Source organism: Marmota marmota, unplaced genomic scaffold, assembly GCF_001458135.2.
Source record: "Marmota marmota marmota unplaced genomic scaffold, marMar, whole genome shotgun sequence".
Classification (NCBI taxonomy): Eukaryota; Metazoa; Chordata; class Mammalia; order Rodentia; family Sciuridae; genus Marmota; species Marmota marmota.
The window spans coordinates 6,818,528-6,890,425 of record NW_025999990.1 but is presented as its reverse complement, the minus strand read 5'-3'; the positions used below and the strand labels follow the sequence as shown (position 1 = coordinate 6,890,425).

The following is a 71,898-nucleotide window of genomic DNA, read 5'->3' as shown; positions in this document are numbered from 1 at the left end:
CAATGATAGATAGATAGATATGTTTTACAATTTCCCAGGACTTAGTACAATGCATGGCAGGGTAGACATAATAAATATTTAGGGACTGAGTCAACTTGGGAGTTTTATTTCATATTGTATTACCTGCAGTTTCCTCCAACCTCTGCAAAGTTTATTACACTACTGAGTGCATAAGTTGTTTTTTATCTCCTTGGGAAAGCATCCAAGGAGACAGAATTTTGTAGTGAAAAAGCCAGGCTTGTAAGTAGACAGATTTGGATTAAAAAAGAACCTTAATACTAATTAACTAGTTACTTAACTAAAACTAATTAATTAATCACATCTTTGGGCACACAAACCTTAATAAACTTAGGTTTCTAATATTGTGAAACTGGAATAATATTCACCTGGAAGAGCTGTTTTGGGTATTACATGAGATCACATCAAACATATAGGAGATGATTACAGTTGGGTTTTCTATGATCACATCACCTCCTCTGTGAAGCATTCCTCATTTGATCTCAGAAGAGTAAGATATGCTCTTCCACACTACATTTCCACATTAACCCATGATTCTATTATAGTATCATGAAATTATTTCATAATTTTGATTTTTAGTTGTCTGTACTCCCTGTAGTATCTGGCTACAGGGATTTCTGTCTCATTCAGTGGGAGAGTTCTTCATTGTTTGACTCTTCTGCATCCAAATTTCCTAGGTTAGAAGGTGGAAAGGCTAACTGAGAAAGCATACCTGAACCAACACCTAATAAAACTATTCAACATCCTTCCTGTTTATCACTAGTCACTACACCTTCAGTGAATGTCAATCTCTAGCTGATTCACTAGAGAACATCCAACAAACAACCTTTATGCAATTTATTCTTTATTCTAAGAAATGAGTCATAGTTCCAATTGCAACATTTTATGAAAAAATATAAAACATTTATTTTCATATATTTAAGGAAGATTTTCAAGAAAAGAGCTGCAAACCAGTATTCCCTTGCTTTTATTTATTGGTAAAAACTTGATCTCTGTTTAAAATAGGTCTACTGTGAGTGGTCTTTGCTCAGGACCAATTATTTTGAGTCAAGGAGTTCTTTTCCATTTGACATCTGTAACAGTCGATCAATATTGCTGTCTGTTTGATAAACTAGTGTAAGTCCAAGATAGATATTCAATATAGATATTTCATGCTATTCTGTTGTCCCAAACTGACCTTTTAGGCTGGAAATCCTGGAGGCTAAGCCACATTCCAAACCCTACTGAAATCACAGATCCTTTTAAGATGGAAGGCACCCTTACAGATTTTTTTTTCCTCAAAGAATTCCATTCCGTAAAGCACTAACGACTGAATCTACAATTTTAGTATCCCATCATTTATGTACATAACACTGTGCTCATTACCTTGGGCCTGGAGAAGTGGAGCCACAGAAGTTTAAAAATACTTCCTGATCTTACATACTGCAATTTGGGAGCGTGCACATAAACACATATGTTCAATGAATTATGTAAGTTGGCTCTAGCCACAGCTTCCAGGGCCGTACTCATTTTTCTACTCACGTCAAACAAACTCAAAAAGAAGGGCTTTGCGTTATAAGCCTGAGAAATTAAGAGAGAGCCACAACCATCCTATTTTGAACTGGTCCAAGTAGTGCTTTGCAAAAATTATGCTTTTACTTTCTTCCTGGCAGTTATTGGAGAGACCTGCCCAGCTTGCTTTGAGGCTGTTTTTGTCTCGCCTTTTAAAGCTCCAACCAACTCAGGAGTCTCCCAGAGCCCGCGGCCGTGGGCCCCCGGGTGGCAGAGCTTCCAGGGTCCCACCTGCGGCTCCCCGGCGCCCCGCCCCTGCCCGGCCAGGGCGCGGCCGCTTCCTCCCTCCTCCTCGCCCCAACCCCACCGCTCGCGCCGCCCCTCGGCTCCGGCTCTCGGAAAGGGGCGGGAGAGGAAAAGGGATACCTGAAGGTTGGCCCCAGCAGATGCCATGGCGGGGATCCAAAGTGGCTCTCTGAGGAGTAACGCGGGGCGAGAAGCGCCAACAGGGGCGAAGCCCGTGTAACAGCCGCAAACTTCGAGAGGCTGGGGCTCTCGGACCCAGAAGAGCCGCCTCAGTTCGGGAACGAGCAAAACAACCCTCCACGCTCCTAGCCGCCGGACCCTCCTCACGATACTTCCGCAATCCCGAGCCCCCTGCGGGCTATGAACACACCTCCGACCGGAGCACGTCCGCTTTCGTCATCAGCACGCGCTCTCTCTAGTCACACTGTACGCGTCTCACTGCAGCCCGGGCCCTCGCGAGATGGGGAGAGGCAGCCCTGAAGCCGGATCGAGTCTGGCGGAAGTCAGGCATGGCGCAGGCGCACTGCGACACAGGCCTTCGGGCTGGCTGGCGACCGATAGAGCCGGAGAAGCGCCAGCGCGGGCTAGGTCTTTTTCTTCCTTCCTTCCTTCCTTTTTTTCCCCTTACCCCACCCCATATTCTTAAACTTTGCGATGAGTTTTTGGTTCATCTGACTCCTTTCTCGCCTTGTCACTCCGTGACGTCTGTGCGAAAAAGGCATCTCATCTCCACGACCTCCGAGGACTTTGGTCCGGAGTGTTTTCCTCGTTCCCATCGTTTCCTCGTCTGAAATGGGGCGCGCGTGGTACCCTCCTCCGGGCGACGGGGGATGCAGAGGTGATGGGCAGCAGCTAGAGGACAGGCGACTTTGCCCCAGTTACTGGTCGACCCCACTGACCCGGTTCAGGTGTCGCTCGAGGAAGCCGTGGGGATAATTGGCATAAATACTGCATTTTGGCCGCTGCCCTGGAGCTTACCGTGTGATGGGGAGGCCGGCTCCGAACCTGTCTTGCAGAATGTCACGTGTACCAGTTATATTTACAAGGAAAGTTGTGGCTTCAGAGGTTACGACCTTGTGTGAGCACCTTGATCAGAGATTAATGGCAGAACTCCAATAAAGCCGTTTCCCGGCCTTTCTATTACACAAATCTCTCCTTTCTGTTTATGGTTAGGTTTCTCAAAGGAAAGCAAAATAGTTGTAATCACTCTGTCATTTTATTTCCCTCTCTTTCCTTATTTTTTTGGGTAATCATCTGGTGTCTCCTAAATAAGTACTCACCTCCCCTTTTTAGTTGGTGTGATCACCAATCCTTGAAATCTCTCTTTTATAACTTCTTTATATAACTTCTCTATACCCCTTAGTATTTCCCAGTTCTACCCCTCAATACAGAATTTTCTCTCTGCCCATAGCTTCTCTCAATACAGTCTGCCCCTCTTACCCTCTTCTTGTGTTTTATCTGTCAATCAACTAGAAATGGCTTCAATCTAAATCTGTAGGGCTACCTTATGGCCTGCTCAGCATTAATATTGCCTTTTAGAGATGGGGAGTGGTGGTGGTGTTTGTGGGTTTTTTTTTTTTTTTTGTATGTGTTTTGTGGTACTGGAGATTTAACCCAGGGACCCTCTATCTCTGAGATGTACCTTCGGCCCTCTTAATTTCCATTTTGAGATGGTCTTGCTAAGTTACCCAGGCTGGCATTGAATTTAAGGACTCCTGAATCAGCCTCTTGAGTATCTGGGATTACAGATGTGGGCCACTGTCCCTGCCTTCTGAGCTCTGTTTTACAGGTTTTTTCTGGGAGACAAATTCAACAGATTCAAAACCAAATTAATTTCTTACAGCCCAAATGTCCTCCTCTGGTTTCTCATTCTTAGAATGCTTTCACCAAATCTGCATCATGCAGGCTCAGAACTCAAAGCTTCCTCTCAGCCCTCCATCTCAAGCCTTCCTTTACAGTAGGGACTTCAGCCCTTAATGAATGCCAGTACTTAGTAAATGTTTAATTATTATTAGGTGCTTAACTGAACTGCTTAAAATCGGATACTGTTGAGGCCTGGGGACAAAAAGACAGTCAACGTAGGTAATGAATGATTGGGTCAGAAAGATGGGGGCTGATTCAGGAGGAAATAAAATGTTACTACCTTCAGGACATTTCCCCCTTCTCCTGTTGCCAAGGTGACCTACCTCCAGGGAATTGTTTCTGCCCGAGTTGTTCAGGAATGACCCCCTCCCACTCTCTTCCTTTTCCCACCCAGTATCACTCTGCCTTTTGGCTCACCTTTGTCGGGATGTGGGGGCGGGGACAGAGCATGAGAACAAAGGAAATCTGAAATGTATAAAAGGGGCAGGATACCCCACTTACTCAGACACCCAGCTCTGTGGCCCCCTTCTCTGTCAAGTCTACCTCTGTTCTGTCCTTTTAATAAACTTGCTTTCTACCCTTGCCTCGGAGTTTCATGGATGTTCAGTCTTCAATATCTGGGGAAATGGGACTTGGCCTTGATTGATTCACATCATTGGTATCACTGGTTCTTTAATGACTATCAAATAAACCTGATTTTGCCTGAAAGTACAACCAGACTCTGACTTACCTTTCAATTCAAACCTCCCTCCACCCTTTTGTATGTGTTGGGGATTGAACCGAGGGCCCTTTGCATGCTAACCATGTCTCTACCACTGAGCTAGCTTCAGGGCCTCAACCCCTAAATCTTTACCAAAACTAAACACAAGTGCCAGGCATCAGAAAATATGATGATGTATGGTCCTTGCCATTTAGGAGTTTATTTATTTATTTATTTTTTAGAGAGAGGGAGAGAGAATTTTAATATTTATTTATTTTTTAGTTATCGGCGGACACAACATCTTTGTTTGTATGTGGTGGTGAGGATCGAACCCGGGCCGCACGCATGCCAGGCGAGCGCGCTACCGCTTGAGCCACATCCCCAGCCCCCCATTTAGGAGTTTAAAAATCAGTGAAAGACACAGAAGAGTTTAAAAAAGAAGAATTCTGAGTGTTAATGAGTACTACCATAAGCAAGTCTATTTTAGATATTGGATATGAACCAGTCAAAATCCCCTATCACCATGAAGGTCATGTTGATATGACATACCCCAACCCCATTGCAGTGAAGAGGACACATCAGTTCTGTATTGTTCTCCCCCCAAATCTATAACCTCAGTCTAATCATGAGAAAAAGGAAAAACTTCTTTGAGGGATTTGTCTACTTCTACAATTTATCTGAACTATTCTCTTAAAAAATGTCAAGTTCATGAAAGAAGGAGCAAGATGAAAAAATGTGGCATATATACACAATGGAATATTACTCAACAATAAAAGAGAATAAAATCATGGCATTTGCAGGTAAATGGATGGTGTTGGAGAAGATAATGCTAAGTGAAGTTATCCAGTCCCCCCAAAAAACCAAATGTCAAATGTTTTCTCTGCTATAAGGAGGCTGATTCATAGTGGGGTAGGGAGGGGGAGCATGAGAGGAATAGAGGAACTCTAGATAGGGCAGAGGGGTAGGAGGGGAAGGGAGGAGGCAGGGGGTTAGCAAGGATGGTGAAATGTGATATCATTATCCAAAGTACATGTATGAAGACACGAATTGGTGTGAACATACTTTATATACAGCCAGAGATATGAAAAATTGTGCTGTATATGTGAAATAAGAATTGTAATGCATTCTGCTGTCATTTATTTTTAAAAAATCAATTTAAAAATTTTTTTTAATTTAACAAAAAAGGAGCAGTTGAATTGTCACAGACTAAGAAGACCAAAAAAAAAAAAAAAAAACAACAATTGAATGCTGTGTTGGATTCTGGATTAGACCCTGGAGCAGAAAAAGGATATCAGTTGAAATACTGATAAAAATGAGAATAAAATCTGTAGTTTAGCTAATATTTTACACTAATGTTAATTTCTTAGTTTTAATGTCTGCACTGTGGTTATTTAAGATGTTAGTGGTAGGGGAAGTTACGTGAAGAGTATATGGGCATTCTTTATACACCTTTGCAACTCTTCTGTAAATTTGGTGTTAAAATAAAAGTTTTCTTTTTTAAAATTCCTGTTCTCTGGGGCGTTATATTCTAGTGGAATAGAAACTTTACCTTTTACATGTTTAAAATGTAAAGATGTTACAGGTATAAGAACTTTTGCATGTTACTGAATTCGGTAAGGAAGGGGGGTAAATGTCCCATTTTTACAAGTGAGGAAGTGGAACCTCAGAGATCAGGAGTTCCCCCTAATTAGCATGACAGAGCTGGAGTTTGAATACAGGATATCTGAATTACTTTCTTGGGAAACCTGAACTCATCACAATTTGGACCTCAAATTGCATTTGGATAATGTATGCTGAGTGCCTAACACAGTGCCTGGCACACAGCAGGTATTTAAAAAATTGTTAGCCTCGTGACAGTGTTTTACCTTTCTAAATGGTAAAATCCCCAAGGTCTGAGACTTTACCTCACTTACTTTTGTCACTACCTCTGCTCCTACCCACCTCATATACCCCCACAGAATATATGCTTAAATAGTCAAAGTTTGTTGAGTGAAATGAAACTTTCCTGCTTATGATCAAGGACTTTGGAAATGAGGGAGGTCAAAGGGGATCACAGTTAACATATGTGGATTCAGCCTTTGAAAGGGTCTCACATGCTGGGCTTGATGGCACAAGCCTGTAATCCCAGCAACTCCGAAGGCTGAGGCAGGAGGATCAAAAGTTAGAGGTCAGCCTCAGCAATTTAGAACTTGTCTCAAAATAAAAATAAAACTACAGTGTTTCTCATGCAGACCATCCAAGACTGAATCCATCTCAGTCTTCTGGGCCATTTGAAACGCAGTGTACACCATAAGGCCCTGACAATGCCCTGCACAGCTACCCATGTGCTCCCAGAAGTCAGGTCTCTTCTTGTTGCATTGCTAGCTCCTCCATGACCTGGAGAGCAACTCTCAGGAAGGCCAAGTAAGTGCTGACAGAACTGGTCGTGTAAAGAGGTGACTCACAGGCAGTTATCAGGCCGGAAACCTGTTGGGCCACCTCAGGTGGCACACCTTTCTGGAGGTGCTCAGTTGCCCTGAGGCCCCGCCCTTTCTCCCTCAATGCTCTTCAACATTTTATTCACATGAAGCCACAGCCAGCTTGTGAAGTGAGAAGTGGACTCGGGAATTAACCCATCAACGTCAATCAGTCACGGGACAAGGGTGTGGGGATCAGGCAGCCATTCGTCATTGTCACCCTACAGGGCAATACCACACAAGGTGTCCTCAGAGAAGAAAAGAGGAGATTCCTGCCCTGAGGAAGTCTGCAGGGCCGCACTGTGACCCCCAGATTAGGGCACTGTGGCACGTCTGTCTCCCTCTCTGCTGCTTCCAGACTCTCTCTTCAGGGAAGGCTCAGACCTTCTTTTAAAGGGTTCTCCTTTCTAGTGGACTCTAAGCCAACTGACTATATCTGCAACATCCCTTCACTTCTGCCACGTGCTATTAGTTTGAAGGAAGTTACAGGTCTTACCTACACTCAAGGGGAAGGGGATTGTCCAAGGACATGACTCATTGGGGTCACCTTAGGGTGTGCTCACCACAGTCATACAAAGGAGGCAGGAGAAATTAATACTCTTCTCTTAACATAAGAGACATGTGTGGGATTTTTGTATTCTGAATACAGTACTTACAAGCAACCGTAACATTTGTGGATATACAGTTTGTTTTATGGAACTAAGACAATTATTGCATTAATTAAGATTTCAAAAATAGATTTAAAAATGGAGTGACTAATAACGGGTGCTTATAAGAAAGGCTTCGTGATACAGTGCTGTCCTAGTATGTCATATGGAAGAGAATCATTCAGTATAGAAAAGAGGAATCAGTTCTCTGTCAGTTCTCTGATACAGTTTGGATAGGCATCCTCCAAGGCCTGTGTGTTGAAGGCTTGGTCCCCAGTGTGGTGCTGACGAGAGGCAGTGGCACTTCAAGAGGTGGGACCTGGTGGGAGGTTTTTAAGTTGCTGGGGGAGCATCCTTGAAGAGGATAGTGGGACCCTATCTCTTTCTCTTCCTCTTTTTTGTTCCCTCTCCATGAGACATGCTCCCCACCATAATGTGCTTCCTTGCCACCAGCCCAAAAGCCATAGAACCAACTGACTGTAGAAAGGAACTCCAAATCCGGGAAGCAAAAGAAACCGTTTATTTTTATGAGTTGGTTATCAGGTAGATGTTACAGTAACAGAAATTGGACTAACGTACTTAACTTCAGACCACATCCACCCATATGGATCCCAGTGGCAAAACTCCCCTGGACTTCGAAGCTCCTGTTGTCCACCAAGCACTCATTTCAATTGTCTTTAGAACAAGCAAAACCCTCCATGATCTCCACCACTAAGTCGACACAGAGATCTGGTGTGAGGAATTAGGGTGGAATCATTTTTAGTCTAAAACATAACCTCTCCATCTCAGGGTCTAGTTTCTGGAGAAGGACCCAGGAGAATTTAAATTCTATCTTAGGATGTCTCCCGGCACTGAATGGCACAATCTCATAGACAGCAACAGTATCATCATCAAGTGAATGACTCTCCTGATGAGCTAATTGTTATCTAAGTGAATATTTTCCCAGGAACTATAGCGTACAGTAGTTGTTCACTGTCCCATTTGATTGCTAAATCATGTCAATATGACAACAAGATTAAGCAGAAATAAAACGAATACTTTGTAAGAGTAGCAGTTATACACTGTGCCAGAGAGGACTCAACTCTGGTATCTGTTTAAGAGTGTTTTTCCCGTCTGCAAGCAGTGTAATGCTCCCTTTCATCTTTTTTAGAAGCTCATTTCTAGCTACGTCAAGCAAATCTTTATCAAGACCCTGAGTTTTGCTGTCATCTATCTTTTTGAGGTACATCAATATATGTCATTTCTTGATACTAAAAATGTTTTTAATATTTTATTTTTTAGCTGTAGCTGGACACTATACCTTTATTTTATTTATTTTGTTTTATATGGTGCTAAGGATCGAAACCAGGGCCTCGCATGTGCTAGGCAAATGCTTTACCGCTGAGCCACAACCCCAGCCCCTAAAAACATTTTTAAACAATGTAACTGTGCCAGGAAAATAAACTAAGTTGGTTGTGGTTGTGCACATGACACTTAGAGAAGGCTGGTTTTTTAATACACTGAACTTTTAGTAAATGGCCCTTTGGTAAATTTTTGAGTGAGCGTAGTACTTGAGGTAGAGGGAGGTGTGGAGACAGAGCTGGCCACTCCTGAAGAAGAGATCAACTTGAATAAAACCTTAAGATTGAAAATCATCAGGTAGCTTTCTTCTTTGTGATTTATTCATTTCTCTATTTTGTATTTCAAGACAGATTTGAAAATGATTTATTTCAATGTTCTAACTAGGTATGAAATTCAGTACTCCTGTTCTACTATAGTTGTAATTGTGTTGCATTTTGGAATCAAAACATATGGAAAGGAATTCTTACTTACATGTGTAAGTAGATGTAAACCCTGGGAATCTAAGGAAAGACTGAAGAATTGGTGACACAGCTGTGCCTGAACAAATAATAATTTTCAATCACTTAACTGGTGCTAATTGAGATTCTATCAGGTATGCTGCACTTGAAATTAATGTTTAAAAAACAAAATCCCAAAGAGAAATCACATATGGTCCCTTCTTTCTGGAAATCTTTAAGACAGTCGAAAAATAAAGCAGATACAAACAGAAATTATTGATAAAGACAATATACATCTGAGGAGTTAAAAACAAGTGCAGAGACACATTGGCTGCAGTGATTCTAGAAAAGGTAGGGCCTGAACTGCACCTTGTGGGGAAACTAGAGACCACAAAGGAACTTACTTGTGGATATAAAGAGAGTCAGTGCTACTGGGGAGAGCTGTCTTTTCATATTATTCAAATTGTAATTACAAAATGGAAGTCTTGAAAGGCCAAATGTTTATTCATAATCTTGGCCAACGTCCACCTTGGAAAACTAAGGAGAAGTTAAAAACCACAGCCAATTCAATTATTTAATTTCACTGTATTAAAGTTCCAGGTTGCCAAATGATCTCATTACCAAATTATATCCTAAGGTCATCCTGGGAAAATAAGCTATGCTATGCCAGACAAACGATTCCCAAGGGCAATTCCTGGCCAGTGATATTTCTAAGTTGCAAAATGGCTGTTTTTCATTGGAAAATTCCATTCTCTGCCCTTGGTCCTCCTAGAGAATTCTATAGCTTAACAAACCCAGCATCATGAAGCACTGGGCCAAACAGTATCACACAGAATGCTCAGTAACACGAGTGACAACTAGTAGCCATCCAAAAGGCAATTTTGTAATAGGCTTTGTGAAGAGGCAACTTGGGTCTGTGAGGACCATGTGAGACGTGGCGGATCCCAGTGCTCATCACAAGTGACCAAGTCCTCACTGCTTCTCAAAACATCGCAGTAATGAGATGTCATGCTTGGGAGCACTGCAAATAAAGACATGGAAAGACAGAAGTGTTTGGCTTTTCCTCTCCGTGTTTTAGGGCCTATTTTTTCAATGGTGGGGCTTTGTAGAAGCAAAAGGTTCAAGTTCCCTCTGAAAAGAGAAAGTGTATTACTCCTATCAAGGCAAGGAATACCCCTAAACAATGTCGGTTTATTGTTCCAGGAACAAGTGAGAAACTGCAGAAAATGGATATTACAAGGGCCCCTAAGGGGTAGATTCAGGTCAGAGGAAATCTATACCTTGGAGGGAGATGGAGACATTAGCTGATTTAGAAGTTGGATCTCTTCAAAGACCCTGGAGTGTAAAGTATCATGTAATTGATCCAAGTGGCCAATATGTCAATCAACAAATCTAAATTGAGGTGACTATTGTGTGAAAGACACCTAACCCTCCATGGTCCTTCTAAGTTTCCCAAATGAAAAAAAAAAAAAAAAGCAGCATTGTGCATTGATTGTCTAACTCAAGCGTATTACCACACAAATTTATTTTACAACTGCCAACAGTGATGTTGAGATTTTATTGTGCTGCATGTGCATGTTGGGGTCTGGTGGAAAGAGCTCTCTCTGGGCTTGGAGTCTTGATGTCCTAGGTCATAATCCTGATTTTCACTCAACAGCTTCGGTGACTTAGAGAGTTAGGGGTTTGGATGGAAGACAGTGTGAGTCAATCACAAGACCCCAGCTCTGTGCTCAGCTGGAACACTGTCTTGATTTTGGGCTTTGAGAAGATGATTCAGCTTCTCTTGTCTGAGTTTGCTTGTCAGTGAAGAGGTTGAGCTACATTTCTATCAAACTGCTTGCTGCTTTAAGCCAGTTGCTTGAAGCACAGCATAATTATACCACTCGACATTCCTATGATGCTCAGAGGCGCAACTTTGCTTCTGTGCCTCTTTTTTTTTAAACTACTTTCTTTTTCTTTCTTAAATGTTTTTAGTTGTAGAGAAACACAATACCTTTATTTTGTTTATTTAGTTTTTTATGTGGTGCTGGGGATTGAACCCAGTGCCTCACACATGCTAGGCAAGTGCTCTACCACTGAGCCACAACCCCAACCCTGTGCCTGACTCTTGAGGCACTGATATAAAAGAGATTTTGAAGTGAGACCCAAGACAGACACTTAACTACTCTGAAACTTAATTTTCTTATCTTTGAAACTGGACTAATAATTCCTCCTTTACATGGTTGCTGCAAAGATGAGAGATAATGAACCACGGTGTCTGGACTATAGTGGAAGCTCAGTAGAAGGTGGTGCTTTTTATTTTTACCTCTATGAACTGCTTGATGCCAAGGTGTAGCATTATTCCTAAGGGAAAAGGAAATAGCCATCATAGCAATCTATCCCTTCTAGAAATCGCTGTGGCAGGCACAGCAGAAAGCTACCTTTGTAATGACACTGTCAGGTATGAAATTCTAGGAAAATTTACTAATGGACTGCGGTTGGAGTCCATTACCTTGCTGAGGTATTGGATGCTATCGTTCTAACGTCTCTCACTCGGATCTTGCTGTTAATTCTGACACATAACGTCCAGGTTTCTGCAGGTGGCCAGGCCAGCCCCAACGGGCTCCAAGTCGGGGCCCTGATACTGATTGAATGAAGCTTCTTTTCCACTTGGCATTGTCCGCTCTCATTCTTTCAGGCTCCACTCATCACCTTCCCCGGCACATTCAGTCTCCATTGCTCCAAGTATCTGTGTTTTTATCACATCGTGAGTGCTGTTGGACGCTCCCTCTTTCAGCAAAACAGAGCCGCGAGGGTTTCTGCCATCCTTGGCCCTGAAAGAAGCAAAGCTGTAAACCTTTTACATTCTACCCAATCATGCTTTCTTTGGGAATCAACTTCAAATAACTGATTTATCTTCTTTTTGAATGCCTAGCATTTGCTATTCTCAGACCTGAGACTCATGGTTGGCTCTCTGTAGGCCATTTGAAGTTTCCAAATGGTTCACATCTGGAGAAATAAACAATGTGCGCTGTGTGTGACGAGGGTGAGCAGAGTGTTGCAGCAGCAGGAGAAGCTGCTCTGGGCCGGGCTGGCCACTAGGAGGGACGACTACTGAGCTGTCTTTTCAGGGAAGGAGAGGAGAGGCTGGGCTCTGCAGAGGGGCAAAGGCAGGGGCCAAGGTATGAGAGAAGTATCATGCCAACTGCATGGTTCATGCAGATTCTTCTCCAGAGAACTTTTAAGGGAAGATTGTTTCCCAATCAATTCGTTAGTTAATCTCTGCTGGGAACATTCCTTTTCAGTCTAACCTAGAGAAGATGAGTGTGCATCAGGTACTGAATGTGTTTGGCTACATCATTTGTCCCCGATCACTCTGATTTTATCCACAGTTAGGATCAGTATCCTGGGTTATTTTGAGGGCTGAGGTGGAGCACATGCAGTTACTGGTGGGAGGGAGCAGGTTGGCGATGAAATGGGAGATGCCATCTCTCCCTCTGCTTCACAAAGACCCATACGACAGGAGGGGTTGGGTCGTATTTATATCTATAGTGTCAAGATTCATTCACAAATTAATTCACATTTATGAAAACAAATCTAAGCATAGTAGATTGGTAGATTTCCTAATTCTTTGCAACTTTTGAAATATTTCTGTGATAAATTGAAAGAATTAAAAAATAATTTTAAAGATATTTTGTTAAATGACTTAGCACATAAAGGAGAAGTTTGTGGCTGGGGTTCTGGTGGGTCAGCTTCAACCCTCCACTCCCTGTTCAAGGGACCCCTGTCTTTTACTCTCCTAGGGCTGCTTTTGGCCACATAATGTAAACTAGGTGGCTTCCAACAACAGAAATAGATTCCCTCACAGTTCTGGAGGCAGTCATCAGTGTTAGGTGGCCTCTGTAGGCTCCAGAGAAGGGTCTGTCCTTGCCTCTTCTGTTTTCTGGGGGTTGCCTGCAATTTGTAGCCGACCCATTCCAATCCCTTCCTCCATCATTGATGCACCCTGTTCTTCTGTGCGTCTGAGTCTCTGTGGCCAAATTTATTATAAGGGCACCAGTCAGCAAGTGAGACCTGAATAGCAGCAATGTCCTTAAACAAATTCATGATCCAAATATTTCCAGAAAGTTCCAAGGAGAAGCAGGACTTGGGCACAATTAGCTTTAAAGAGTAACTACCATTAAGAACATTAATTATGACAGGACATTAAATATTGACTTCCAAGTCACCCTTTGGTTGTCAATATTTTATACAAATGACAGAACAATGCTCCTTTATAAATATAGCAATTACAACAGGAGATTTTGGAATTTTATTCATCAATGTTTAAAAATTGTGATTCAAACTGTTTAATAAAAAATTTAAAAGAGGAGCTCAAATACTGTCATTCCTTTAAATGACTTTTTTGGCTATGGGAACAGTTCCCCAATATTTGGTTCGTCTGTAAATTTTGGAGAATTTCTCTCACTCAATATTAATTAATTTCTTAGTTCAATCAAATCATCTGTTAATTACCAATCTCGAGTTGGCTTAAAAGAACCTATATCCCAAACAAGGATAGGAAGAGATAATGTCCTAGTTTTCAGTCTTTGGTGTGATAAGAGGTCCCCCTGGTGGTGATTCTCAGAAATTACGATTCTCTATCCTTGCTGAGGTCACAGGGATTCAGAAGCCAGTAATTTGTCTCAGCCCCATGAAAACTCTTTTCCTTAATTTAGTACAGTTGGTGAGCTAAAAACCATTTTTAACATTTTTAAATGGTTGATAAAACTCAAAAGAACATTTGTGGCATTCGAGAATGATATGAAATTCAAATGTCAGTGTCCATAAATAAAGTTTTATTGGCGCACAGCCACACCCCCAAAAAAAAAAAAAAAAAAAAAAAAAAGAAAACTCTGAGAGGTGGTGGCCTCAGGGCAGGGGCCGGTTAGGGAGCCACTGTGAAGTAAGTCTTGGCTCTTTGCTCTCTGGATGGAATTAAAGAATGCTTCTTTATAGAACAGTGCTGTTCAATAGAAAAGGTGTGAGCACATATGTAATTTAAAATTTTCTAGTGACCACATTAAGAAAAAAAGGAAAAACAAACCAAGTGAGGGGGATGGAGGTGTAGTTCAGTGACAGAGTGCTTGCCTAGCACTACAAAAAGGAAAGAAAGAAACAAGTGAAATTAATCTCAACAGTGTGTTTTTTCCAAATATTTAGATTTATTTCCCATATATCCTGAATATTATCATTTCAGCATACAACTCATATAAAAATGAATGAGATGATTTACATTCCACAGTGTGTATTTCCCCTGTGTAGCACATCTCAATAGGGACCAGCCACATTTCAGGTGCCCAGTAGCCCACGGGATTAGGCATGTCTCATTAGCTGTTCCACAATTTGCCATTCATATCTCAGGGTAACATCTCACCATTTGTCCAAAATCCACAGGGAAAGAGATCATCCGACATCAATAAATTGACTGAACCAAGAGGTTAGTGTGTCTTTGTGTCATTGCTATGGAGCACAAAGTGGGACCAAGGGTTCTGGAAGATGGCTTGACATTACATACAGAGGTTCAATTACTCAGGCTTCCTACCACAGTTATATTTCTGGGAATAGAAGCCGTGGAATATGAGCATGATCCCTGCTTTGGATGCTGCACACCCATTTACTGGGCTGAACTGTGTCTCTCCTCCCAATTCCTGCAGGTCTCTGTGGCTCTTGGGGTGACTGTCACTGGAAGCTGTGGCTCTCAACTCCAACACACAGCTGCTGCTTCTGGAGCCAGCACAGCCGGCACACCCTGAGACTGTGGCTCACACCCCTGAATTCCCTTGGGGTCTGAAGTGGGCTAACAGAACTGAGATGCATTCATGAAGTTAAACTAAGAATTAACATATAACTTAACTGATTAAAATCAGTATATAGTTAAACTAGTTACTAATTAAATTTCTTTCACTGGGTCTCACCAGAAGGAGCCCTGGGATAGGGGAAAGGGTACAACTTTTCTGGGCTTTCTGCCTAAGAAGCAGAATCTACCCTAAAGAGGCAAAAAGAGACGCAGACCAACATCAGTGGATGAAGCTGTTCTTCGTGGCCTTATTGATGTTAGGCTAAAATAGGAACTTAAATATTCAACTGTGGGAAATTGCTTAACAATAATGCACTCCACACGATGCAGCTTTCAAAATGAGATTTTGGTGAATTGTTTTCCTCTTTAGTTTTTAGTTTTGGGTTTTATCGGGGACCCAAGAGTGTCACACAGCTTCCTTCTTTCCAATTCTCCCCTGCTCAGACGCCACCATCTTCATCACATTTGAACTAATCATTTTAGAATTTACTTCCAATTCTCCAATAAACCTACACATGTTTCTTTCTACCTGTGGACTGTCCACCTGTGGTCATTATCTGTTGGCTCTTGACTGTGGAAGCGGGGGTTAGCTCCTTCTCCTCTGCTCCCTCCCAGGAATGCCCACCCCTTCCATTTCCTAATCCTTCCCCCCTGCTGCAGTTCCATCTTCCCTCAGCCCTGCTGCTCTCTTTCTGGCCCGTCCATGGCTCTGTCCTACCATCTGTCCCACATCAGACTGTGGTCACCTGCTCTGCTGGACTGTGGGTTTCTGAGGACAAGGATCCATGCCTTTCCGCTCTGTGCCCCGAGTGTTTGACACATCCCAGGCGCTCAGCACTTGAGGAACACATAAAAAAATGGTATGCAGGCTCTGGGCTGCTGTTCACAGCAGGGCTTAGAATCTCAGCAGCAAGGAAAGCCACCCCACCAGGAATGCTGTAGGCAAGGGAATCTTGTGTCAGTCTCCGCCATTCCATGCTTGTTAGGAGGTCTGAGCATTTCTCCTAAGACTTGGCGTCTATCTTGAGGTTCTTCTTGTTTACCGGCTCTCTGCACTGGGCAACTTTATCCCCAGGTCTGCTCATAACTGGGAGAGCAAAAGTAAATCAAGTTCAAGACCATTTAAAATGAACAGTCTCATTGAATCATTCCCAGTAGAACTGAATTTTCCCCTGAAATAAGATATAGAATGTGGACCCTTTTAGGTTGGGTTTTGAAGATCGAGAAAGATACCAAGAAGTGGAGATGGTTCTTCTGGGAAGAAAGGTGTTCCAACAGTCATCCTTTGAGTCAGAGAGGAGAGGGCCATATGCCAAAACAAACAAACAAACAAACAAACAAATAACACCAAAACCCAGCTACTAGTTAACTATAATCAAATAACTATACTGATGATCAGGCTGTAACCTTGTTGGTAATTAGATGTGACGCATTCCAGCCTTCCAGATGTGCTCCAACTCAAAAACAATGGAAAGTTTTTGAGTTGAAAGTTTCTAAGTAGAGAATCCACTGGATTTGATCTTGGGGAACAGAAGCAGTCAAAAAGACATGGACCTCAGTCCAGGAGCTGAGAAAACCACAAGCTATTTTAAGCAAAATAAATGTTATGATGAGAAAGTTCTGTTACAGTGTTTAGATTCGGAGGGAAGAGAGAAGTTAGGGAATGCTTCTCTTAAGGGGACAACTGGATGAAACTCACCTTTCATCAGAGAATGCTGTAGGGGACCAGGGATGTGGTGTAAGAGGGCAAAAGTCACTTACATATCACACAGTCCGTGCTGGGGCCTGGCTGTGGCTCCTTAAATGCCCTCCCATGCCAGGCACACTCTGTGTTACCCTTCCTTCTAAGATTGCCACAACCCATAACTCCAGGGAGGACTTCTCTGAGGAGTTTGCTGGGTCCCTGGGCCTCTCCCTGCATTTGAGCTTCAGGATTCTGACAACTTAAAAGGGGGCTTCTCCTTCCACCCACTTGACTACCCCAGGGACAGGCCAACTGTGAGGCTTTCACACTGAATCTCATCTCTCACCTTCTTTCCAAATCTTCTTTTTCTTTCATTCTTAAATCAGAGGGTCTTTTACTGGAGTAGGGGTGGGGCCTAGGAGACCTGGGTCATCTCTTATCAATCCTCCTTTCAAATATTTCCTGTTTTACATCTTTGATGCTAATTTTGGCTGAGCATGGGGTTAGTGAGAGGGCTTAAGAGCGGAAGTGAAAAATTCACAGGGAGTGTGGAAGCCATCTCCAGTAACACACACACCAACACAAACACCTCACTCTGTTCATGAGGGGACAGGATTCTAAAGTGGTTCAGAGTGGCGGAAGGAGACATGGGCCATGTGGCAAGGGGAGAACTAGTGCTATTCAGGACAGAGATGGGAGCCCAGGAAGAAAGTCAGGATCAGAGTTTGCTCTGAGAGTACTGGGGTGGCAGGTACCTGAACTGCGGGAGGTGTCAAGGTGAGGGCCCTGGGAATTCAGAGTACATAGGCTTAATCTTGTGTTCTATGAACCATTTGTACCATGGCTCTGAAAAATTCACCTTTCATTCATTTTTAAAGTTATTCAATTAAGAGTGTTGTGGTTGGAAACAGGTTACCTATTTTATTTCTTAGGTAGTAAAGCTTTCTTTGAACTTTGAGTAAGTGCCAACATTTGACAATGCAATAAATTAAAAGCATGTGGTAGCTTATGAAAATATTACAACACACACACACACACACACACACAGAGTGTGTCTGATGGGTCAAGTTGAGTGTCTCTTCCAAACGTGCTGTCAGAATGGGAAAGTGATTATGTCAGTCACTGGCAAGAAGCATCACTGGGAGCCATCACTGACAGGAAGTAAAAGAGTCCCCATCTTTCTGCTCCTACTTCTGTGACATGAAATATGTCTCTTGAAATGCATGCATATATACTTTATTACTTACTACCACATAAAAATGTCTCCCTAAGGTGAGGTGCATGTCATGCTGATGGATGTGAACACTCGGCACTCATTCCTCAAGGGTACAGTTCAGTAACCCCATTCCTGGGGTGACCAAGGACCTGAAATGTGAGCCTTTTGTTAACTGCTAAAAAGAATTCCTTTCCCACCCTTCTCAAAGCATGAGCTCATCCTTTTGAGCAAGATTCAGGGAAGACAGGGTGTGGGGCACTGTGTAACAGAGATGCATTCATTCCTAGAAACTGGAATCCGGAGATCCTCTTGTAGGGGCCTGTTTGGGTGATTCTCCATTGGAACAAAGCCTTCTTGGAGCTGTGCCTGGTCCCTGGGCAGAGAACCTGCCCAATCACATTTGTATCCTAGAGCCAAATGTCTTGTCTTGTGAGGAAATGAATGAGCTCTTTAGAGATTTTTATGGGAGCAGCAGTCGGGGAAGTTTGGACTGAGTAAGAGAGAGGAAAGAAGGAGAGAGAGAGAAGGAAACCCCTGTTGGCTTAGAATCATTGGGAAAAAATATTGAGTCTAGGTAAAGGAAAATTATGAATTATGGACTATTGCAAAATAAATATAATTTAATTTAAAATATATAATAAGCTGAGATACTTATGTTTACTAGTCAACTACATGAAAACACGTTTTTAAATGTTTATAAAATTGATGTATATTGATGCATCATAAATATAAAAATGTTATTTTGTACTTTAAAGCAAATACAAACCAGCACCATGCATGTATGAGAATAATAAATTTCAAATTAGTGACGTCAAAATCAACGAAGAGTTTTGACTTATTAATAGTAAGGTGATTATTGCTTGATCATCACAATGATAACCAACCTTGGGTCTTTGCAAAGGTATCTGAGGAATCCTCCCTTCTGCAATATGGAACAGTGTGAATTCAAGGAGCTGTAGGGTGCACTTTACGGACGACAGACTCCGACAGTAGCAGTTGGTCTGCAGAAGGCCTGTGACCAGAGCCAGGCCGTTCAGAAAACTGTGGTCGGGTCTTTCCGACTGGGCTGCAGGGTAAAGCCCTGTGCTCTCTGGTGACAGGATAGTGTGATGCGTAGCCGGTGGATGTGAATATTCAGCATTCATTCCCCCCGCGTACCGTTCAGTAACCCCATTGCAGGGGTGACCAAGGACCTGGATGTGAGCCTTATTTTTTAACTGCTAAACATTTTTCCTCTGTTGCCTGGAAAAGCCCACCTGCAGCCATAGACGGAAGCCAACACGAGGAGGAAGGCAGAGCTGAATGGGATACAGTCCTGGTTGGGAGGAGTTCCTGGCCTAGGCACTGGGTTAAAAGAACGTGTACCGCTCCCTTCTCAGGACAAGCTTGTGTTTCTGTGACTTGCAACCAAAGGGTCTGCTTGACCCATTGCTCTTCAGTATTGGTTTCTTGAGTTTGCAGATAGGGAACCCGAGCACCCCAGGGCTAAGCTGTGGTCCTGCCCAGCATTGCTTCTGTAGCTTTGTGGCTTGCCTCGCTCTCTGCTTGCTGATTACCAAGGCCCTGCTGATGGAAACTGCGTGGTCTCCAGAGGCAGCGGTCAGGCAGAGTTGCACCAGTGGAAGCCTTACTTCACCTAGCCGGAAGGTTCCCGCAGTTGTTTGTGTGAGTGCCCAGTTCTTTGTTTAGCTGGGAACTCCCTAACAGAAGGGATGGGGCCTTATTTCATATGTATCCCCCGTGCCCAGCAGGATCCTGCCGGGTCACAGGGTCTGGTAGAGGTTGGATGCCCCTTTTGCAAGCTCCCAGTGCTTCTCCCCTTGTACTTTAAACTGGAGGTACTTGGTTCATGCCTTAGTCCTGTGTCCACTGCCTTAGCTTTGGCTGAGGGTCCAGGCTTGATGATCTTTGCACCTGTCTTGGTGCATAGTGCACTAGGGAGCACTCAGTGAGCTACTCCATCTGCTCTTAGAAACTTATATTTGGCCTTTGTAACACTAAAAGGTCTGGTGTTAAAGTTTATGTACCTTTAGCCTCATGATCTGGAGTAAGGAGGAATCTCCTCATCTTCACCTTCAAATATATTCTAGAACAGACACAGCTTGAACATCCCAGGCACACTGAAAAGAAAACTGGACATGACACTTCTCAGAGGTGCTCCACTGTGCTTCTTTTTGATTACTAAAATTTGAAATAATTATTGATTTACAGGAAGTTGCAAAGATAGTACAGAGAGGCACTCTTCACTCAGTTTCCCCCGTTGATTATATCTTAGGAAACTGTACAACTGCATCAAAACCAGGAAACTTACGATGTTTATGGTTGTGTGAGTCTAAGCCATCTGAACAGATGCTGGTAGCTGACATCACAACCAAGATACAGGACTGTTCCATTCCCACAAAGATCTCCCCTGAGCAACCTCTGATAATCACACTACCCCACCACCACTCCCCGACACCCCCGCCCCAGCATCTACTAAGCTCATTTTCATTTCTCTAATTTTATCATTTTGAAAATATCATCTAAATGAAATCATACATGGTGTGACATTTCAAGATATTTCCCCCCCACTTAGCATAATTCTCTGGAGATTCATCCAGGTTTTGGGGTGTTCTCAATAGTTTGTTCCTTTTGATTGCTGAGTCATATCCCAAATTGGCAAACCATTTTCCAGAGGGATTGGACCATTAGCAATGTACGAGGAGCTACTTTCTCTGCATCCTTTACCAACATTTGGTGTTCAAAACAAAATATCATCCTATGGAAAACAGTCAGGTTATCTTGAAGTTCTTTCATAGTGAGAGGGGAAACTTATCTAGTCCAGGAAAATACCCATGATAGACATGTGTAACGTGGACCTCTGGGAAAGGTGTCATGCAGTCATTTTGACAGGGTGGCTCTTCCCTGAGATTTTTTTTTCCTTTCCTCACATTTTGCAGACTAATATCTGTCATATCTTTTGCTCTTTTCTATTTATTACCTTGTTCTTTGCTCCTGTTTTAGTCTTCCACACTTTTTTCTGCCTTTTGGGATTTTAATCGAGCATTTTGCTTTCTGATTTAAGGAAAAAAATTTGTCTTCTTTCATTGATTTAATCATTTATTTCTATTAATGAGGACTGGTGGATTCCTGTTTGTAAAAAGGTTTTATAATCTGTTACTATGATTATTTGTTTTTATAATCAATTTGTCTCCAATTTGGCCAATGGGAGCACCTTTGGGCTGACTCCTGTGTCCCCTGACATGTGCCATCTCTCATTGGAAACTTTCTTACTTTCTGGCTCATTTTGTATTCTCCTTACACTTCACCCCCACTATTTCTCCTCCCACCATTTCTTCAAGAGCGTTCAGTCAAGTGTGGGATACTGGTTGCTCATTGATGTCAGGGTTTCAGCTGTCACAGCTCTCTGGGTGGACAGAACTAGGAAGCATACCCATATATACATTTATATCTGTATACACCTAGCTACTTACTGAAAATCTTGCATTTGTGCTGATACCATCAATTCAGGTGCTACACCACACGGCTCATTCTACCACTATTATAAAAACTGTGGCAGGCTCCTGCCACTTCCCAGGATGCAGTGGCAGAGCTTGTCCTCTAGGGACGTGCTCCCTTGTGGGTAAAAATTCTTAATAACTTCACACCAACCTCAGAGACACTGGGAGCAAGGGAGCAGAACTGCTCTGCTTGCACCTGTGGCATGGGGCCCTCCTTGTGGTCAGACCTCTGACCTCTCTTCCTTCACCCCTTCCTCCTTCTCTCCCTTCCTTCCTACCTTAATGTTAAGAGTTTCATTTCCTCTGAAGGTTTTAAAAATAGGAGTCTTGGAGACGGGAGGGGGAGGGCCAGCCAGATGTACTCTGGAGGCGTTGAACTTCCACGTTGAAGCTGCTTCCAGTACCGAGCTCCTCTGTGGCCCGCAGGTCTTCAGGAAGTCTGTGGCTTTAGCCCTCCATTTGTGGTCCGTGGTGGTAGGTGCTTAAGGGAAGTGGAGTCCATGTTCCTGTTTGAACACAGGGTCTGGAGAGAACTGAGGCTGCTTGGTGACAAGGCAGCAGGGGATAATGAGAAGAAGCTGGAAAAGCAGAGGTGAGGGTCTGAGCCAAGACCCCAGGGTCATGTCTCCCCTTCACTCTCCTAGCTGTGCTGGACCCAGCCCTCTCCAATGGAGGAGCTCTCTCCCCGTCTTCCTCTTTCTCTCTCTTAATTTCTCCCAACTTTAGGGGACCGAGGGGAGAGCTTTTAAAAAAGAGCATGAACAGCTTCTGATGAGAAGGTTCCAGGAGCTGTGGAACCCCAGAAGAAGGCAGGCTTTCCTTAGTGTGGCTTTGGGGGAGAGATGGGAGTGGGTGATGTAGTTTTGATGGCTCAGTAAGGAGTCTTGAGAGGACAGCAAGAGTACAAGCAGGAGACACAGAGGACCACACATTACTGATGGGGGCCACCTCACCTGGGAATTACCCAACTCCCCTGAGATCCATGTCCTTTCATCGGCATGAATGTCATGATATCTACCCTTGTAGTGTCACAAATCTTCAAAAAAAAAATATATATATATATATATAGATAGATAGATATAGATATAGCCAGGAAAACTCCTAGTTGCAGTGGAAGTGGTAAGGAGAGGACTGAAAAGAAAAGGTGAAAAGAAAAAAAGAATGGAAGCGATTGGACACAATGAGAGATGGCGGGTAAGGGGTGGCGAAGTCAAGGAGACAGTCAGGTTGAGTCTAGGTGTGGACCTGGGAGAAAGGATAATGGTCATGTCCTTGACACACACTGGGTTTTCAGGGACTCCACCAGGTGAGTTGGTTTGGAGATCTCACTGTGGATCTTGCTGACTGGTTGTCACTCTTGTAAAGCTCTTCTTAGCATTTGTAGTGTCGTATTTGAGGAAGCATATCTGCAGCTTCCTGAGAATCCGAAGGGACTTGCTGGTTTCCTTCCCTTCCTTTCCTTCTCCTTCTTCCACACCATTCTCTCCCACCTCCGCTTGAGAGCGATGCCCCTCCTGAGGCAGCGTCCTGGGGAGTCAAGATTTTGCACTCTGACTTTTTTTCACGAGAATCTTTATCTGAAAATCTGTCCTCTTGCTCCTCAAAATTGGGGAAGAAGTTCAAAAGAGGAGAGGGAAGGAGAGGAACCTCAGCATACGAACTTGACATTCCTTTCTGGTGGAACAGGCTGCTGAGTCGCCTTCATACTCTTTCTGGTTAATGCGAGAGGTAACTTGGCTTAAGAGCATCTTCATCCTGGTTTCGGATTCTGTAATCATACAGTTGTCTTTTGTCTTTGAATGATGGAAGTGGTGGAAGTCTAGATAATTGGTCCCTAAATCTCAGGACACGTGAAGGGATGTTAAGAAAAAATTGTCTTTTCCCCACACCTACGAAGTTTTGGTTCACTTAGATTTTCTTCTCTCTTCCTTACTGGTCTTAAAAATCCTAATTACCTGGGGAAGCTGTTAAAAACAGAGATTTTTTTTTTTTTGGTTCCTACCAGAAATTATGAATCAGTAGGCAAAAGGTGGGGGCCCTTCTCTGGAATCCTCATTTTATAATCAATCAGGTGATTTTGTTGAAACTGATTCTCAGATTTCAATGTGAGAACACTCTTAACCAGTTATTCTTGACCCTGGCTTCTATAGAATTGCCTAGAAGCTTTTAAAAATACTAATGCTTGGGCTCCACCCCAAATCAATGACACCAGAATTTCTCTCAGTAGAGCTTGGGAACTGTATTTGTTTATTGCTCCCAGGTAATCCCAACGTGTAGCCAGGGCAGGGAGGATCCCATTAGACAGCTGAGAGTCAAGACAATGTTGACATTCACTTGTATGCTCGGAGAGGATGGTGTTCACTCACAATTTAAGATGTTTATTCAATCCTGATAACAATTCTGTGAGTTTGGAATAATCATTCCCATTTTATAGACAAGAAAATTGAGGTTCAGAAAAGTCATATAATCTGAGAACATTTATCTTATGAGTGTTGGAGCTGGCTTGGATTCTGGGGCCAAATGCTTCATCTATATATCTTACTCTCTCTTTCCACTGAGAAATGCTCTGGAGAAACAAAATTGTTGGATTCCATTTTAGAATTCAAATGAATTGGTTATCAAACTGCCTTGATAGGGCGGTGGAGCATGCCTGTAATCCCAGCGGCTTGAGAGGCTGAGACAGGAGAATCTCGAGTTCAAAGGCAGCCTCAGCAATGGTGAGGTGCTAAGCAACTCAGTGAGACCCTGTCTCTAAATAAAATACAAAATTCGGGCTGGGAATTCGGGCTCAGTGGTCAAATACCCCTGAGTTCAATCCCTGGTACCAAAAAAAAAAAAAAAATCTTAAAATGCCTTGATAGGAAGTTGCCCCATTGGAATTTGTTTTGAAGTGTGGTTTAACCGTAAGCTTAGGTGGTGGTGATGAGTGATCAGGAGTGGACAGAACCTTGTCAACTAGTAAGAACAGTGTTGCTGACTTAGGAGGAATCTTGGCCATGGGGAGAGACAGGGAGGTCTAGTCTCCCCTCACTTGTCCCTGGTGTCCCCTGGCTGTGGCTGGGACTCCTTGCAGGAAAGCCATCTCTTCCTCCCAGGCAGGACCCCTAGAAACTTGCCCCCTCTTTCTCCAAGTTCAGTCGTTGTTTTGCAGCCCAGTGAGCATTAATTCATGGATAAAAACTGAAAGGGGATATTGACCCTGAATCCCTCCCTAGCCCCCTCCACTGCAGTGTTTCTCAGCTGACACAACCTCTATGGAGGGCACAGAAACGGTCCGGTCATATTTTCTTTGCCTCGCCTGTGACTTCACTGGCTGCCAGACTGCTTGGGCGAGGCGGTGGCTCTGGGCTGACTCAGGCTTGCTCACCTAGAGCACCCAATCGCTTGGGGATGACTGGACTCTGTCATTAGCCGCCCCACCCACTGCTCCATTAACCCATCATTTCTTATTTTCTCCCAGAACCTCTGCATCTGCCTGTGAGATTTGGTTAATAAATGTCCAGCTCAGCGTGGGTTTCCTCCACCTTCAACTGGCTCCCTACTATTGTTTATGTGACATTTCTATAGTTTTAGAAAGATAATAGCCAAATTGAGATCTAATGTGTACACCATAAAGCCCACCACCCTTTCAAAGTATAAAATTCAGTGTTTGTTAAAAAGTCTATTCACAGAATGTTCAACTATCAACCTGCTAGTACCACCCCAAAGAAACTCTGCCTTAGTAACTGTCACTCTGCATTTCACTACACCTACCTGCCCCACCCCCACCCAGTCCAGAGAACCACTAATCTACTTTCAGTCCCTCTAGATTTGCTGCTTCTGGCATCTCACCTAAATAGGATCACATGTTCTGTGGTCTTTTGCGTCTGTCTCCTTTCACTTAGCTTTGTTTTGAAGGGACGTCCAGGTTGTGGCATGTATTAAACTTTGTTTTATGGCTGAATCATGTCCCACTGTATGAATACAGCACATTGTCTGCATCTGTGCATCAGTTCATAGACATTTGAGTTATTTTTACTTTTAGCTATTAAGAGTAATGCTACAGAGGCTCATGTATAAATGTTTGTGGGTGTAAGTTTTCACAGGGGGCATATGTTGAGGGGTATAATTGCTGGGTCATGTGGTAACTCTGTTTAGCATTTTAAGAAATCATCAGACTGTTTTTCCAAGCTGCTTCACCATTTTATGTTCCAATCAGAAATATATGAAGGTTCTGATTTCTTCACATATTCCCTTTTGGTTAACAATTCCATCTTGAGTTCATGTTTCTTTTCCAGAATTGTACTATGAGTATTCAAGAGGAACCAAGCTGCTTCTTCAACACTATCCAGTTTTGTTGCTTATCAATTATACTTTCCACAAAACACCAGAACACAAACCTAGATCAGCCAAGATAGTTGGTATTTTATGAAGAAAATCACCTCTTCTTTAGTTTCTAATAACATGCCCTTCATTTTCCAAGACTTCACTGTAAGTGTTCTTCATGTTTATGTTTCTAACTTGTACCACAAAACTCACCCGGCTTTTAACTATAACTGAGTACCCAGTTCCAAAGTTGCTTGTACATGGTTGGGATTTATTACAGCAACACCCACTCTTGGTACCAAGACCTATACTCAACTGAGTTCTTCTGAGAAACAGAAAACCAATAGGAAACGCACATGTATATATGTATATTTATTTATTATAAGAAATGGGATTATACAATAATTAGAAGTCCCCAGATCTTCAGCTGACAGTCTAGAGACCCTAGAGAGCTAACAGTATAGCTCCAGTGCAAGTTCAAAGGCTTGGGAACCTTGAAAATCAATGGGGTAATGTCCAGTCTGAGTTTGAATCTGGAGGCAGAAGAAGACTGATGTCCTAATCCAAAGACAGGCTGGGAGGGAATAAGAGAGAATCCTTTCTCACCTGTTCTATCTAGCCCTTCAGCAGATGACGTTCACTCACAACGTGAAGAGCGATCTGCTCTTCTCATTCTACCAACTCGTGTTAATCTCACAAACATACCCAGAATAGCATTCAACCAAATATGCAGTATCTGGAGTCCTTTTGGGTCTATTTCAGTTGTCACTTTCTTTTCATCTTGTTCTTCGTTCATGTTGTCTTGCTTCCAAGTATGCCAGGTTAGTATTTATTCTTTTTACTGTATATACATTTACATGTTCAGTATTGTTAGGAGATTTCAGTTGAAGGCCAGAGGGTTGTTTTCTTCCAGAGGGGGTTTACATTTGCTTCTCCTGAGCCTCTGGGACCACCACACTCCAGTGTCACAGACTGGGATCATTCAGAACCCATCAGCACTTCCTGTAAATGACAGTCATACCACTCAGAGTGCAGCCCTAAATAAACAAATAATTTGCAATAATAATATAAAGAATTCCCATGTGCCTTCACCTGAACTCTCCAAAAGTTATTATTTTAGCAAAATTGTCTTATTATTTTGTACATCTCTCTCCCTGAATCACTTGAAAATGATTGCAGATATGTTGCCTTATTACCACTGAGTATTTCCTCAAAACAAACATTTTTTTTTATACACATCCATAGTAAAAGTACCCAAATCAGGGAATTACTATTACCATTGATATAATACTTTTGTCTAAAGTTTAGCATGGTGTTTTTAGACTTGTCTGTGTTTCTGTTGTTCATTTTTTAAATTTCAGAACAGTGTTCTATTATATGAACATACTAAAATTTGTTTATCTGCTGAGAGACATTTGTTCTCTCTTTTCTTTTCTTTCTTGCCATGACACATAAAGCTGTTACGAGTAATTTTTTGTGCAAGTCTTTATATGGACATATGTTTTCATTTCTCTTGGGCAGAGTTGTTGGACCATATGCTAAGTGTATGTTTTTCTTTATAAGAAACTGCCAAATTGCTTTCCAAAGCAATTGTGGCATTCTGCACTCCCACCAGCAATGTGAGAGAGTTCCAGTTCCTCTGCATCCTTGCCCACTGGCTTTCAGTTTAGCAATTCTGAGTATATAGTGAAACCTCACTGCGATTTTGATTTATATTTCCCCGATAATCAGTAATGCTGAGTATCAATGGAGGAGATTTTAAAAATATACAATGATTTTTACACACATCTCTATTATGTGAGGCTCTGCTTGAGCACCTGACTTGTATTTGCTCATTCCACTTCCTAACAGCCCATTAGGTAGGAACTGCCACTGTTCCTACCTTGCAAGAGGAAACAGAGACACAGAGAGGTAAGCATTTGGCTCAACACCACACAGCTTAGAAGTGAGAAGCCAGTAGTTAAACTTGAGTCCAGAGCCTGGGCTATCAATTGCTGTCCAATACCTGAGCTACGCGAGACCAATCTACTTGGAACCGGACACTTGCTATTCCCTGCTTCAAGCTGTTTCCCTTGTGGGCAGATTTTCTTCTTCTCGATCCTGATCCTTCTTTGGTTCCTTTTCATCCCACTGATGCCACAGCCCCCTGACGTCCTTGCTTAATTACGTAAAATGACCTGTTTTCATGCAGGATGCAGTGGCTCATGCTTGTAATCCTAGCAACTTAGGAAACTGAGGCAGGAGGGTCACAAGTTCAAGGCCAGACTCAGCAATTTAGTGAGTCACTCAGCAATTTAGCAAGACTCTATCTCAAAATAAAAAATAAAAGGGATGTGGCTCAATGGTAAAACGCCCCTGGGTTAGATTGCTAGTGCCCAAACCCAAACCCAAACCAAAACAAAACAACCAAAAAAAAAAAAAACTTTCTTAAAAATAACCAATTTTGCTTAGCAGTTTTTAATATTTTTTTTTTTACATTTTTCTTTCTTTAAAAAAAACTTTTATTATGGAATATTTAAAAAGTATTGAAAAGTCAAGAACATACTGTAATGAACTCTCATTTTAACTGTAAAATTATTGGTGCCTATCTCTACTTGAATTGGAATACTGACATCATCATTACACCAGTTTCTTAATAATATCAATATCCAATTAGCTTTCAAATCTCCTTGGCTTTCTCCTTAATTTTTTTTTTAAACAGTTTGCATGAAACTAGATGCAAATAGTTGTGATTATTTGATATGTCTCACATGTTTACCCGGATGGATAGGTTTCCCCTAGTATCTGTTTCCCTTTTAAGTTTCATTTTGAAGAAAACAGGTTGTGTGAGTTTCCCATGGTCTGGATTTTGTTGGTTGAATCTCTATGATGTAGTTAAACTTCTCCTTTGTTCTCCATATTTCCTGAAATTTGTAGCAAGATCTAGAGGCCAGATTATATTCAGGTTTGTTTTGTTTTATTTTGGTAAGACAGCTTCAGAAGTGATGTGGTGGACTTGGGTGAAGAAGTGCACAATGTCTGTGTCTTTCTTTGTGTTGGTATCAGCCCTGGATAATCACAGCCTTGGATGTATTAACTCATTAGGGTTTCTATTCCTATCACTTGTCCCTTAGAATATACCTGTAAGAGAAAATGTCTCATTAATTATCTAGTTATGTAAAATTTGCACAGGAAAAAAGACAATGTTGGATTCTTTCTCTTTGTGTTAGTTTTCAAAACAATAAGCTGGTAGGAGAGTGTATTTTTTAAGACAATGGAAGAATGCGAAGGTAAACGAGGCTGGCCTGTGCCAGGAGTCAGCCACACACACTTTCACAATGTCTCTCTTGGGTTTTCCCCAGGAACTTGCCAATGCAAATGGAAACTTCAGCATTTTGGTGCCAGAAAAAATGAGCACCAGAGCAATGTGGCCCTTTTCATCTTCAAAGCATTTCAGGTCTAATTATTTCTCCTATCTCCCCAAGACGTAGGTGTTATTATCTTTATTCTGAAGATAAGAAAATGGAGACTTGAAGAAGATGTGAGAGCAACCTGCCCCAAGCTCCCAGGGCGTCACCATGGAAGATGAGATTAATATTTATGTATGGCTCAATTTTAATTTCATCCTCTGGGAGGGTGGTACAGGGAGGGTCAGAGAAAAAGGGAGCTGGAGCTCTCTGACTTAATTCCGATACTGCAAATGGCGCTATGTGCAGAAACTTGAGGATACGCTGTGGTGTGGCCATAATCGATCAAGTATTTGATATTGTACTGCTTGACACAAGGTTTGGACTTTAAGAAAGTATTTGTCAGATGACTGTAAACGAATAATATGCCACATTTTGCCACTACATATCTCTCTATGGTGTGACAAGAACAGAAAATTGTATTTAGATTCCCCAGTTATTGTACACCAGGTTGTTGAGAGTCCAGAGTAATATCCCCCCCCACCTTGGTTAGAACTATTTAGTGGATGCTGTTTATGTCTATTGTAAAACGAGGGTAATATTTACACTATTCCTTGGACATAGTCAGTTCTTGCTGAAAGATCATGTTATTTGTGAGCCCAGAAAAAAACAAGAGATGATACAATTCCTGGAAATCAACCTTTTCCCCATTTGAGTTGGTGCTTGGATTTTTTTAACGTGGAGATGTTTGAGAGACAGTACTTCCAGCATCTTGGAGCTGGAATACCTGAGATCTGTGTTCTCCACCCACACTAATTGCCCCAGCAGCCTGTAATCGCCTGACCTTGGTGAGCTGGTAGTGGTGGCAGAGTGAGGGAAAGCAAGTCAATTTAGGCATTTCAAAGGAAAGGAACTCAGAAACCTCCTTCTAACATTAGATTTGTATTAGTGGTCTGACAATACTCCCTACCCTCAGTCCCATTTGGAGAGCTTTACGATGGCCACCAATTCATCTTCTCTTTGGAAAGAGCTGCTAATGCCTTCCACATACTGTGGAAGGCTTTTAGTTCCCAATTCCAATGCTACCTGTTTCACTTACTGCATGAGAAAAGTCTGCTTAATTTGCTCCTTCTGTTTCCTGTATTTAATTCATGGTTATTGACTTTGTTTTGTTGTTGCGTAAGGAACTGCATTCCCTTATTTACCTCTTTCCCTAACTTAAAGCCAGCTTTGACGTTAGGGTTGCTCGGCCACTTACAGATGCCCTGTCATCTGCACAGGAGGGGAAGGGGGAGGACCCTGCCTCTCCTACACAGCCTCCTCCTACTCTGAATCTACTTTCGTGAAGTTCCTCCTTCCCTGGCTAAGGATACCTTTCTGTGCAGTTGTGAGCGATAAAACAGAGAAACACTGGAATACTAAGAGCTCGACAAAAGTAGATTTAAGACTAGTATCAGGGACACATTCTGTTGCAAAAGGAGAGCAAATGTACCATCTTTGCTACACCAACAACTGGTCTAGCTAACAATGCAATATAGTGAGGAGTTGTGCCATCAGTTTTCAAACTTCTGAGATTATGAACTTATAAAGGTAAAAGGGTTGCTTTGGCTCACGTTTTGGAGGTTCCAGGCAATGACAGTTTGGCCCTGCTGCTTTCGGGCCTGTGGTGAGGTAGCCCATCATGGCAAGAGCACAGGGTAGGGCAAAACTGCTCACCACATGGTGGGGAAAGCCAAAGAGGGAGAGGGGAAGAGGCCAGGGTCCCCCAATCCTGTTTGAGGGTATGTCCTCAACAATTAAGGACCTCTCACTAGGTTCTGTTTCTTAACGTTTCCACCACCTCCTCTCTGGGAACCAAGCCTCCAGCTCCTGGGCCTTTGAGGACACTGGAGATCCAAACCGTGGCAGGAGTGTCAGAATCACAGCTCCGGAAGGAAGGACCCTGGAGAGTTCACTGAGGAGGGCAGCCATGACTTCCCAAGGGAAGAAAGGCGCCAAGTTCCTGGGGTGGATGGAATGTGGTGGTGTCTGCATGGTGCTGTGACCTTGTGATGAGCTGTTGGGCTTCGCTTTCAATGTCTCCCTTGAAAAAGAAACTGATGAAAGATGTCAAGGGAATTAATTTTGGTTCATTCATTTTCTCTTTTTCCTGAGCTATATTTAGGACTCCAGATTTAATTTTTACCACACCCTGTTTTTTAAATAGTGGAAGGTGGTTTGGTATTTGCATAGGCTCACTGAGTCCCCAGTGTGAGCGAGACTCTTCCTACCAGCAATTACTTACATTTCTAATATCGCTTTTCTCATTTGTAAAATGGGGATCATAATACATAACTGACCAGGTTACTGTCAGCTTTGAAGAAAAAAAAATACATTCTACATAACTGCTTTGGGGTAAAGGGTGGTGGGTATGCAATAACAGCTTATAAATGACAAGCACCATAATCATGATAGTATAAATTATTTTAGTGATGTAATGATAACTATTCATTACTTAATAAAAATTTAATATGAAATATTAAACATATACCTCTCCCTTTGAAATCTTAATCCTCCTCTTTAACTCTGAGTAAATTTCACTTTTATTCTTATTTTTCTTGTTTATAAGACTCTGACCCAAAGGCAGAAAGTGAAAACTTCACATAAACGTGTGTGCACATTTGATCAAAGATTCTCAATGTCTTTCAAACTTTAAAGACTATTGTTTTTTCTCCTAACTAAAAAACAGTCTACTATTTTCCCTATACTCTTACCATAGATGTAAAATGACTCTCTGAGACTCATAACACCACTAAAGCTTTTTGGAGCAACATTCTAAGCAGATGTATTATCTTATTTACTCTTTATTATAACCCCCTGGGGGGTTCTGCAGTCACCCCCATTGAACAGATGTGGGGATTGAAGCAAAGTAAGATTTAGTGATTTTGCTCAAGGGTATGGAATAAATAGTAGAGCTGGAAAGAGCCAGTCATGGACAGCCCAAGTCAGTGCAGAACCTGCTAAAAATCCAAAAGTGTGGTGTTTAAACACCCAGCTCAGATTCCTGGGCTTCACCTAGATCTATGGAATCACAATATCTTCTTCTGCCTGCCAGTTCTTAGGACGTCTGACACATGATCATATTGAATGCCCATTAGCAGCAGTATTTTGACCTAATGGGGTTTAAAGAATCCTTTAATTTATTTACTATAATGGATTCTTTATTTTAAAATATTAAAATAGCAACCCTGTCTTTCTTGAATACCTCTTCTTTTCATAATAACCACTGCCTTCACTATGCTGTTGTTACAGATGATTTATTGATTTCTACTAGACATTTGCTTCTGAGTCCTTTAAAAATTTAAGATATGTTTACTTAAAATTTAGTGTGTAAAGCGCTTTTTGAGTTCTAGAAGGAAGTGAGGATGTACACGGGAACCATAGTCCCTGTCCTCTATGAGGCTTAGGGTGGAGGCTGGGACCCGGCTCAAATGCAGCTCATGTAGGTGTGAGTGCAGGGGTAGACTCAAAGAAGAAACTTCTGATCTCAATTTTGTACTTTGGAAGCATTTGGAGCTACAATAAGTGAATCCCTGGATCCCCCAGGTCTGGGGGAAGTTGAAGGTAATGAATAGAAGGAATCACTCTTAAGTCCCTTTTTTAGGAGAGAGAGAGACCAGGACTTAAGTTCTTATCCTAAAGGTCCACAGCATGGTGCCTTGCATACATAATATAAGTTGATTCATTCGTTACCCCTCAAAACTCCTTTGAAGACTTCATGAAAAATCTCTCCCTTTCCAAATGAAGCCAGTTGACTCCACAGTTCTGAGACCTATAATTCCTTCCCTCTCTGTTTGAATGGTCCTATCATCACATAGAACAGAGTGCTTATTAGAGGAAGGATCAATTCTTACAGCCCACCCGGGGATGGGAACATTAAATTTCAGGTCGAACACAAACGTACGTTGTGTAGCAGAGTGTGTGGAGTATTTGTTAAGAGCTCTGCCTGGATTTAAATCTGATTTCTACCACTCACTAATGTGTGGGCTGGGGAGTTACTCAGCAGCTCTGAACATAGGTATTTTTTCCTTCTCATTTGTAAAATGCTATAAAAACAGGCCTTATGTAAGATGTCCTTGCAGAGCATTTATAAAAGGTCTTACTAATATCACTTTAAAACGTTCACACAGGACGCTGTGGGTGGACTTCTCACCAGTTGAAAACTGGGGGTGTGGACTTGGTGATCTCCAAGCTTCCTTCAGGTTCCTCCTTGAAGGAAGGAACAATCCAAGGTCACTGCCCACAGCGGAGGTCAGCATGTTGGTGGGTGCTGCTGAGGGAGGAGGAAGGCAGAGGGGCAGGCCTGCACCCCCTGGCTGGACTCCCTCTCAGCCTGAGGCAGGTGGAGCCTTACCTGTGACACCAGATTCTACTTGGCAGCTGCGAGGTCCTCTCTTCCTCACCAAAGGAAGCTCTGGAATTTCTATTTCTAAAAAGAAACCTAACTTTTTAATCATAAGAAATGATATATGGGGACTAGACAATCTGGGTGATATCACAAACTACAGAAAGAATAAAAATCATCTTTAAGCTCATCAGCCAGAAATAACTTTGCTAAATTTTTTAAAAAATTTTCTTCAAATCTTCTAACCGTATCATTTTCTAATATGGAATTAAGCAAACTTTAAGTGCATCAGAGCAAGAAGCCAAGGCTCCTAAATCCTACTCCACAGGTTATTGTGGTTTTATTTTTTTTTTTTCAATTAAAATTGGGTTTGCGGTTTACATGTGCCGTGTAACCTACTCATACACAAACCAGTTTTGTGAACATTACTCTGAAAATATACTTAGTTACTTCCCTGTTGATGGATATTCAGCTGGTTTCCAGTTCTTCTGTTATAAATATTACCACGGACATTTCTATGTCTTAATCCCTGACCTAATCTGTAATTATTTCCTTAAGAAAGATTTCTAAAAGGTGTATTATTGGGTCAAAGGAGCTAGATATTAAAATATACAGCCAATTATTATAAATAAATTATTACTAACATACAGTCAAATATTTTCTTGGAAGAGTTCATCAACTTACATGCTGTATTGAAATTCTTATTTTTACTGAATATTTTGCAAGGTTGTTATTTTCATTCTTATACTTATGCCTTTTGTCCTCTGAGAATTACACATGAAAAGGAAATTATAAAGACATTTAGCAATACAGATATCAGGACAACTGAATGGGAAGTAACCAGATCATATAGCTCTATTACTAATAAATTAAAACCCACTCATTAATGAACTGATTAACATGTTTGATTTTTATTTCCAAATACATTCCACACCACTCATTTTAGAGAGAAGTTAAGCTCTTTTTGGTAAGGGAAAAACAGGATTTCACTGGTGGACTTTTGCTTCTAAAAGTTATGTAAGGACGACTGTCCGCATCCCCGTCTTCTTTTTTAACAGGAGGATGCTGAGGCCCAGAGAAGTTGCAGATTACTGATGGCTAGTCCCCACTGAGTGGCAGAGTGTGGCTCAGGATCAGTTCCAAGACGAATTCCCTTTTCCACTCTGTCACCTTGATCTTCTCTACATCCATAACGAAACCTAAGTGATTTGATATTAAATGTCCTGCTCGGATGTGCCTTTCATATGGTATTAAGCATTTTAAAAGCAAACTGTGCCACTTTTAAGAAATCCTGGTTGTCTGTGGCTTAACTCTGGGGTTCTGCTTTAACTCTATTTTTCATCATTGTCTGTTTTTTGGCCAAAAGTATTTGTCTTAATAGAAAAATTTCATAAGTTATTTTCAGGTTATCATTTAAAATAAAATTCTTCTAGACATTGATAAGATAAAAAACTGTCTTATCAAACGGTTGGAGTCTCAAAATGGAGTAGTTAGGGGAAAGTATTATAAATCTGGGCTTTTGTAAACATTTTCTTTTCTGTCTCAGAAACTTCAAGATAAATGTTTTATCTTTTTATTTTGCAGCGTTGGGGGTGAACCAGGGCCTCACATGCTAGGCAAGCACTTCACCACGGAGCCGTGTCCCCAGCACTACTTGATCTTTTTCCACTCAGTTTCTCCACATTTTAAAGAAAGATAATGGTCCTCTGTGTCTAGGGAAGGCTGTGTGTGTGTGTGTGTGTGTGTGTGTGTGTAGAGGGAGAGGGAGACAGGAGATGGTAGCATGCTGTAACAAAGCTCCTTTGGTTGTTCCTGGGAGTGGCTGGGTGTGTCAAGCCCTCCTCAGCCAGAATGCTGACTAATCCACTTATAATGTTTGCAATATTTCAACCTATGGGCAAGAAAAAGCACTAATAAAACAGTCTCCTAGGTTATTAAATATTTGGGCCAATGACTGCTTTTGTTGAACTAGAGGAAATTATTGTTGGATAAAATTATATAACGAATGAATGGATAATTTATTCTTTAACTGTATTTCTTCTCTCCAAAAACAACAAAAAAAAGCTCTTTTTGGTACCTGGTCAACAAAATGGCTTTTGTGGCAATTGAAAGAGAGAATGTTATGAATTATTTTTGGAATTATAAAGCAAATGCACTTTCCTACAAACAGGTATATCATTGTCCACTCAATATTTTATAAAGATAAATTTATTTTATAAACGCAAGCTGTTTGGGATGGATCAGATGCAGTGGCCTTGGGTGTTTATAAAGAGAACTGGAGGAAAGATAGTTGGTATTTAAGGAAATGTCAAACTGATTTCAAATTTGTGGGTTGAATTCATCATTATTTGAATCAGCCACATTCTATACAGTCTGCCACCTCCTCATCTTATCTTCCCATTCATTCCACTGTGTGCTGGGTACTCAGCTATGAGTCAGATGCTGATTGGTCCTTGGAATAGAGAATAAAACAGAAAAAAAAAATCCTGCTTAGATTTTAGCTGGAAGAGGCCATTAATAGTAGGCATAATAAGGAAATTGTATGTTATATTCTAGAGGAAACTGTACAATCTGATTTTGCATCTGTTTTCATAGGTTTGAATTTTACCCAGAGGAAGAAAGATCAGAACTGCTCTGGAGCTGGATTTTCAAGATTCCACATGAGAAGAGACTGATAACTGCACATAGTAACAGTAACCTATAGCTGTTTTCATACTGTTGCTTTCTGACTACAGAAGAACTTTTTTCTTCTATGTCTGCTGCCTAGAAACTCCTCCTGCAATATAACTGACAATATTGTTCCTTCCAGGCCTTTCCTTCGAGCTGTATACATTTTACACTGTAACAGCCATCCTAGATCTCAGGTTCATAGACATTTGCTAGCCTGTAGACTTGTTGAGAGCCATACCTAGGTCCAACTCTTCTTGCTGTTTGTTCCAGAGTCCTGCCCAGGGTCTGACACTTTCAACAGGTACTTAATCAATTAATCACAGACTCTAGTCACAGTGTCCAGTTGAAAGCGGGAGGCGGAGTTCCCATGTTGACAGCACGAGAAACTCTTGAGGCCATTCTCCCCTAGAATTTCTCAGCTGTTGTGTTCTAGGTACTAGTTTGAAATGTGGCTTTATAAATGTGAACTGCTGGTATAACTCCATTCTCTCCTACTCTTCTGTTTTGGGGTGGACTTTAAAAGGAATTAAGTTGATGGCCACCGTGGAGAAGATGTTACTGAGGAAAAGTTCTTCTCAGTCAAATAGAATCACAAGTTTAATGCTCTTGCCACTGAGTGATAGCCACTGATCTGGCTCAATTGTCTTGTCAATGATGTTACACTGAGACTCAGAGTCCTTGCCTTGCTTGGGTTCAGACACTTCAACACACGAATGCTTTTGGCAGGAACCTTTGGTTAATATCCCTGTCCAGTATAACTGGTGTCATCCCAGCTCTACACCTTTGCTCATTCTTTGCTCCTGGCCTGAATGGTCTTCTGATGTCCAGTGACCCTGCCTCCAAGGACGAAAGGGTCATATTTTTCTCTGAACTCCCTTTGTGCCATGCATCAGGCTTACATTCTTTATTATATGCTGCAAGACATTTCACTGCTTTCACTTCTGATCTTCTGATGGAACTATTATAAGATGTCTGTGGAGTGTGTCTTGTATCCCTAATGGAATGGTGCCTCCAACTTTCAAACAGTCAGAATCACTCAAAGGTATTGTGTTCAGCCTTCCTTGGGTGTTGCTGAACTTCTGTCACTGGAAATATTTCTGCCTAAAGTGGGCAAGCACTGAATAAGAGTGTTGCCCAGGGAATTAATAAACACCAAAAGGGAGGATAGCTCTATGATTTAAGTGCAAATCACTTACAATCTATGGACCATAGTAGCAAGCATTCAGTAGGTGTTTAATAAATAATTGTGGTGAATGAGATCTCAATATCACGCTCCAACCTTTTGGCCACTGTGATATTCCCGGGGCACATTTGAAAAACAGGCAAAATGGTAATAACTACCATCACTAGGGAACACATACCATGTGCAGATACTTCACAAGTATGGTCTCTTTGTATATATGTATGCCTTATTTTACAGAAAAAGAATCATGGCTAGAGAATAAGAACTCTGTTTAGGATTTCTTTAGCAATGAGTGGTAGAGTCAGATTGCAAATTTATGACTCTGCCCTCAAACACACATTTTCCTCACTACAGCTGGATAATGAAATTTTAAGAGGCATTCTGCCCACACCCCCTCCTATGACCTTGCCTCTACTTGCTCCACTAATGCCTGAAATATTACTTTCAGAGTTCAACTCATTTAGTTTATGACTTTGATCCTAGTTAATAATAAAATACAGGAAGGGGGGTGGGCAGCACAAGCAGGTAGGGAAGCTATCAATTAATTTTAGTTTAGCTAATGAGTGGCTCTCATTCATTTAACCAGCAAGCATTCATTGACTGCATACTGTACGTCAAGTCCTTGCTGTGTGCATGTGTTTCAAAATGAATGAGGAGGAGACTGTAAAGTAAATAGGTGATGATGAAACATAGTAAATGAACAGTAGGGCGAGCACAGCAGAGAAGCAACTGGCCGGGTTTCAGGTACTTTCCTGAGTACAGATAGGATAGGAGGGGAGGAGGTCCATGGAATGAAGGTGCTGCAGGAAGGTGGGAAACCTGGACCATGTCAAGAGCAGGCTCCACGGAGATTTCAGAGCAACACTGCGCAATCTATTGGAACTCCCTCAGCCAGCCATCATGATTCATGATTTCTCCTATCAACTTGTTATTAAGTATTTTGCTAATGATCTCTCTCTCTCTCTCTCTCTCTCTCTCTCTCTCTCTCTCTCTCTCTCTCTCACACACACACACACACACACACACACATCTAGCAGAACGAGCTACTGCAATTTACACGGGCAGGGTGGAGGAGAGTAGAGTACTTTTCGTGCCACTAACTAGTCTGTAGTATTCCGACCACCACACACAGATTCCTTCTATTTCATGCTTCGCGTTCTGGACCTGTGTTGTCTAGTAGGGTTGCTTTATTTACTGATGCATGCATGTATTTAGCCCAAGGCAGGACCCACCGACAGCCACTTCTTGCCTGAGCATGTCCGAGGCCCTCGAAGCTGTGCAGACAGCAGCAACTTCAGCCTGAATCATCTCTTTCAATCGCGGACTAGCTGCCAAGAGGCGTGAGTAAGAGCCCAGAGCGCCCGGGTGGGCGGACCGAGGGCGCAGCTGGGCGTGGCCACGGTGGGAGTGGCGGGCGGGGCTCAGGTGAGCCGGCTCCTCCGGGCCACCGCGTCGCAGCTTTCACATCCAGGCCTCTGAGCTCGGCGCTTGCCTTTTCCCTCTCGGCTCTTTCCCCAGGGTAACTGCAACTCCAGGTAAGCAAAATGGGGACACAGGGCCTGCGACTTCCCCTCTAGGACAGTTCATTGGATGGTTATTGGAGGTGATCCGAGATGGTGAACCAGTGGACGGGTGGGTTTCTTTCGTGGGTGGCCCGCTGCCTTGCATCCCCCATAGCGGTGGTTCCAGCTTCCAGCCCTTTGGACGCCAGAAACGCCCTGTGGGTTTAAAATCACTCCACGGACGGTCAGAACGTGAAGAAATAGCCTGCCAAGAGGGTTTGGTGGTGGTGGAGCGCAGCAGTGGTTCACCGAGGACGTTTTCAGCCCTGCTTTGGAACTCGGGGCGAATTTTGCAATGCTCGTCCCAGAAAGGGCGTGGTTCTTAAAGCTGGAGAAAGTTGAGAAGGTGTGTGCGCACTGTGGGGTCAAAATTCAGACTTTATGGATCGTTCTACTTTATGGCGCTTTAAGCATCACATGAACGTTCATCTACTCGGCAAATGCATGGTTCTAGGCAGAAAGTATTTTCCCTCTCCGCTTCTGGGGTTTGGAATACTTTAAACAAAGTGGATTCTTGGACTTTTAAGTTGTCTTAGATTGGGCTGGTTTGTAGTTTTTTTCCTCATAGGATCTATTTTTTTATTATTTTTTATGGCTTCCTTTAAGCTAATCAAACCTAAAATCCATTTAATATGTGATGTTGTTCCATAGACTTGTAACTGAATTCTCAGAACTAGAGGACTTGACACATGTGTGTGGAGCCCTCTTGTTTTGTAGATGAGGACCACAGGGTGGAAGTGGTGCCACGCGAAGACTCACAGCTTGTAGTGGGATTGCTGAAATAGATCCGGCTTTCCATCACCCCATGCTCTTAACATCTTTTGACCCCCTCCATCTCCCAAGAGGTTTTCGATAAGAGTTGGTGGGTTCTGCACCTTAGTCCCCGTCAGTCAGGGTCAGTGTTGGAGGGTTCTTTGATGAGTGGAGAGATGGGAGTCTGTCTGAGGAAAGGACTCGCCATAGAAAATGAGTCAGCAGCTTTGTCTTTGCTTCCTAACGCCTTGAATTGTGCCACTTCAGTCTTTCTGGGTTGCAAATTGACTTTGGGGCATGCAGTCTCAGCAATTTGGGCCATTCTGATGTGGCCCCGTTCGGCACTCATTTATTATAAGGTGGTAGTGGGATGGTCTGTGGTCAAGGTCAGGCTTTTAAAGAAACAGGAGCAGACATGATGCTTCAGAATATCTTGGCCAAGCAGAGGCTCCTCTGCCACTGGAAGGCTAAGCAATGAACTTTATTACTCATGGCTGCAGCTACTTTCCTCCTACTAAGGCACTTTCCATACTCATTTACTCCCATAATCACTTCATTTAATCCTCATAATATTCTTCCACCCTGAAAAAGGTAAAAAGAATATAATTTTCTTAACCAGGTACTGACTTTACTCCTAGAGTTAGAATGTGAACCAGAGAGGCTGAGTATTTAGGCATTCCATTATAGTATTTAGGCATTCCATTCCATTATAATATAATAGCAAGATTTCTCGAGGTGTTGTCCAAGTATTGGTTACACTAAAGACCTAAGAAAGAGTTTTTCAACATATGGCTCCTTCTGTAAAATGAGGCAGGTTAAAAGATACCTTAGTACCTGGACAGAGTCAATATTCAGTTTTTAAAGAATGAAAAAACTATGCATATAGGTGTGTGTGTGTGTGTGTGTGTGTTTCACACATGCCCGTGTGCAGAAGAGTGAGGTAGATGGTCTGTGAGTAGAAGAATCCATAGTGTTCAGATCACATGCTTATCAGTGATGGGGCACAGTTCCTAATGCCAGCATAACAGATGTGAACCAGGATTATCCCAGGCAAAGTGGGGTGTAGAGTCACCCTCTCCAAAGGACCTTCATCTCCCTCAAATGGCCTAAAGGCAAAAAGTTTAGGGCCCATTGGATTAGATGCCCTACAAACTTAGAAAACCTTTATAGAGGGGGCAGTGATAAGCTAGCAGTCTAGGGAAATGAGTACCCCTCCCCCATTCTACTATATGAGTCTCTGTTCATTTGGGGCCACTCACAGTCTCTGAATTGTGCTAGTTCTTTCTGGCCCATATCTTTGCATGGCTAAGTTCTGCTTTTCTTTTAGGACTGACTTTGAGTGTGACTCATTCAGATGTCACTGTCTATGAGGAGGTGACCCTGACATTTCCAGTATGGGTTTGGTGTTGCTAAGTGCTTCCATGGTAACTTGTGCTCCTTATCTAAATACTTCACCTGCCCCAGCCAGTAGACTGATAGATAGAGGCAGGTTCCTGCTGTACTCACCTTTGCTTTCTGAAGCCTCAGTGCTTGACCTGCCCATTAAATGACAGCTTTATAATATTAAGAGTTTGCAATGTAAATGGCAGAAAGAACCAGAGCGCCTTCAAGTAAGAAAATCATTAGCAAAAAGTTATGGGTTGATGAAAAGAAAAATACACAGGAAGTCTTGGTGTTTTTAAGTGGGGTCATTCAGGACACATGGGATTTTGGAACCTGAGAAACTTCTGAGAGAGTAAATGCCAGCAAAGCCAGAATTGCCAAGAAAGAAGGTGGTAAGGTGTGGTGGGAAGTACTAGGCGTGGAGGTAGAAGAAAAGTGTTCCAGGTCTGGCTTTGCCACTCACTCCCTGCGTGGGTGGCCTGGGAGAATCACTTCATCTTCATCCTGCTTCACTTTCTTCATTTGCAAAATGAAGAGGCGGAGCCAGACTAGATCCCACTCCAAGATTTTGAACCACTTTAAAAGTTTATGACTTTAGAACACCTTCGCAAAAAATTGCAAAAATAAGCGGCTTTAATATACATTCTTAAAACTGCATTTGTTTTACTGATTAAATTTCCATCTCAGTATTCTCTGGTTAAAATAAAAGTGCCTTGCTGGAGGTGTGGCTCAGTGGTGGAGTGCTTGCCTGGCATGCATGAGGCCCTGGGTTTGATCCCTAGCACCGCAAAAAACACAAAAAAGAAAGGAAGAAACAAAAAAACTTTCAAAACTTTGAAGTGGCTGAAAGGTGTGGTGTTTTCTATATTGGAGTTATGAACAAACTTATCATTATTAATGTCATTACAAGGTTTTCATGAAGACAAATAAATCTATCTGTATCAAGGTGATGATAATAAAATGGAAAAATATTATAGCAATTTTAATACTTTGAACACAAGTGATTAGATGTGTAAATTCACTGTGTGGGAATTGCTAATCTCTACTGTTGTACCTATAATTTTTTATAACATTTGTTTGATACAAAATGATCTGTGTAGGAGCTTGATATTATCCTGGAAATATATTGCTAACATTGCTGAGATTTGTTTAAATGCTTTCATTGTCTTGCAACACAGTGGTGGCAGTTGGCCAAAGTCATGGCTTGAGCTGTCTCAGATCAGCCCTATAGTATTTTAAGTCATTTGGGACTAAACGCTGAACAGCTGATGAAATTTATCATGCAGTGTTTCATTGATTTCTTAATTGGTGGTTGTGTGCCACTACAATCTTACCATGTACAGAACGTTTCTGATACTTTTGGCCAGCATCAACCAGTGATGCTCTATAGGGACCTTAAATATTAAGAGCTGTATGATCTTACTCACTGGCATAGAGAATTTACTGAGAAAAGATCCAGTCAGCATCAGGACAGGAAGGTGAACAGGTTTGGACTCACACACTGAGAATAACCATGCAAAGAAAGGAACTCACTGAGAGGGACAGCCTCTAAGATCCAGGTCCCTGATGGAGAATGTAAGTCATGCACCCTGATGTCTGAGTCTTGCATTAAATACAGCATGTGTTGTGTAATTAGCTATATAAAAGCTGTATTCATGGAGTCATTTAGGGTAAATGTATCTCAAAGTGTTATTATGAATGAAAGATGTTTTAGTCAAACAAAATGGTAAAATGGGTTATTTCCTTACTACTGGTCCACTTCCTGGACCCATTCTTAGTGTTTGTAGTCAAACTCCTTCAACAAATTAATTCATGTTCTTCAGCACAATTTTTGTGCCCAGAAGAAATCACTAAAATCACAGTTGATTTTATTGACTATGCAAAATTATTATCATTTGTCTTCTTGGGGGATTAGTAAACCCTTGCTAGGGGGAACTACTTGTGTTTGCTAAAGCAGTTTGTATGTTTTCATATTAATCTCAGTGTGATTAGGCCTCAAGTTGTGGAAGCATTGAAAAGTTTGCAGGGATCTAAGTTTGGTGAAGAAATAGCTCATGACTCCATGTACATGTTGAATGTTAGTTGTAGATGAATTCAACATTGTCAATGTTAAATGTGCTGCAGGAAGAACCAGATCTCATGAAAGTCTCTTGCACACATTCCCCAAACCATTTTTTTTTCTTTTTTCTGTCACTAGATTGAACTCAGGGATACTCCACTACTGAGCCACATCCCCAGCACTATTTTGTATTTATTCAGAGATAGAGATAGCACCTCGCTGTTGCTGAGGCTGGCTTTGAACTTGTAATTCTCCTGTCTCAGCCTCCCGAGCTGCTGAGATTACAGGTGTGTGCCACTATGCCCGGCTTCCCCAAACCTTTTGTGAAGAGTTCTTTTTAATTTCCTTAGTTGGTGGGTGTGCTGGTTGAAATACTCCACAGTCTTCCAGTTTTTGTCTCAGGACGCTCTGGTGGTCTCAGTAACACCCCTACTTCAAGAGGAGAAGGTGGTTGTGGGCTTTAAAGCAGAGCATAATGCTCACCATGACTTTAGATCACCTGTAGCAGGCTTGTAAGGGGTGCTATGGCTGAGTGCACTTGCTGTACTTAGCAGAGACATAAAGAGAAGGAGGAAGTCAGTGGTTAGGGGGATGATCAGTGAGCATGAAATGAACAGGGTCAACAAGGCTTTTTTTTTTTTTTTCTGCTAATGAACTTGCTTTTCCAGACTCTGAGATGTAGACATATTATATTTTTGAGTCCATTCTATGCAAGCAATATGTCTCATCAAAGAATTCTTAAGAAATATTTGATGATCAGGGGTCCATTCCTTGATTTTAGTCTCATAGCTTTGCATTATGAATTTCTGTTCGGGGATAAGGTATACATTGCCATCCTATGCATCTGCTGGTCCTGGCCAAGGGAAGTCCCCTATCTGGAGTAGTGGAGCTTTCTCCCTGACACCAGGGCTCAGGCGCTGCCTGGGGGTATTCGATGCCATCTTTGCTTTCTGTGTCTGTGTGCACACATGCCATCTTCCCTCTTGGTGTGTCTTTGTGTCTTTTCTCCTGTTCTTCTAAGGACACTGGTCATACTGGGTCAGGGCCCACCTAACTCTAGTATGACCTTATCTTAACCAATTAAATCTGCAGAGACCCTATTTCCTATTAGGGTCACATCACAGGTTATGAATCAGGAGTTCAACATGTCTTTTTGACCATGTCAAACTGATGCAATATGACTGTTTGCAATCTACAAAAAAGTCAATTTTGTATGACCTAAACAAAATCCTAATTGAAACAATATGTGGTAAATAAAACCGACTGATTTTGATTGGTGCTGTCAACCACTTGACCACTAATGTGAAGAGATAGTGCGACGTCTAGGCTCCGGACCATGGCCATTGTGGCTGACCAGGCCCGAGTTTGGAGATTCTGGGCAGAGTGGCACACAATGAAGACCTCACATGCCTTCGGACTCTTGTCCACAGCTCTCTTTACAACTGGCTCTCTTTCGGAATTTCCTTCTTCCTACCCAAGACCATTACTTTGTTGACCGAATGCAGTTGAGAACACTTTAAATACACATTGAAAATTCACCTCTCCTCTGTCTTCATTTCCAGGCCCAGGATGGATGCCTTGCGACTGGCAAATTCGGCTTTTGCTGTTGACCTGTTCAAACAACTGTGTGAAAAGGAGCCAGTGGGCAATGTCCTCTTCTCCCCAATCTGTCTCTCCACTTCTTTGTCACTTGCTCAAGTAGGCGCCAAAGGTGACACAGCAAATGAAATTGGACAGGTAACCACAGCCCCATGCCTTGTTTTGACGTTAAGCGGGGAGGCAGTTATCAGAATCCATGGGCAGGAACTAGAGAAAGAAATGGAGACTTGGTGGTCTGGGTCGATCAGGGTGGAGGGTTGTGTCATTTCCAGGATTCTCTTAACCTGTTTTTAAATGTGAAAGCTCATTTCTGTGTCCTGCAGCCCGTGCTTAGTATAGGCACATGGTTGTGATGGAGAAACTGGGGATCTGCTAGGCAATCACAGGGTGCCATTTGCTGGTGGCCTTCAGCAAGTCACCTGATATCTTTCATCTGTCATATTGCGAAGATTAATCAAGGAGGTACACTAAATGTTCCACTGAAAATACCCTGAGCAGAAAGAGTGTAAATTTACCCTCCACCTCCATCCTACGTTCAGACAGAACAAAGTTTTCCACATTAGTGCAAAATTTATTTATAGCTTTGTGCTTCATTTTAAGATGCAAGCATAATGCAAGCATTCTGTCCTAGAATTTATCCTCACTTATTTTAATAGAGAAGTCACATTTTAAATTATCTGCCTTTAAGTAGCAGGGACAAATAAATGAATTGTGTTTACATGTTTTGGATTTCTCTCGGTGGGGGGCTTACCATCCATTTAAGAAGCATGGCTAAGATGATGTGTTTTACATATACACACATATGTGCATAGATGTTTTAATTTCTTTTTGGCTGTGATTGACTGTCTAGCTTTGTGTGGGTCTTAGACCTTAGATGAGATAATTTTCCTGATGGTTATGATTTTAAATCCTCGTGTTCTTGTAGACAGTAGGTGAGTGTCCTCTTAATTTCATTCCTTTATTATTCCTAATATTGATTGCTCTAGGTTCAGCAATCTTTCTTTCCAGGAACTCATAAGCATTTAAAAAGGGATTACTTTCTTCTATTCCTAGTTGTCCTGACATTATGACCCATGAATGTCATTTAGGTCAGGGTGGAGAACTTGGGCTTGACACTGAGTGAGGTTTGAGGGAGAAACTTCAGTCCTGGGAAGAGGAGCTGCACCTTCTTATCTGACCTTGTCTCTGAACTGCCCCTCCCACGTTCCCTACCCCAAGTCCTGTTCCTCATTTCCTGTGTCCCTTTAGAGAAAGGCTGAGAAGAACACTTCCTGGTAGGGGGTCTGCTCCTCAACAACAATAAAGGAAGGTGCTGGGCTCTGTCATCTTCTGGGCTTGTTCGCTCATCATTCTGCAGGAGAGCTGAGCAGTGCCTGGACCAGCCAGTTTGGCCCTGCAGTGCAACCTGAGTTGTGGAGTCAAGGTCTGACCGTCCTGAGCTATGGAGTGAGGAGAGACTCGTCCTAGCTGACATCACATTTTTGCAGTGCCACAGAGCAGAAGAGATTCTTGACTGTTGTTTGGAACAAAATATAAGTTAGGAAGAAAATAAAAGGATTTAAGCCCTTCAAATGACAGCATCTGAATTTTAAATGGCTTAGACTATCACTGTAAGGATAATAGTTTGAATCCAAGCATTTTAGGTGTTTTAAATGTAATACCTGTAAATCCTCAGAACTCAGAAAAGTAGGCATTCTCGGCTCATTTTACAGAGAGGCTGGTGAGGATCTGACAGCCTACAGAAGATTACCTTCCTAATAGGTGAAGGCTGGGATTCAAAGCAAGGCTATCAGACTCTCACTCTCCCAGGCAGCCCCCCCCGCCCCCATTTGTCAGAGGTGCAACAGCCCCTTTAGCACTTGCTAAAGCATCTCAGGGAGACTGGACTGCGGCTCTGGGCACCTCCCTTCTGGACTCAAACCTGCCTAGTGATTGTCTCTCTTGGTATGAATCTCTTGTTTCGGTCTCTAAATTGGATAGAAATTATAACCCAGCTTAATCTTCCCCAGGGGGGAGATCCTTTTGTGTGAGTGCTAAGTGGCATCATTTTGAAGAAAGGGCACATTTTCCTTGGTTTACTAAGAAGAGAATCTTTATGGTAGTGTTTCTCAGACAGGGACAATTTTTCCCTCCCCAGCCCACCCTGGGGACATCTGACAATGTCTGAATGTCTTGGCTGTCATGCACAGGAGGAGGAGTGCTGCTGGCACCTACTTGGTCAGGGAGGCTGCTAAGCATATACAACACCCAGGGTAGGCCCTCACAGCAAAGAATTGCCCAGCCCCAAATGTCCACAGTGCTGAGGCCAAGAGGCTTGGCTTTATGGGAGCATCAGAGCAAAAGGGCTTTGTGTGCTGAGGTGGCTGCTGTCACAAGGTGTCCACTTCATCAGGAAGAGGAAATGCTTTTTGCTAATGAGCTGCTTCTCTTAACAGGTTCTTCATTTTGACAATGTCAAAGATGTGCACTTCGGATTTCAAACAGTCACCTCGGATGTAAATAAACTCAGTTCCTTTTACTCTTTGAAACTAATCAAGCGGCTCTATGTAGACAAATCACTGAACCCTTCTACAGTAAGTTGTTGAAAGCAATTAGCAAAATTTATCTTTTTCCTCCAGGAATGGCGTTTCACATTGTCAGACCTGCAACATTCATTTCTAAGATGTTCGTTTTTGACTTAAGACTTCTTAAAATAAACCAGTCCCCCTGGAGAGGTTGAATGTTGTGGGACTCAACACCTTCTAGCTCCAAGTGGAGAGAGGTTTGTGGGCTTCCCTTTCCCTCTCAAACACTCACACCTCCTATGCCTCTTCCCGGCTTCTTTTCTGAGAGAATGGGGTATTCAAATGGATCCCTGGAGACAAGAAGTGCAAAAAACTCTTGAGTTAAATTTCTAACTCCTCAATAGCTGGACATATGGCTCCAGGGTGTTTTAGGATTCCCATCTCATTTGTTTTTGTACAGAATGTTCTCCTGGTGTTCCTCAAAGATCAATTCAAAAAATAAACCATAAATTAGCACTCTTCATCAGCCACAAGTTGGTTTTGTTTGTTTTACGAGGCTGGTCCGATGTGGGTCTATATAAGGCAGCTCTGGTTATTTAAGTTCAGCCGTTTCTTGAAGCAGTCCTGTGAAGAACATTGTGATTCTTGATCCCAGGGTGTATCATACATAATATTTTAAAGTCTATTTGAAACACATAGCCAACAGTCTAGACTACAAGGAGATTCTCTCTCTAGTAAGAGTTGATTCAGTTCTTGTTTGGTTGGTCAGAATTTCAAACTTCCTAAATCTAAACGCTAGATCTCCATCAAAGCCTTTTTGTCATTATATTATACCTTTCTGCATTAGGTATTTGTTTTGTTGAGACCCTTTGAGGACACATAAGTGGCTAGATATTGTTGTGAGTTTATTCTCGTTCCTTGAAGACACACATATGCGACCATTTTTGTTCTAAAAATCATCTGGGAAATTAAACAAAATTGAGATGTGAGTTGGTGCTGGGCATGGAAAAACTTTCAATGCCCCCAGGTGGTCCTTCAGGAGATACTTAATACATCTTTGTTGCAGAGAGGACAATGAAGGGTCTTCCTCTTGCTGAGCCTTTCTGAAGTTCTTCTTTGGTGCCTGCTGACTCAGTCAGTCCCAAGGCTGAGTTGCAGTTATCTGAAGCTAAGTTAATTGGCTAAGGCCTTAGCTGCTCTGAAGAAATGCAGGAGCCCTGTGCTTAGAAGTGAAGGGACATGACATTCAAGTTATTTTTAGTTTGGTTTAACCTTCATTTCAACATTTGGAATTTCAGCCAAACTAGGAGTTGCAAGGTTTTTGTTTTTAATTGAATTTTAAATATTTTTAGATTGCTTTCTGTTGCTCTTCTTTCTGAGCTCATAGCTCCTGGAAATTTCTAGTTAACTAGTACAAACAGTTGTGGTTTGAAGAGGGCTGATCTGCATCAGAACTACCTGGGTGTTTGTCAGAAAAGCAAATTCTTGGCCTCAGATGTCTTGATCAATAGTGTTTAGGGTTTTGCATTTTAAACAAGCATTAAGGTTAGAGCCACCGCCGTGATGTCTATAGCACTATGTTTCAAATTTTAACATGCAGATTAAATGCCTCGGAGTCTTGTTAAAATGTACAGTTTGAGTCGGTGGGTCTAGGGTGGGGCCCGAGATTCTTGATTTCTGTCAAGATCCCAGATGGTGATGTGGCTCTTCATCCTTGGACCGTTATCTGAGTATCAAGGGTCTTTAGCATATTTATTTATTTCAAGAAGGATAATGATTTTCTGCTCATAGTTCTCTTCTCTGTACATTTTCTCTATGATATATACACATTTTTAATGTTTCTGAAATTGGAATTCATTTTTTTCTTATATCAGAATGCAACTCGTATTCAATTCAATTTGCTCAATTCTCATATTATTCAGTGGAATTTGAACAGAAAGCTGCCATTCATTTTGTAATTGTGCATATTTAACATAGTTTCTTTTTGTTTCCCGGAAGCAGATACTAAATTGGTGGATGCATTTAATAATTGATTTTGTCCTATAATTGAGTAAATGAAACAGTTCATGCTACCAAATTGGAAAGCGTACCCATGGTAATAGATATTTAAGAATCCTTTTGTTATAACTGTGTAACAATGTAATAGATTGATTATAGATTATGAGTACTTTGTGAATTTACAAACTGGATGTTTTTCAGGAGTTCATTAGCTCTACAAAGAGACCGTATGCAAAAGAATTGGAAACCGTGGACTTCAAGGATAAACTGGAAGAAACCAAAGGTCAGATCAACAGCTCCATTAAGGATCTCACCGACGGCAAGTATACTTTACTTGTTCTGCTGAATAATAGACCTTCCTTTCTCCTGAATCCTTGAGCCACTCATAAAAATTGAGCATCTGGAGGATTCCTTGGATGTTTGTATCCAGGCTCAATTTTGTCCATCAAGACATGTCAACAACTTGCCTTTCTAGGAATTTCTCATATCATCTCATTGCTTGGCAGAAATCAGTGGTATTTCAGTTTCAGTCCACTTTGCCTTGCCCTCTGATAAGCTGCCACACGCCCCAGTGGAGCCACAGCTGTGCCTCTAACAGAGGGGTTTTGGGCAAAGCATGAGGTCAGTTTTAAAGTCTTAAAGTCTAGAAATGGAAGGATTGGTATAATTTGATGATCCTTGATATCACTCCTGGCTCAAAAATTCTACCAATTTATTAAAGAGGACAAAAGGTCTTATTCACAGATAAACACAGGAAGACAAAATGAGAAAACAAATGCAGTGGAGGCGCGTCCTGAGCCTCACCATCCTTATGCTGCTGTGCTCTCTGATGGTCCCATGTCCCTTGGCAGCACCTCTGCTCAGTGCTTCCCAGGATTCTCCCTGTTTAGACCCCTCCACCCTCCATTAAACCTCCCAGTGAATTGCCTTCCTTGATAGGAAGAAGTTGGAAGTGAAGTGACTTGGATGGCAGGCCAATGATGATGTTCTTTTCCAGGGGCTATATTTATAGTGTTAGTTTAGGGAGGGAAGCCTAAGGCAGACCCTGCTGGTGTGGAAGGATACTCTTCCGGGGATACTTACTTCGTGAATGAGCAGAGCCCAGAGTGGTCTGCCTCTGTGCTGACTCATGAATAATGAGGTCCACCTGTAAGGACATGAAATTGACAGGAACTCTGGAGTCATTTAGGACCTAGGTTCAAATTCAGGCACTACAACTTATCAACTATGGCATTTGGACAAGGAGCCTCAATTTAAGGAACTGTAAAATGTCGGGGGGTGGGGCGGGGGACATGCTATTTAATCTATTTAATTTTCATGTGGTTGTTGTTAGAATCAAATTAGATAACATATACCAACAAATGGTAGATACAGATGTATACACATGTGCACACACACATACCTACCTACCTATATTTATATTATTGAAATAAATTTTCTTGATTTCTTCTGTAAAGAGAAACTTTGATATATAGCCAGGTTGAGCACATCTTTAAAAATTATTAACAAAAGGCAGCTCCTGCTTCAATTGCTGTGGTATAACTTTACTTTTAGAATTCCTAAGCAATTGTATTTTCTCTCAAACAGACATTTGTTTTAAAATCGTAATGCATTTGAGGTTTTTGACTGGAGAAGGTAGTTGAATGAAAAGACTTCTAAATTTGGAAATGGAGGCTCAGGATTTAAATCTAAGCTTTGCCACTTACTGGATTAAAAACATCTTTAATCTTCAAGTTTCTCCAATAAAACGATTATGTGTTCAACACACATATCTGGCAGGACCAGATACATAATTTGCACAGTCAGTGAGAAAACAAAAATGCAGGATTTCAATAAAATCCTTTACTGAAAATTTTATTAAAAATCTTAAGAATGTGATAGCAGAACATGAAACCAAGTACAGGGTCCTTTTCATATGGTCCAAGCCCAGGAAGTGGGATCCAAGAATTGATGTGAAAATCTTTGTAAAAATGTCAAGTGCTATTCAAATATGGGGATTTCTTTGTATTACGAGATTATCACTGTTGAATTGCTTTGTCTGTTGAGAATTTGAGAGCCATAATAATTGCAGCTGTGATTGAGCTTCTGGTGATTAAGTTGACTCTGGGACAAATAACCTGCCTGCAAGGAGTACCCCTGGGAGAGGAGTAGAGAGGCTTAGGGTGAAGGGAAGGGCCTGTCTTGGCATCAGACAAGCTTTTCAGCTGATAGCCCCTTGGCCTCTCTGAGCCCAGTTTCTTCAACTTTAAAATGGGGATGATGATCTTTGTCTTATAGGGCCATTGTGAAAAAAGTAAGATAATATATATGAAAAGGCTGAGCACAGGACCAGGCATACAGCAAGGGACCATGAATTTGCCCAGGAGCACAAGAAAATCTGACTTGCAATCCTATCAGGCCTTACATGGTGCCAGTCCAGCAAGCAGTAAATCCCCAGTGACTGAATATGCATGTGTGTAACCGATGTAGTTTGGAAGGGTAACTGCTGTTTTTGGTTTTCTAAAATTGTTTGCAGGCCATTTTGAGAACATTTTGTCTGACAACAGTGTAAATGACCAGACCAAAATCCTCGTGGTTAATGCTGCCTACTTTGTTGGAAAGTGGATGAAGAAATTCCCTGAATCAGAAACAAAAGAATGCCCTTTCAGAGTCAGCAAGGTATGTGGCCATATGGGATGGTTAAAGGATCCTACTGCAGATCCTACCTGTTATGGCAATGGAGGGGTGTGTATGTGTGTGGGGAGGAGGTATCAGAATTCATTCCAACAAAGAAAATGAGGGCATGGGGCCTTCAGCGAGAAAGGAAGAGGAATGGAAAGAAAAAGAGCAAACTAAATCCTTCTAGCAGAAGCCTTTGGGTTATTGTGAGACCCGGACCACTTAGGAATCTTTTTCCTGACTATCTACTCCATGATCTCAATTTCTCACCTATTGATAGTGAAGCACATGATTTGAATATGAAATTAATTAACTAATTTTAATGCTGGGGATGGAACCCAGGGCCTCACAAATGTTAGGCAAGCTGTCTATCACCAAGCCACACCCCCAGCCCAGTTTGGATATTTTAATGTCTAACTTAAAAGATGGTTTGAAGCACTTCTTGACTTTCTGAAGAAAAAAGTCCAGCTTACCCATCTGCAACAGGGCAGGGTGAGAAGCTTGTTTTGCAGGGCAGTCTCATTAATAGTGTTGAGGTGACTATGTGAAAAATAACTCAGACATAGGTGAAGCACCTCTTTTGTAAAAGAAACGAAATAGCTGAGACTGGAAAATTGACCCACTTCATGGGAGAACCCAGGACAATGCAGGGATCCACATGAAGATGTGGTTTGGTGAGTGGCGTGAAGAAGTTAGACCCACAGCAGTCTTTGAGTCTCTGCCATACTTGAAGGTAGCTTATTAACCCTGACGAATCTACGCATCAATTCTAATTTTTCTGAGCCACGAGTACCTGGCATCCATCACTTGTTTTTGCCTAATAAGCAGCACCTTAATGCTAGAATTCAGGAGAAAAGCCCTTTGGGATACAGGCTCATGGGACTGACTTCCGTGCCTTTTGCTTTTTTCCATGGGGTTTTAGTCATACATTGCCCACCCTCAAGTATACTTTTTCCAGTAAAATCTAATCATTTGCTTTTTTTTGACCTCCACTGGTGTGTGGGCTTTATCACAGCATGAGGGTGGTGCTTTTATATCTCAGTGTCTGTAGTTCCTGGCAGATTCTGACATGCCATTAAGGTTGTCTGCAAATTTGTTGAATGAATGACCTGTCAATCCCCCAAACTCAGTTTTTAGTGCTGGGAACTGAACTCAAGGCCTCACCTATGGTAGGCAAGAGCTCTACCACTGAGCTGCATCCCCAGCCCCTCAGTTTGTTTAAACAGTCAATATGAGACAAAACCTCATTGGGTTTTGTTGGGATATTTCTCCAGAAGAGGCCAACAACCACCATTATTGCTTTTTACCTACTCAAAATATCCAGGGTGTGGAGGGGAGCCAGGAGGTCCTCCTTCCACTTCCTCTTCCTGAGCTTAGCTTCCCAACTGCAGTGGTCTTCTCAAAGCTCACTGCTAGGGACAGGACTGACTGCACCAGAGGCCTGCCTGGGAACCAAGGACACATTGGATTCTTCACACTCTGAAGTTTTCACTTATGGTTTCTTCAGATTTAATCATGGCCTTGGAACTTCTTAGTGTTGTCTTTCCTTTGGAGCTGAAGTGGAATGTGACCTTACAGCCTCTACAGAGTCATGGAGCCAGCCTCCTCTAGCTCATTTGACTGGTGATTGGTTCTCCTTCAGAGGAAGGGTTGGCAAAGGGTCCCTGGGCCTGCTGAAGTGAAATCTAAAACGTGTTTTAATGGCATCACTCTTAAGGTCCCAGGGCCACACACAATTCATTTATGTTTCATTTGCATCTTATGCACATAGGATGAAGGTGATTTCACGCAGCATTTTTAGTGCTCTGTATTTTGCCCTGTCACATGAGGTCATGTGTGGAACTTTCATGTTAGGCACAGTTTTCATATAGGCATGAAGGTGGTGCTCATAAACTTTTGGAGTTTAGAGCATTTGGGGTTTTCAGGCTAGAGGTGCTTAATCTGTATTTATATTGTATTTTCTGGGATAGTTTTTATTTAGTACTGTTTTCAAAACATGTCTCAATGCGTGTTTCAGAAAATGGGATTGTTGTGCCTAAATTCAGTGCTGACAAGTGAAATCGATGATAGCTTTTGGAGGACACAACTCTGTGGCATGTTCAGAAACTGTTGGCAGTCTAGCCTGATGGAAATTTTTAGACAAATCTATATCTTCTTAAAAAAATGGAAGAATTATCAGTAAATTTTTAAAGCAACATGTTTTCCTATCATAATTCGCTTTCTGGTTATACTTTAGCACTGAAGTTTTCAATCATCCATCAGTCAAATATTTAGTAAACAGGTACTATCTGGTGGGATATCCCAGGATCAAGACATGACTGTATCTGCCATGACTATATTCCAGTTGAGGTGGGAGGTGAAAAGATAACCACAAAATATTCCTAGCACTGTGGCAAGTGCTAAGATAGAGGTATGTACAAAAAGCAAAATAAGGAAGGCATAGCTGTGTTTTGAGAGCGGTGCTGGGTAAGGTGCGGCTTACTGTTTGAAAAATCCCAGAGAGGTACAGGTTTTACTGTGATGTTATCCCTGAAGGACTGACATGAAGCTGGAAGTCTCCCCCTAAAGAGATTAGGTTAACAGGAAACTACCTGTGGGAGGTGCATATGAAGACAGTAAGTTACCCTAAACTACTATCAGTCTTTCGCTTCTTAGTATGAATTAGTTTTTCTTCAGAAACCCTCGGTAGCAGAGGTAGGAGACTGGATCCTGGGAGCCCAGAGAGGGAAAGGCCTGCATGGTCCTGGGAGATAGAGGCCTGAGGGTTATAGCCCTTTCACAGCCCTGTTGCAAGAGGAGCGTGGAGTGTATGGAAGCTGGAGGAAGGGACTTTCAGAAAAAAGAAAAAAAAAAAAAAAAAAAAAGAAAACTCTCATCTTTTAAAATCATGAAATATTTCAATCACACAAAAAATTATAGTGAATAATAAAAGAAACACAGTGTACCTACCAACCAACTTCATGAACTTAACATTTTGTCTTAGTTATTTTAGAGAGTTAAAAAAAAAAGTCACAACAGCTGGGCTGCTGTGTGTGTGTACCCCCACCTCCCACCCCGCTGATTCTCTTCTCTTCCTCCCTCCCCAGCCATAGCTATTATTATGAATTTTCCAATCTCCTCGTTCCACTGACAAGGAAACAGAGACTTAGGTCGAGAGACTTGCTCTAGATTGTAGCATCTGCTTGTGTCACATTTGGGACCAAGACCTGGTCTTCATATCTCCAATCCAGACTCTCCATCTGCTCAGATCTGAGTAGGTACGAGACAGGGGGAGAGGTCTCAAAGACAAATAGAGAGGGCAAACCAAATACAGTTTTGTCCTTCTATATGCCACATCTTTTTTGATTAGGCATTTTTAAGGAAGCACTCTGTAAATAGGTATGTGGGTTTGCAAGTAGAATTTACTTTGAAGTCAGCTCCACCAAGACTTTGTTTAAAGATCTCAAAAATCATAAGTATCTATAGACACTAACTTAAACTTTTCATATATTTTTAGACTGTCTTACTGCTAATATTTTATATATGCAAATACAGTACTATATATAGTTTATATAATATATAGCACATAGAATTATAAAGGACATGGATAATTTTTGAAAAGGATTTATAAACTTAACACAGGTCAGTGCTTGATGGTTTGGGTGCAGTGTGGCTCGAATCCCAGAGGCTGGATCATGAGCCACAATGATCCAAAACCATATGAACAAATTTGTGTGTATATAGCTATCTTCCTATTTTTTATGCATTTATGTGTGTTTCTGTGTAAGGGTGTGGTGTGTGTATTTATGTTTTTGTGTATGTATGGTGTATATATATTTGTGCTTGAAAGTAATTGCTTGTTAACGTGTCCAAACTTGTCTCCTGTAACAGACAGACACCAAACCTGTGCAGATGATGAACATGGAGGCCACATTCTGTATGGGCAACATTGATGACATCAACTGCAAGATCATTGAGCTTCCTTTCCAAAATAAGCACCTCAGCATGCTCATCCTGCTACCCAAGGATGTGGAGGATGAGTCGACGGGCTTGGAGAAGGTGAGGAGGAGGCAGTGCTTATGTACAGGGAGGCAGGAGCCCTGCCATGGCAGAGAGGGCAGAGAGGCCCCTGGACTGAGTTGTGTGGGGCATGAGAATCCCGCGGCCAACTGCCTCACACACCACTGGCTCAGTCATCTCCAAGGGCTTCGGGGGCCTTTCCTCTTTAATATGAGAACAGCCAACTTTTATTTGGCACCTAGGATGTGCCAGGAATGGTGCTTCATTCCCCATGTGCACGGATCTCATTCAATTCTTCCGGCAGCCCTGTGGAAACTGAGGCACAGAGGGGTAGGTACCCAGTCCATGGTCACAGAACTAGTCACTGATATGTAGACCCAGGATCTGAGCCTGGGAAATTGGAGGTACGTTCTCTCCCCTAGGCGAGGAAGCCTCCCTCATGTCAGCGGGAAGAGCCCAAAAGGCTATGCGCTGCGTGGCCCACTGTCTTGAGAACAGAAGCTTCATTTATTTCTTTATTAGCACACTATTTTAGTTTTAGGTTTTCAGAAAAACAAGTGGAAAGTACAGAGGATTCCCTTATGCTCTCTCTCCCTCTCCCAATCCTATAGTTTCTCCAGTTACTAGCATCTTGCATTAGGGTGGTACTTTTGTTATAGTTGAAAAGCCAATACTGAAATATTTTTTTGAAATTTTCTTTGCTTTTTATTTTATTTAATTTTTTGGTGCACTATAATTATACACAACAGTGGGACTCGTTATGCCATAGTCATACGTGCACATAACAATTTGATCAATCTCATTTGCCAGTATCTTTCCTTCCCCTCCCAGCATTGATACATTATTATTAGCTAAAATCTACAGCTTACCTTAGGGTTAATTCTGTGTAATAAATTTGAAACACACACACACCCACACGCACACACACACCCACACAAGATTTTATTGTGCTTCAAATTTATGTATTATGCAGGTTATTGTATTATTATGTTATTTTATAATATAAAAGTTTATATATTTTTATGTGATATCAATTATGATATTATTACACTTATTCAGATTGTTATAGCCACAAAGTTCAATGAAAGTGGCAGATCTATCTGCTTGTGAATGAGCTTTAATTTCCCACTGGGCTCAGTCTCTGCCCAGCTGCCTGAGGCACCCCCGCTTCCCTCTGGGACCTCCCCTCCCTGGCTTCTGTTCTAGCTCTCCTCATCTGGGCCTCAGCCCCGGGCCGTGTGGGCCGTGGGTCTACATATCTATGAAGAGGGGTCTACCTATGAAGGGGGTTCTCGAAGAGCAGAGGTTGTGTGTGTTCCCAGTTAGGCCTCTGGTACTAACCAGTCCCCCTCTTACCTGTTACTGTCACCTCCATCCTTTTATGACCTGAATGAATTTCTGTCCTCATTCTTCTTTGACGTATTATTCTCTTCTTTTTATTCTCTTATTTCATGTCTTGATCTTTCGCGATTATTCAGTTGTCTTGGATTTTACCTTACTTAAAATACTCTCATAAATGTGTCAGTATTTTTCTTAAGGAAATAGAACTAAAGAAAATGGTCTTTTGAGACTCAGAAAGAAATGTGTAAGAATACACATTGGATGAGTTTGTGATGGCAGCCATAACAAAGAACCCCACCCCGGGTGGCTTCAATAACACACATTTATTTTCTCAATGTTCCAGAGGCCACAGTCCTGGGGTTGGGGTGTTGGCAAGTTGGTTCCTTCTGGGGGCTGCAAGGAGAGTGGGCTTGTGTCTCTCGCCTGGCTCCTGGCCGTGGCTGGCAGCCTTTGCTGTCCCTTGGCGTGTCCACACTCCATCCTGTTGTCTTCCTTCACCTTCACATAGCTTTCTCCCTGTGTGTGTGTCTGTCTCTGTCCAGTTTCTTACTTTTTATAAGGAACTCAGTCGGATTAGAGCCCACCCTAATGGCCTCATTTTAGCTAATTATACCTGCAGTTGACCTTATTTCAAATAATGTCACATTCCGAGGTACTTCCCACTTTACCGCCCATGACTTGAAGAATGACTCAAGTTCAAGTTCCAATTTTAAAAAGAATAACTTTACCTTTAATTTGAGTTGTTAAATTTCATGCCGTGCCCAGCCCATGGGTATTCTAGATTTATAATAATAATCCAGGAAATATGTATAAAAACCTTTCTAGCTTTATATTCATTTCACTCTCGTGTGTACAACATTATACGCCATGCATCTGTTTTCTGAAAAGCTAGTTTGTAATTTAAAGCAAACCAATTAAAACCATGCCCTCATAACTTTCAGGGCAGAGGGAGCACTGTGGTAGGGGAGGAGGAGAACAGAGCCCGTGGCTGGTGGGTCTTACAAGAGACACTGGTTCCTATCAGAAGTACTCCACCATCTCTGATGAAGCTCCACCCAGGCTGCTGCAGAATCAGACTCATGAAAACTCTTTATGTTTTCCATCAAGCAAGGTCTCTTACAGTGGGAGATACATAAAACTAAATTCCTTTCCTTTCTGTCCTTCAGATTGAAAAACAACTCAACTCAGAGACGCTGTTGCAGTGGACCAATCCCAGCACCATGGCCAATGCCAAAGTCAAACTCTCCCTTCCCAAGTTTAAGGTGGAAAAGATCATTGACCCCAAGTCTAGTCTGGAAAACCTGGGGCTGAAAAATACCTTTAACGAAGATACATCTGATTTCTCTGGAATGTCAGAGACCAAGGGAGTGGCCCTGTCGAATGTCATTCACAGAGCGTGCTTAGAAATAAATGAAGATGGCGGGGAGTCCATTGAGGTGCCAGGATCCCGGATCCTGCAACACAAGGATGAATTTAACGCCGACCACCCATTTATTTACATCATCAGGCACAACAAAACCCGAAACATCATTTTCTTTGGCAAGTTCTGTTCTCCTGAAGTGGCTTAGCCCAAGTTAAGACCCACTTGACTTGTCTCTGGATGCAGATTTCTATAAACTCTGCATCCAGAGATTCATTTCCTAGAAACGATAAATTGTTACTGTTGCTAGATCAGGAAGCAGCTGGTCCTTGTCATGTGTAGCCCTCACACAACAGGCCCTTATTTTCTAATTCTTTCTTTTGTTTCCTTTTTTCCCCCCATAAAAAAAAGGACATATACTTTTAATGAAAAGGAATTGCCTTAGAGGAAAAATATTTATTCTTTATTTGTCAAACTGTCCAGGATTCTGGAGAGACATACAGTGTTCCATACAGAAATTCCTATAAGGAAGGTCTGTAGGATGTTATACCCAGAACTTTGCCTTTCTTCACAGGGATATAGAATACTCTAGATACTCTCACTTCCCGAAAGTCTAAAGAAACTATGGTGCATAGGACCTACAAAACTTGGACCCCTGTTTTCTCTGCTATAGGCACAGAAGTCCTTATGTTAAGCCTTGAGAGATACATGTATTTTCAAACTCTGAATGTTTGGGATTTTTAGAAAGATATATCGCACATCGGGCCTAGCACTTTTGGTATGTTATGGAGCTTCATCAACAGAGTCTGAAACAGTACTCTGTAAATCAACACCCTAACATTATTTCTGCAACAAAATATAAAATATTCACATAAAACAGACAAATCAAGACTCCAGTCCATAAGTGGTCAAATTTTGCTGACAAATGAGTATGTCACTAGCTTATGAAAACAGTTTGCAGAACTTTTATAGTGAAATGTTGGATAAAGTAGCTGAAATGTGAGACCCCAAGGAGAAGCTCAGCTTTATTAAAAAAATTTTGACTTTCATTTTTGAGAGCAGTCCCACCTGGTCATTTGGTTGCTGCTGGACTGGTGGCAGGGTCTTCTAGCTGACTCAGAATGGTTTGGATGTTGGACACCATGGGCTTAGAATCCACAGGGATTCATAATAGCCAACAAAATCATTTTTTGAATGTTAAAGGGACTTGTCTCTTTGTCTAATGTGATAAATAGTGGAAAAGGAAAGGAATCTAAAACCTTTAGAAGTAAAGCTATTTACTTCTAAAGGAGGACATGGAGCTGATATCCAAATGTTTTGACACATTTTCTTTTCAGCATATGGCTATAGTTAATTTAGATTGTGACTTTGTAATCTACATTGATAGTAATTGTAAAGTGTTTCTGGTTGGCTATTTATGTTGCAGGCTCATGTATTAATTCACTACCAAAAGGATATATTTACTGCAGATTTTGTGACAGCCTTCCTTCATCTGTTCCTTGCCATTCATTGTAAATAGGTTTTTCCTCATCTGACGGTTCAATATTGCATTTCTTCTGTGCTATTGACAATAAAATATTATTGAATTATGTATCTTGATTTCTTTATCACTAAGTTAGAATTACTGTTTTAAAACAGAAACAAGCCATGCTTTTACATTCCTGTGTATAATTTTTTTTTTTTTTTTTTAGGGATTGAGGTAAACTAAAAAGAAGAAAGGATAATTACTGCCTATTTTAGTTAGTATTCCATTGCCATGACAAAATACCTGAGAAAAACAACATAAAGGAGGAAAAGTTATTTTGGCTCATGGTTTCAGAGGTTTTAGTCCATTGTTAGCTGGCTCCATTGTTTCTGGGGTGGTGGCAGTACATCATGGTGGAAGGGCATGGTGGAGCAGAGCTGCTTACTTCATGGTGGCCAGGAGAGAGAGAGAGAGAGAGAGAGAGAGAGAGAGAGAGAGAGAGAGAGGCCAAGGATAGATCCTTCCAGGACATGCTCCCAGTGACCTACTTCCTTCAACTAGGCCTAGCATCCTACAGTTTCCACACACTCCCAATATTTCCTTCAACTATGAACTCATCCATGGGTTAATCCATTGAGATCAGATTCCCTTATGATACAATCACATCCTAAGTCACTTCTGAACATTGCTGCATTGGGAACCAAGACTTCAACAAGGAACCTCTGGGGGACATTCCAGATCCGAACTGTAATGCTACCCTTTTCTCCTTCTGTTCTGGCCAAGGGATTTTGTGCCCCATTCGTCCAAGGGAAGAAAGGACCAGGGTGGGGAGGGGGTGATATGACTTTCAACCCCTGAAGAGTCACATGACTCCAAACCTTAGGAGGACATGGAGCTGATATCCAGCCCTTTTCACCTGGGTCCTTCCCTCAAAATGTAACTTTATTAAGTAAGCTGTGCAGGTTTAAGCTATTTGCTTTTCTTATTAAGTGCATTTTTCTCAGTGCCACATTCATTTGTTTTAAATGGTTCATGTCGTCTCTGAATCTCAGAGTCAATAGCCCCCTTCTCTTGGACTGATGTGTGTTCTCTTGCAATAAAAGTGGAGTCTGAATGCTGATCAACACCCCCCTGATCTAAAAAAGGCCGTTTGTGCAGGATTCCTGAGAGTGGCCCCAACCAACCTTTGCCACTCTTGGCTCATCTTCCTTATCTTCCCAGGTAATGATAGAGAAGATGGGATGACAGTGAAAACGGACTTGAGTGTTTAGAGGAAGGGCAGTATCAAGGCTCAGTATCCTGAGCCAAGCGTTCATGGTGCTTCCATTGTCTCCTGAAACTTGGGAAACACTGAACTTTTTGACTAACACTTGCCTGGGACAGTCTACAACTGGGCTTGGGGGTGTTCTGTCCTTTAGGGGTCATTTTTATTGTTACTTCTGGGAGGACATCTCTAAACACCCACAATGTCCAGAACAGGCCCCACCACAGAGCTATTGGGTCCACGAGACCAATAGTGCAAAGGAGAGAGGGCCAGGCCTCTACCCAAAGGACAGGTGCAGTGTGCAGGGTCCCTAAGACAGAGCATGAAGAAGGCTGGAGCTGGATGGAGGAGGAAGGACACCTGTGAGCTGTTAGCCACAGTGAGGTGGGAGTAGCCGGGCTTGGTCATTTTGAAGGAGACTCTGTTCAGAGGGTCTGTGCAGTGAGGGTGAGGGGCCTCCAGAGGACCCACAGAACACCATGAGGAAGAGCCAGCCCTGGGTGCCTGGCATGTCCCACAGGACATGGCCACACACCAGTCTCCTAAGGCCCCTCTGCTCAGCCCTCTGCTTCCTGCCCTTGCCCCACTGAGGTGTGAGAATGGGGAGGAGGGATGGGAAGGGGAGAAATGGTGAGCAAGGCCACTTCCGCTGCCTTTCCCCGTGGGTGAGTGAGCCTCGGTCACAGCCCAGCTGTGGTGGATGGCCAGGCTTTAAGTCAGAAGAGACTGAATCCACATTTAGATTTCTGGGCTTGATCATTTCTGAAAATGTCTGGTAATGTCTGAAAATGGCTGGAGAAGCTTTAGTCTGGGGAATTTCGTCTGGGGGATGGGAAGAAGATCGGGCAGAGCTGGGCTGAAAAGGCATCGGAAAGAAAGAATTGGGTTGTGCTTTGCCAGCACCCTGCCCAGGGCAGCCCACTGATAAACTGAGGCTATGCTACCCTCAAAAAAACTCAAAGAGGAGACCGTGACCCCCTCTCACCAACGAGGAGCTGACAATGGACAAGACATTTAATCAGCTCACGGTCACAGCTGAGTGTTGGTGGCCAGATCTGAACCCCTGCACACTGCGGCCAGAGACAGAGCTCCCGTGCTCGATGCCCCCATCTTCCAACTGGCACGAATCACTGGCAAATGGACATCGGGGTACCTGAGAGAATTCCTCTCTCTTTCATATCTCCTCTCTTTTCAAGTTTCCGAATATTTTTTTTAAATTTTTTATTGTTGGTTGTTCAAAACATTACAAATTTCTTGATATATCATATTTCACACTTTGATTCAAGTGGGTTATGAACTCCCATTTTTACCCCATATACAGATTGCAGAATTACATCAGTTACACATCCATTGATTTACATATTGCCATACTAGTGTCTGTTGTGTTCTGCTGCCTTTCCCATCCTCTACTATCCCCCCTCCCCTCCCCTCCCCTCTTCTCTCTCTACCCCCTCTACTGTCATTCATTTCTCCCCCTTGTATTATTTTTCCCTTTCCCCTCACTTCCACTTGTATGTACTTTTGAATAACCCTGAGGGTCTCCTTCCATTTCCATGCAATTTCCCTTCTCTCTCCCTTTCCCTCCCACCTCTCATCCCTGTTTAATAAGTTTCTGAATATTTGTTTCATCTTGGCAGCTCTTTTCTTATCATCCAGAATAATCTCGGTGTCAGAGGGTCCACCAGCCACGGGCTTAGTCAGGGCACTTGCCTCCTCTCACAGCAACTGTAGAGTCAGGGGCTAATTCCCCTGCAGGGAAAGGGCAGGAACCCAGGTCAAAGTTGTGACTGTCCGGGTACTGGGGACCCCATGGCTTGATGGCAGCAGGGCCCAGGACGTTACTGCCTGTGCGGTCTTCTGATGGGCCAGCGTGTAGCTCAGTAAGTTCTGCACCTCCCTGTTCTGGTCCATAGGGACAGCCAAAGGCAGCCTGCTCCACGCCACCCCTTCACGTCACGAGGAAATGTCAAACTTCACAGAGTGCTGTCCTGAGTGCTTGAAATTGGGAGGGTGAGCACCTGTGAAAGGACAGGAGCCCAGTGCCACCTCCCAGCCTGCTGCAGCCGCTTGTTGTGGTAGAGCCTCCTGGGAGAGGAGGGCAGATGCTGGCCTGGCTGCTTGCAGCACAGCCCTGGACTCTGAACGCAGGCCTGGTTGAGGGGAGCGTCCCTTCCACCCAGTGCTCCTCCAGGGTCCCCCTGCCCACAGGAGGCCTTGGAGACCTGGTTGGTGAGCCGCGTTTCAGCAGCAAGAGTCCAGGCATTTGAGTCCTAGGTCTCTGATTCATTTGACATCTCAAATGACTGTGGGATTTAGCATAAATGCTACCTCAGGTCCTCAGGGACGTAAAAACAGAAACTTCGTTTTCCTTTCTCTTTTAAAATAAGTGAACTGATTGTCTCTTAAGGACAAGCTGGAAAGAAAAGTTCTCAAGAAAACATTTTGAGGGGAGTTTTCTGGAGTCGGCTGATGAATGGAGAGCGAGATGGAACAGCACAGAGACCTCCCGGCCACGGCCTGCTGTTTCTTCCCTGAAAGTCGGAAAGGAAGGCTCTGGACTCCAGCCCACGCGCACTGGGTCAGGGCCTCCCAAAGTGAAAGCTCTGCTCCTCTGAATTTTAATTTCAGTACATTTATTTGAACCATTTTTGAATGAAAATTTAGAAAAACAAATATACCTTCGCTTTCTTTATGGCTCACCTCTTGTTCTCATTCATTATTCCACTGTGATGATCTCCAAGGTCTTTTCAGATGTCTCCAACTGACTTTCCCTGTACAAAGTTTTAGCTTTCTAGGTCAGGTGCATTTTAGCATTTTCCAGTTTTGTCCTGCCACGTAGGGTTAGGGCGAATTTCCCTTCTCAAGGTCATAGAGACCCTGGTGGCAGCCATCACTTCCCTCTAGCTACCCTCGCTAGCTGGGAAGTTAGGCATTCACTTGTTGGAATCGTTTGTAAAGTAAAAGTTAATTGGCTGAGAAAGTAACAAATAGGCTTTCTCAAGGTATAACATTCCTCAGGTTCAACACAATGATTTTTTTTTTTTAATTTAACATCATCTTTGGCAGCTCAGATTTTCCTTTCTTCTGGATTCTCAACTGGATTTTGAAAAGATGAGTCTACATATAGCTGAATTTTGGATAGGTGAATCATTGCTAAAGCACATCAAATGTTGATGATCTCAAAACTGCATTTGAATAACTTTCCTCACAAGCTCTAAGTTCTTCTTTTAAGCTGTTTAATTAATGACCAATCAGTGATGCTTGAATTACCTTGCTGCAAGGAAAGTGAAGATTTAAAAGAGAGACAATAGTTGGTTTCTTTCTTCAAAACTTTATACTTGAGGAAGGAAGTTACATTAAAGATGACATTTAATAACATTTCAATCTCCAACATTAACCCCACGTTCATGTCAATCAAAATATCAAAAATCCCCAACGGCAGTGTGAGATGGCACCTCCTTTCACAGAGCACCTGAAGCACCTGGATGTTTTCACAGACATTAATTTTACCCGGTCCCCCAAGAATGCTGTCACATATTGTAGATTCAGAAACCCCAGGCAGGAGTTGGGAAATCGAGGCTCTTGCTGACAACATCCGTGAGTCATTGTCTCTGCACAACACACAGTGCTCTCTCTGTAATTTTTCTTCTAAAAATTTCAAAAGTCTAATACATGCAGTAAAGTACACGTGCGTGCACAGCTGAGTGAGGTTTTCAAACTGAACACACCCACGTGACCAGCACCCAGATCAGAGCCTCTGAAACTCCTCCAGGCGGGCTCCTGTCACTCTCCTTGCCACCCTCCTCCAAAGGGAGCCAGTGTCTTCTAACTCTCTCTCTCTCTCTCTCTCTCATCTGTTTTTGTATTTCATATCAGTGGTACCCTACAGTATGTTCTCTTTTCTATGTGGCTGTGAAAATGTCATCCATGTCCTTGCATGTGGCTGTAGGTCATCTCACCTTTTATTTTGTACCCTGTTGTATGAATTGTGAATTCATCTCAACACAACATTTATCCATTCTATTCTTGATGGGCATTTAGGTGTTTCTAGTTTTGGGCAACTACAAGGAGTACTATTATTTGAACATTCTAGTGTTCATAACAAATTATTTTGGTGGAATAGGTTCACAATCCTGACACACACACATATGTACACATGTATATACTTGGGGATGGGATTTCTGTGTCAGAAACTGTGTCACTGTCCCAGTAGTTAGTGTCAAATGGTCTTGTAAAGCAGTTCTTACTGGTGCCTCTCTCTGACTTTCATGACTCTTTCTAATTATGAGTCATCATCACTCATTCCTGGTCAGTCTTATGAGCTGGGAACTTGGCTGAGCATGACCTACATTAGAATTTGACTTCCACAGCAGCCCTATCTGCACCTGTTTGAGGTCTAAAGGGGACTGAAGTTCAGAAACATGATAGAAAATCACGCAGAGTCCACATGGCTAGCGAGTTTTATGCTTAAGATTCCATCCCTAGCTCTCTCGCCCCCTCAGCCATCCATACCTTTGATCATTATGCTTTGATTACATTAAAAAACTTTTACTTGGTGAATTAAACGATTTACCTTCAAAGGCAGAGTTTCTTTTATTATGTTAGAAGAATGTGGATAAAAATAAAACATACTTAACTATTTACATCGTAATAGTAAACCTTCCAGAAGTGTTTATTTTTCAAATATTTCTGGCTAAATGTAACAGTGAAAAATGTTTCAAAGGTTCCTTTTTCCCTCAGGGGTACTGTTCAGTCCACTGTGTGCCATTTGTGATTTACAGTGGATTAAAGCCTTCTCTCTTCTGGTTTTGGCTCTTGGACTGGAAACCACTTCTACAACATTCTTACCCTAGCCCCACCCCACTGTCAAGGAGGATTTAGGACGCGGGCGTTTCCCATTCAGTGGCTTTTGTCTCTGTCACCCTCCTCTTCCCTGACCATAACAGCTGCTTGGATTTGTGAGAGCCTTTCAAGTGAGGAGGGGAAAGCCTTTCATCCACACGGAAAGAAGGGCTATTCCTGCCCAAGCCTGCAACAGAACAAGCAAATGGCGCCCCTTCTCCACTAGAGAGGGGAAGGACATGGCCATGTCCCTGGACTGCCTCCCGGAGTCTCCCCAGGCCCCTGTCTCTGAGAGGGCTCTCCCTGTGTCCACCACAGGCTCCTTTGTACCTGCCACATCTCCTTGTCTAGACTCTAACAAACAGTAAATATCAAGGCATATTTTTGAAGGATGGAAAACAGGGTTTGACTGGGTGGGTCATCCATGTATTAGGTTGTCTTGGTCATCCCCTCGGCCGGACAAGGGCTTCTTCTTCAAGATGCAAAGGAGAGTCTTCAGTGTTCCTGAAAAGCCTGAGAGGAGGGGATGAGAACCATACGAGTCCATGGTAGAGAAACCTTGAAAAGTTCGTGTTGAACAACGCTAAACATGGTCTGCAATCCATTTTTAGGCTTTTGGGAAGGCAATCTGTTTTCTGAATCTCTGAGAGAGGGTGCAGTGCTTGCTTCTTAAATTGCTATGACCTCTGAACCTGCTGGTCACACCCCGTCTGGGAGGACTCCTGTTTAAAGTATTGAGTTTTGGGGAGAGTCCACTTAACTGGGAAATTGACCTGCAGAGAAAAACCCAGATTTGTCCTGTGACGGAGGCAGGAAGCCTTGGATTCCAACATCCACCACCCCCCCCCACTTTATCTGGGGCTCAGGCTGTACCTGCAACTGAGGGAGGGGCCTTTTCCTTAGGGATTTCTGGGACTCCTCTTGACACCAACAGTCCAAAGACAACTCAAATCTTCCATTCATGTGGGTGGAACCCACCACCACCCCTATCCCCGAAACCATGGTCAAGGGTCTGATGCTCCTCTTTGACACTAGGAACCACGGTGGCTTCCCCAAGGTAAGCAGGTGTGATTGCTGTGGAGTCCTCCCCTTCCCACTGGCAGGTGGTTGGGGACATCTGAGACAAAGACTCAGTGTGCCAATTCCAGGGCCTCCCGTTAGTGCTGAAACGACTCTTCTTCCAGCCGTCCCAGAAAGGTCATCGAGGGAGGTCAGAAGTCATAAGGCAGAACAGCCAGCTTTCCCCCCATACCACGTAGTTGCTTTCCTAATTATAAAAAACAGAACTGCGTCTTTCCCTGCAGGCTAGCCAGGCTGTTCTCTTCATCTGGGCTTTCCCCTGACCCGTGCACTGCTGCCTACAGTTGTGCAGGTGGATCCTTGCACAAGGGTCTCCTTGGAGGAGGGTGAGAGAGGCTGAAGTCAAGCTCCTCCTTGACTGGCATAGCAGTGCACCTGGGTGTGGGCTGGGTCTGTCTGAGGAGTGGGTCATCTCTTTTAAATTCCCAGAAAGTGCCGTGTAAGCCAGCAATGGCACGTTCAGTCCTCGGTAACATTTGCACGAGAAATGAAACCAGAGTCACTCATCAATATAGTATTATTACCATGGCTGATATCGACATCATCAATTCCATGTCTTGCCTTGCTAACATAACGATCCTATGTAAAATTAGGCCAATTAGAAGTGGGTAGATTGGAGGAGGAAATCAGCTCAGGACACAGGTCATGCTTAGGAGGATGTGCCTCCCCTGGGGAGAGAACTAGTGGGGAGCACTGGGATGGGTACCTATAAAGGCAGGAATATGGCAAGGAGCATCCTGCTCACTGTGATGCAAGTTGAGACCATCTTAACTCCTTAGTTTTCATTCTTGCCTCCACATCAGTAAATATGTGGTTCCCAAAAGGGGTCATTACCATCTCTAATTCCCTCATTCTTAGGGAGGGCATTGGCACAAAGGAAGTTTTATGCCTAAGAACCAAAGCTTGGGTATTGGGAGAGATGGGCACTCATGCACAGGCCTTTGTTAAGAGCCAGTGGTGATTGCTACAGTTGGTCAGCCATCGAAGGCCGGCTACGGGAATCAGGTGAGCTCTTTTCCCTGCTCCTAATTCTTCTTCTTTGCTGACCTAGGGGAAAGCAGGAACTGGATGGGCAGGGTAATTAGGTCAGTGGCTTCCCATGGAGAGAACAGGTTTGTCCATCCTTGGGTAGGCATCATTGCAAAACTGCTGACACCAGAGTCATCTTGAGTGTCACCAAAATTTATCTCAGTGGGAACATCAGCAGAGAATGAGACTTACACTTCCGTATTCAATAATTTCTTCCCTTAATAAAATCATATTGAGTATCCCATAGGCCGCTGTCTGACAGCTAACCATGAAACTACCTAACAGACCATCATTTGCTAGCTTCGTCTTGTCCACAAGCTTATCCGGGAAGTTCTCACCAATCCGATCATTCATTTACTCACTGACCCACTGGATACTGACTGATTGTGTTGGACACTGGCCAAATGTGCAGATGAGAGACAGGAAGAAGACACAGAAGTCAAGTTATGTAACAAAGATGAGCAAATGTCAGAGCCTGATGGGGGTCTTGGAGGTGCACAGAGAAGGGAAGGAGGACCCTGGGCTCCGTGTGAGGGAGCCTCCAGGAGCTGAGCTGAGTTGGAGAGCACTAGTCGGTGAAGAAACCAAGGAAGGGAGCAGCAATCACAGGGCCGAGGAGCTGCAGGTGGGGCTGGCTCTTGGGTGCCAGCTGGGAAGGACTCCTGGGAAGGGGAGCTGGAGGGAGGGTGCGTGAAGGAGGCTGAGGGTACTGTGCCCTCCCAGCATCCCTGGGAGAGGAACAGGCTTTGCTTTTCCTTTGTAATTTCCAGTTCGTCATGGATCAATATTTACATGAAACAAAACAGAAATAAGTTGCTAAGAATAAAAAATAAAAAACGAAGACACTTAAAATAGAAGCCCCAGATCTTTATGATTAGATTTGCCATAGATAAGATTACTCTGTGGGTTGCCCTGAGGTTTCTGCACATGCCCTTTCCATTTCTATCTTGTCTCAAGACAGCTGAGTTGCAGGATCCACAGACCAACCCTGAGGGAAACTCTCTTTGAATCTCTAAACTACAGGGAGGTGAAGGAGCGCTTCAGTTTGCATTTTGAAAGGTGTCCTTGCTGCTGGCTGGTGGTGGGCAAGAAAGAAGGCAGTTGACAGGAGCCCAGGAGAAAATAGGATGGCCTGAGCCGCTGGGTGGAGACAGACAGCAGGGCACAGAACACACACCTCTAGAGAGCTGTTCACCTAATGTAAATCCAAAGGCTGCAGCAAGTTCTTTAGTGTGGATTACAGGTGAGGCCCTATAGGAGGCAGTGCGACCCTCGTTAGACTTCAGGCTTCTGCAACAACAGGAACCATCCCTGGGCAGTATAGGGTGAGCAGTAGAATTGTTTTGTTTCTTTGTTTTAATTTTTAATATGACGATTTTTGTTTTAGCCACGTTGAGTCGGAGGTACTAGGGAATGCTCAACAGGAGACAGGGTGGAAGACTTCCGTTCAGAGGTTTATTTATTTTTTATTGGTTCTTTTTAGTTGTGCATGACCATAGAATCTATTTTGTATACAAGCATGGAATATATCTTATTCTAATTAGGATCCCTGTCTTGTGGATGTACACGATGGTGAGATTCTCTGGGGTGTATTCATATATGTATCTAGGAAATTTAGGTCAGATTCATTCCATTCTTTTTCCTATTCCCATCTTCCTCCCTTCCCTTCATTCCCCTTTCTCTAATCCACTGAACTTCTATTCTCTGCTCCCCCTTCTTGTGTGTTAGTAGCATCCACATATCAGAAAAAACATTCGACCTTTGGTTTTCTGGGGTTGGTTTATTTCACTTAGCATGATAATCTCCGGATCCATCCCTTTACGGGCAAACATCATAAAGTAATTCTTCTTTATGATTGAGTGATATTCCATTGTGTATATATACCACATTTAAAAAATCTATTCATCTGTAAGGGCACCTAGGTTGGTTCTATAGCTTAGCTACTGTGAATTGAGCTGCTATAAACATTGATGTGGCAGTGTCACTACAGTATGCTGATTTTAAATCCTTTGGCTATAAACCAAAGAGTGGGATAACTGGATCAAATTGGTGGTTCCATTCCTAGTTTTCTGAGGAATCTCCATACTGCTTTCCAGAGTGGTTATACCCATTTGTAGTCTCACCAACCATGTATGTTGGGTACTCTTTACCCCACATCCTTGGCAACATTTATTGTTCTGTTTAGAGGTTGAGAGAGGGTCAGGAACTAACAGCTTAGGGTGGAGACAGAATCATGGCCTGGGAGTACAGTGGGAGACAAGTGGGCAGACGGCTGGACTCTGGGCAATTCGGGAAGGAGGGTGGGAAGAGGCAAATGGCCTCCACAGAGAGGTGGGAGGAGTCCTACCAAGTAAGACATGATTCAAAGCATCAAGAGCTGCAGAAAGCATCTGCTGGGCTCTCATTGACCTGGGCAAGATTTGAGAGGAACATCTGAGTCGTCCTGCTCTATCAGGAGGATTATATCGTCCACATAATACGTGAATCCACCTGGATTACATGCTCCTGATCTAGAATAAAGTTATGACAGAAACACCCAAACTTAAGGGAACAACTTTTGCTTACCAGTTATCCAAAGGATCTTCTTGTGAGCTGACAAGTCATTTTCAAAGACTGAAGAATGCAAATACAAAGTAATTCCTTTTCTGAAAGTGGAGAAAAATTTGATTGGCTTCCTCTTACATTGGAATCACTCAATTCCTTCCTTCCTTCCTTCCTTCCTTCCTTCCTTCCTTCCTCAATTCCTTCCTTCCTTCCTTCCTTCCTTCCTTCCTTCCTTCCTTCCTTCCTTCCTTCCTTCCTTCCTTCCTTTTGGTGTTGAGGATTGAACCCATAGCTTTGTACATGCAAGCCAGCTGAGCTCTATCATCAGCCTTCTAAGTTTTCTTTCTAATTTAAGGTTTTGTAAGTAACCATTGGCGAGTAGTCTACAGCTTAGTTCTGTGCTGTGTAAAAGAAGGGGAAGAAGAAACCACCTCCAGTGACCTCCAGAGGGCAGCAGAGCGCTTGCTGAAAACCCAGCCAAACTCACCTGCTGTCAGAGATTCCAACCTGCAAAGGCAGCGGGAGATGTTTTGGGGAGCACCGGAGAGCATGGAATTGTTCTAAGTAAGCCAAGCAACTGTGCTCACTTTACCTCTGTCTTCAGAATGCCTGGTTTAGTATTTGTCCCAGATTTAAATTTTCCTTCAGTGGAGTGCTGTGGTTGGAGTGTGTCGCCAGAGGGTTCACGTGTTAGGAATTTAATTTGACCTCCAAGTGCTGCACATAGTACCTTGAAAGAACGATGTTGGTTTCATCATGTCCAGAAAGACTCTAGGGAAATCAATGAATGAGTGAACAAATTGAGGCATGAACAAATGAATCAACCGATCAAACAAACACTGGTTTTGTTATTATGGATCACTGTTCAGATTTGACCATTTAATATGAAAATTCTCAGTGGAGGTCCTTAGGTCTATCCCTGGGGAGCTGACCTTGGAAGGGATTAAGGTGGCTCTGGTGGGACCCCTGCGTTCATACAAGAGCAAGCTATTTTAAGAGAAAGCGTCTCCTGATGTGACCTCTGGCTCCCACATGTGCTCCCACCTGGCATCT

The 71,898-nt window shown here is 42.6% G+C and overlaps 2 protein-coding genes across 5 annotated transcripts in view; one reads left to right on the top strand and one right to left on the bottom strand.

The window, feature by feature from the left end:
- Positions 1–2,280, bottom strand: part of Vps4b (vacuolar protein sorting 4 homolog B) — a 34,804-nt gene extending 32,524 nt beyond the window's left edge. The window contains exon 1 of the mRNA XM_015482322.2: positions 1,936–2,280. Coding sequence (XP_015337808.1) covers positions 1,936–1,962 — 27 coding nt within the window. The 5' untranslated portion in view covers positions 1,963–2,280. The remainder of the gene's footprint in view (positions 1–1,935) is intronic.
- Positions 2,281–36,230: 33,950 nt separating this feature from the next.
- Positions 36,231–60,212, top strand: Serpinb5 (serpin family B member 5). Of its 4 annotated transcripts, none has more exons than XM_048806113.1 (8): positions 36,231–36,245; positions 38,621–38,745; positions 44,725–44,899; positions 47,197–47,334; positions 49,465–49,582; positions 51,779–51,921; positions 55,792–55,959; positions 58,428–60,212. In XM_048806113.1, the coding sequence occupies exons 3-8, from the start codon at positions 44,732–44,734 to the stop codon at positions 58,827–58,829; spliced, it is 1,137 nt and encodes a 378-aa protein (XP_048662070.1). In that variant the 5' UTR covers positions 36,231–36,245; positions 38,621–38,745; positions 44,725–44,731; the 3' UTR covers positions 58,830–60,212. The 4 variants fall into 4 exon arrangements, with proteins under 4 accessions (XP_048662070.1, XP_015337806.1, XP_015337805.1 ...); XM_015482320.2 differs by lacking the exon at positions 36,231–36,245 and adding an exon at positions 38,176–38,340; XM_015482319.2 differs by lacking the exons at positions 36,231–36,245; positions 38,621–38,745 and adding an exon at positions 38,787–38,940.
- The last annotated feature ends 11,686 nt before the right edge of the window (positions 60,213–71,898 follow it).

Coding starts and splice junctions, on each gene's coding strand:
- Serpinb5 (XM_048806113.1), top strand. CDS start 44,732: ATGGATGCCTTGCGACTGGCAAATTCGGCTTTTGCTGTTGACCTGTTC. Junction 44,900..47,196: donor CAGCAAATGAAATTGGACAG/GTAACCACAGCC, acceptor TTCTCTTAACAG/GTTCTTCATTTTGACAATGT. Junction 47,335..49,464: donor AATCACTGAACCCTTCTACA/GTAAGTTGTTGA, acceptor GATGTTTTTCAG/GAGTTCATTAGCTCTACAAA.